General features: G+C 40.4%; 1 protein-coding gene across 1 annotated transcript; it reads left to right on the top strand.

Annotated features, from left to right (window-relative positions):
* The first annotated feature begins 38,242 nt into the window (after positions 1 to 38,242).
* Positions 38,243 to 70,160, top strand: NINJ1 (ninjurin 1). The gene is made up of 4 exons (XM_020803734.3): positions 38,243 to 46,275; positions 58,756 to 58,987; positions 62,731 to 62,882; positions 66,727 to 70,160. The coding sequence occupies exons 1-3, from the start codon at positions 45,940 to 45,942 to the stop codon at positions 62,877 to 62,879; spliced, it is 717 nt and encodes a 238-aa protein (XP_020659393.3). The 5' UTR covers positions 38,243 to 45,939; the 3' UTR covers positions 62,880 to 62,882; positions 66,727 to 70,160.
* The last annotated feature ends 1,929 nt before the right edge of the window (positions 70,161 to 72,089 follow it).

Raw genomic sequence — 72,089 nt, 5'->3', positions numbered from 1 at the left:
TGGATGAACGACTATAACCACACTGGATTATCTATGGCATCTAATGAGAGGGTGCAGCAAACTGCAAGGAATTTTTCAAATAAATGAAGGAAAAAACAGATAGAATTGAATGTAAAGGAGATGGGAATCACTGATAGCTGACAGCTACTCTTGAGGTAAGCAATATGAACACATATAGTTACTTAGGCTTTTTCAGCTAAAACACCCCATCCACCCATCTACCCACATACAAAAGTCCAGCACAAAAAAATAAAGCTAAAAATGAAAAGATTGCAAAGACCAACTCCCATATTACCACATGTAGTAGACTGTATGTAGAGCAATTTAAATTCAGAGTCATGCACTGATTATTAAACTGCAGATTGGAGTCACATGGAATAAGAGGATGCATCATACTACAAATCATTATCAGCTTTACACGAAGGAAACAAATGAGTCATTGTTCAGCTTGAACCATAGGTGAATTTAGAGAAGGAAACCAGGGACTGGCAGCCAAAATTGGTTGTCATAAGGACTGAATGTCAGGACTGAATGACAAACCACATAGATGATGGAGGGGAATGCCAGAAGTCAGGAAAGATCACAAAAGGCAGGACTGCAACTATCAACCATTCTAAGAATACAGGGACACACCTGGAGACAGAGCAGCCTAGGTAAGTGCAGTCTGCAATCTGGAAAAGCAACCAAGGGACATCTGGCAACATTAAGATCAACAGATTTAATTTAGCATGCAGATTTGTAGATTACAATACACTTCCCTACATGCATCCACAAAAACTCATGTTAATATAAATCTCTTCAATGTAGCTGAAGACTCTTGGCTCTTTTGCCTTAAAAATTAATAATAATGCATCTACCTCTTTGGAAGGAGCTTGTGATTTCATAAGACAAGTAGGTCCATTCCACCTATGTCACTACCAAAACAGGTCTCCCAATCTTTTATGGGTGACCTGGTTCCTAAGTACAGGCAGGACTTCCATCTTTCTTGACCTTCTCCTTGTTTGTTTGATTCATGCCTTGCCTTCTACTCTGTCAAGATCATTTTGAAATCTTCATCCTGTCACCTATAATTTTAGTTACTCCATCTATCCCCAATTTTATCCACAGATCTAATAGGCATCCTCTCTATGTCCTCATAAAAGGCATTTGCAAAAATGCTGAACAGCACAGGACAGAGGACAGAGCCCTGTAACATTCCACACAAGATCTTTTTCCTTTGGGCTGTTAGAAAAGTTATTAATGAGCACTCATCAAGATCTGCCTAACAATAATAGACTCATCTTACAGTTATATTCTCCATTTCATATTTTACCATCTGGTGAAGAAGGATATCATTTTCTTTGCTTTGGTCAAATGCTTCACTGAGATCAGGATATAGTATGTCTATGGCATTTTCCTGATCTACTGAACTATTCTATTCTAACTATTCTATCTGAAGGGGATATGAAATTAGTCTGGGATAGTTTATTCTGTTTAAGTACTACTACATTCTTACTCCCACCCAGTTCTACCCATGTCACCCGTGCGAGTCAGGAGGTGAGGCTGAGGAGCCTGATGCCGAGGGAGGCCCGGAAGGAAAAAACAAGAAATCGGGCCTTCTCGGCAGTGGCTCCTCGCTTTTGGAACAACCTGCCTCCGGAGATTCGCGCGGCTCTCTCGCTGGGTATTTTCAAGAAACAACTGAAAACATGGATGTTTAGGCAGGCCTTCCCCCAGTTAATCTCGACTTTCTCTCTTGCTTTCCCTATTATGATTTTTTCTGTTTTTTCATCTCATCGAATTCTTTAATTGTGTAAAAATTTCTTTTTATTTATATATTGTTCTCGTATTTTGTATTTTGTGTTGTAAGCCGCCTAGAGTGGTCGTAATGACCAGATAGATAGGGTATAAATGGAATAAATAAATAAATAAATAAATAAATAAATAAATAAATTAATTAATTAATTAATTAATTAATTAATTAATTAATTAATTAATTATGGGAATTGGTCAGTACTTAACAATTTGTTCTATGGTTGTGGCCAGGAATCAGGGTCAAACTGACACTCATTTTCCTAGATACACTTCTGCCCACCTCCACTTTTTAAGAACAGGGACAGTATTTGTCCATCTCTATCATCAACATTCAGCATGCAGACAGTATAATATAACAAGCTTATATTAATACCCTGTTTCCCTGAAAATAAGACCTACCCTGAAAATTGTGACAAACCCAGACCTACTGGGATATGTCACACAGTTACACTAAGCTGCCACCAACCATTCCCTATAATAAGTCACACAGACCAGGGATGGATTTTTAAACAATAAAAGAATAAGGTTTATTTTAAATACAAACAGGGTAAATAAAACAATCAGGTGAATAAAATAAAGTAACGTGGCTTATTCTCACACACACAAGCATACAGTTTGGTTCACCTAGAACCTTTAACTTAAAGCACAGACCCTGAACCCATCAGTTCTGGCTAACCAACAGACCCCTGAACCTTTCAGGCTGGTACTCTGACACACAGTAGTACCCTGTCAGACACCCAGACTCCCACAACAGCTTCTTCTTCCCCAGCTGCTGCTTCGTCCCAACCCAGTGTCTCACAGTCTGTCTCAGCATCTACTCTTCACCACACAGGCATCACATATTTATACAGTACAGCCCCTCCTCCTGATGTCCCGCCTTCCACTCCCCATAGGATGGAACTTTCCCTCCAAACCCATGACAGACAGGTAACATCAGTGCTGTTATGTAACACCTCCCCTCTTTATAAGTTGTTTTGTAGGGGGAAAGCTAAGGTGCTTTTTCCCAAAAAACAACCTGTATAAAACACACAACACCAATTATACCTACCATATTATACTTACTTACATTCTAAGTTAAACATTTCAAATAGGCATTTAAACATTTACCATATACATTACACCAATTTACCTTTATTAATACAAACCAATTTAAAACCAGGTACATTTTAACTTTTTGTTTTCATTATATACATATAGTCCATGTTCTTTCGCCGTCTTCAGTCTTCAGGTCTTCTTGATAAGGCGTCAGCAACACAGTTCACTGACCCTCTGACCACCTTCACTTCAAAGTCATAGTCCTGTAAGTTCAAAGCCCACCTCATAAGTTTGCTATTGTGGGTTTTCATTGTCTTTAACCATTGCAATGGTGAATGGTCAGTACACAAAATAAAATGTCTTCCCCAGATGTAAGGCTTGGCCTTCTGGATCGCGTAGACTATGGCCAAACACTCCTTCTCCACGGTTGCCAAATGTCTCTCACCTTTTTGAAGTTTCCTACTCAGGTAGGACACTGGATGCTGGTCACCATTCTCATCCTCCTGGCACAGAACTGCTCCTACCCCGCTGTTAGACGCATCGGTGTAGATGATGAACTCCCGGTCGAAGTCTGGAGCACGCAGGACAGGATAGTTGATTAACGCCTCCTTCAACCTCTGGAACGCCGCCTCACAGTCGCTGGTCCACGGGATGCGGTCATCAGCCTTCTTCCTCGTCAGATCGGTCAGCGGAGCCGCAATCTCGCTAAACCTCGGGATGAACTTTCTGTAGTAGCCCACCAACCCAAGAAATGATTTGACTTTTTTCTTGGTGTTGGGTCTAGGCCAATCACGAACAGCTTCTATTTTGGCCTCCAGGGGTTTTATCATTCCTCCCCCTACCATGTGACCCAAGTATTTTATTTCTGGGCTACCCAGCTGACACTTGCTGGCCTTTACTGTTAGCCCTGCTGCACTTAACCTCTGCAGCACTAACTCCAGGTGTATCAGGTGATCTTCCCAGGTATTACTGAAGATCCCTATGTCGTCAATGTAGGCCACTGTAAAGTCACTGAGCCCTGCCAAGGTCTGGTCCATCAGCCTTTGGAATGTGGCTGGTGCATTTCTGAGACCAAAGCTCAGGACTCGAAACTCATAGAGACCAAAAGGGCTGCAAAAGGCAGTCTTTTCTTGATCCCTGGGATCAATTCTTAATTGCCAATATCCCTTTACCAGGTCCAATGATGAGATGAACCGACAACCCCCTATGGTTTCAATCAGGTTGTCTAGCCTGGGCATTGGGTAGGCATCAGGAGTGGTTACACGGTTTAATTTCCTGTAATCAACACAAAACCTAATGCTCCCATCAGGCTTGTCCACAAGGACTATCGGAGAGGACCAAGGACTAGAAGAGGGGACGATTATGTTCTCCCTAAGCATCTCGTCCAGCTCCTTCCGCACCTTGTCCCTATAGGGTCCCGTTACTCGGTATGGGGATACTGCCTGCGGGGGTGCATCCCCGGTGTGGATCCGATGCATCACTCCCTTCACTATCCCCGGCTTGTTGGAAAACACCTGTTGATATTTCCTAAGCAGCATGTTTAGTTCTTGCTGCCGGTCTTGGGTGAGTGCAGGACTGATCTTTACCTCCTCTGGGTTGTATTTTACTTCCCCTCTACCCTCCCAGAAGGGTAATTCAGCTTCCTCACTCTCAGCTGCTTTTATCGCGAATAAAACCCTCTGTTCCCCTCTGTAGTAGGGTTTTAGGGCATTCACATGAACCACCCTCCTTGCTTGGTTCTCCTCTTGCTCTATTAGGTAGTTCAGGTCTGACATCCTGGAAATGACCCTATATGGTCCTGCCCATTTGAGCTGCAGTTTATTCTCTCTGCAGGGCCTAAGCCAGAGCACTTCCTCCCCTGGGTCAAAGTGCCTCTCTCTAGCTTTGTGGTCATACCATGTTTTCTGTCTGACCTTCTGAGCTTGCAGGTTTTCTGCTGCCAGCTCTAGATTTCTCCTTAGGTCATTCATCAAGGTGTCTATGTATGTCACAACGTCTTGTGGGTCATCCTGGGTGATCTGCTCCCAAATTTGTTTGATCAAATCAAGGGGCTCTTTCACCCCTAAGTGTGCAGCAAACATGTCAGAGTGACCCCTCTGCAAGATCATGGGGCGATACTTTTCAGGTACCACCAGCTGACTTCTGCTCCCATCTCCCCCTTTTGAGATATTCCTCAGGGTTTCTCTATATAAAATCCCCTTTTTCTCCAGAAATCTCACTGGGGTTTCAGGTGTTAGCTGGGCGTCAGTCACCTGTTCAAAACACTTTTGGAGAGTGGCGTCTGCCTTTTGCTCCTGTCCAAATCTGCTGTCTGTGGTTAAGGTTTCCACCACAGCTTCTGAACTCCCCCCACCTGCTTCCGTCTCTGGCTCATCATTACCCCCCTGAACTGTCCCTGTGGTGGCTTGTGAGCGTGTAATCACTAGCACCCGTTTCACATGTTCAGCCAGGTCATTTCCCACGAGCACGGCTGCTGGCAGAGTCGATGAAATCGCTAGCCGCCAATCTCCCCTCCAGCCTTGAAAGTTGACAGGTACCTCTGCTACTGGCAGAGAGATTATCTGCCCCTCAATCCCTGCCACCTTCATGCTCTCATTTGGGATTATAAACTCCCTAGGAATAATATCTGGATGGCACAGGGTTACCTGGGAACAAGTGTCCCGCAGCCCCCTATACTGACGGTCAAGTACTCCTACGTCCACCCCTGCTGTCTCAAACAACTGAGAATCTGTTTTTATCAGCAAGCAGCGCTTTACCTCCACAAGAGGACCATTTTCCTCAGCCTGATCAGCATAGGTAGCTGTTCCAGACTGAGTAGTCATGGCAACAGGCTCCCTCTGTGACAATGAGCCTTGCTCTTTCTGGACACAGAACACAGCTTTTGGCTTGGTCCCACTAGAATTCTGAGGCACCATTCCCTTTAGCTGCTTTAATTTCTGACACTCTGAGATTAGATGACCCTTTCCCTGACAGAAATAGCATTTTCTGGTATATTTTGATTCTCTCTCATCTTGTTTTGGTTTTCCCTCCAAAATCTGAGGTCTTGGTTTCATGTCTGAGGGCTTCCCTTCACCATGGGCCCCTCCCCCTTGCTGGCTTTTCCCTGGTCCCTGAGAGTACTTGCTGTAGGTTTCTTTGGGTTTACCTACAGATTTCCCCTCACCCAAGGGCTTTCTTATTTGGGAGATAAAATCTGCGATCTCTGCGGCTGCTGCCACAGATTTCGGTTTCCTTTCCCTCACCTGGAATTTCAATTCCCCCTGCAGGACTGAATAGAACTGTTCCAGGGCTATCAAGTCTTTAAGCTGCTCATAGGTCTCTATTCCCTCCTGCGATAGCCATTTCTCAAGCAGCCTCACCAATTGGGCCCCCACTTGGGTAAAAGTCTGTTCTGGCTTCTTGGTAAGGGACCTGAATCTTTGTCTCAGCTGCTCTGCATTTATCCCATGTCTTGCAAACACCAGTTTTTTAAACTCTGCAAAATCTTTCATCAATTCCTCAGGCATCTCGGCATAAACCTCAGCCAGGCTACCACTGATTAAAGACCGCATGATGGTCATCTTCTCAGTTTCCCTCACTGAGAAGTCCACAAACGCTCTTTCCACTAAGGAAAAGAACACCTCAGGACAATCTCCCTTGTGGTACACAGGGAATTTCTTCAGGTCAGCCTTAGACAGTTGGCCTCCCTCAGAATCCCTATTATTATTATTGTTCTGGTTCATCAGTTCCAGTTTTCTTAATTCAAACGCCATCTTCTCTCTCTCCATTCTTTCTTCTCTCTCCATTCTCTCTCTCTCTCGCTCTAATTCAAATTGCCTTTGTTTCTCCCTTTCCTCCCTTCTTTCTCTCTCTAATCTTTCCTCCATTTCCCTCACCCTCAGTTCATGCTGTTGGGCTAGGAGCATTTTCCTGAGTTCTGGGTCCTGCTCTCCTGTGCTGTCACCCTGCACTGAGCCAAATTCATCCTCAGAACCTTGGTCAATCTGGGGGTCTTTCACTTCACTCATGTCTGCTACTTGGCTTCGAGTCAAGGGCATAACCCCCCCCTCAGAACAGGCTGCTTTAAAAAGTCAAGCCTCAGAATAAAACGACCACTTTTTTTCCTTTTTGCCTCAGAACCAGCTCTCCCTAGAGATTGCTGCTGTTCTTCAGCACTAAATTTGCAACAGTATCGAGTCAGAGCCTACCCCCCTCTGCTGGGCCTCTCAGCTGGCAAGCTAGCTCACTGTTGCTACGCAGTTTTGCCTCAGCGTTTTCCCGCCAAAATCAGGCTGCCTCAGAGCACCTTAATCTAAGTCTCCCCAGTTGGCACGTTCTTCTACTAGTGCACCTCCCCGTGAGGTACACCTAGAAGATTACCTACGCGCCTCAGACTGTCCCTGACTAGACCCCCCTTGCTCTGGGCACACCTGCCAAGGCTTTGCTGGACCACTGGACAACTGGACCAGTCGTATCCCACACGCTGGACACCAATCAATGTGACAAACCCAGACCTACTGGGATATGTCACACAGTTACACTAAGCTGCCACCAACCATTCCCTATAATAAGTCACACAGACCAGGGATGGATTTTTAAACAATAAAAGAATAAGGTTTATTTTAAATACAAACAGGGTAAATAAAACAATCAGGTGAATAAAATAAAGTAACGTGGCTTATTCTCACACACACAAGCATACAGTTTGGTTCACCTAGAACCTTTAACTTAAAGCACAGACCCTGAACCCATCAGTTCTGGCTAACCAACAGACCCCTGAACCTTTCAGGCTGGTACTCTGACACACAGTAGTACCCTGTCAGACACCCAGACTCCCACAACAGCTTCTTCTTCCCCAGCTGCTGCTTCGTCCCAACCCAGTGTCTCACAGTCTGTCTCAGCATCTACTCTTCACCACACAGGCATCACATATTTATACAGTACAGCCCCTCCTCCTGATGTCCCGCCTTCCACTCCCCATAGGATGGAACTTTCCCTCCAAACCCATGACAGACAGGTAACATCAGTGCTGTTATGTAACATTTTCCTAGATACACTTCTGCCCACCTCCACTTTTTAAGAACAGGGACAGTATTTGTCCATCTCTATCATCAACATTCAGCATGCAGACAGTATAATATAACAAGCTTATATTAATACCCTGTTTCCCTGAAAATAAGACCTACCCTGAAAATAAGTCCTAGTATGATTTTTCAGGATGCTTGTAATATAAACCCTACCCCCCCCCAAAAAAATAAGCCCCAGTTAACTGAAACTCCACCCTCCACTATTGTGCAGCAACCAGAAGAAGATGACATGACTGTGTTTGAATAAATGTAGATGGCTGTACATCAAAAAATTAAAACATCCCCAGAAAAAAAAAGCCCTAATGCTTTTTTGGAGCAAAAATTAATATAAGACCCCACCTTATTTTTGTTAGCAGTACAATATTACTAATGTGGATGGCTTGCAAGGTGACTCAGTGAAGTCAATGAAGTATTGAAATTATTAAGAAAAGTAAGTTCATAATAATAATAAAAGCTTGGAATGTTACTTTTTGATATTGCTGTTGTTCTGTGTAGTTGATTCAGCTCTGACATGGGTTCTTTGAGACAGAACATTTGCTCTCTATATTGTGTCTAATTCAGTGCTAATCTTATCAATATTCTTCCTACCATCCACATGACATAAGGCTGGTCTCATTCCAGCAGTGACAAAATACATTACTTTGTGTTTTTTTCCCCTTCCCTTTCTGAAGCATTTTTATTTGTCCCAGTTGATTCCAGAGGGACAGAATTTAGCACTATGATGCTTCCCAGAGGAATTTCATTTGCCTATCACCGTCAAGATTTCCTTAATCATAAACATTGTTGTGGCATCCACCCTCGTGCGCCTTTGCTTGACCATCAAGCCTCAGAGCACACAAAGGTAAACACTCTCTTCTTTTCACTTGTCAGGTCCACACTTCAAGTTCCTTTAAATAAAACTTTGGTTTATTGATTACAGAGATTGATTCATGAATATCTTCAGTAACTAATCACACCTCAGAATTTCCCAAACTACACTCTTTATTACTCTTTCTGACTCTTACTCTACTGCCTACCCTTACATTTCTCTTACTCATACTGTGACAGGTCTCAAATCAACCTTTAGGAATTGTTCATTGCAATTCAGTAGATAAGTTATAACAGGATCAGAATTTAGTGAGCAACATGTACCAAAGTAATACAGCTGGGTTAATTGAGACAGCTGTGGGACAACCAAGTTAATTGGAGCAACCAAGAATAAAGCTAGCCAAGCTAGCGGACACAAGTTTGTTGGGTAGTTGGTGGTTGTGTAGTTGAGAGCTGTTTATTTGGTTGATAAGTCTCATTGATTGTGAAAGAAATTTATGCTGCATCGCTGGATGAAGACTTGCTACATTGCAAGAGGAAGGTCCTGGAGGAAGACTATCTCCGTGGTGAGAGGAGAAGACTTCGTGGATGCTGGACTATTTATATTGGTAACAATCTTTGGATACTAAACCTGTAATTTACTATTGCAAACTGAAGAACTACTGTGAAAGACCAAGACTGTGTAAAGACCAAGAGAAGTTGTATTTGTACCTGTATATATGAACTTTAATGTAAATAATTCTATCAACACTACAACAGTGTCTGTTTGGTTTCATCTCTGAGCAGTTCATTTCACCATAGCGCCCCCTGGTGTAGTCTGGTAACGCCGCACCTCTGTCATACTGTCTGATAGACTCAGGCTCCACCTCCTATAGCATCTCTCTCGGCTCCGCCTCTCAGCAACATCCATATGCATGAACCATTCCATTACATAACAAACTTAACCCATTACATAATATAACACAAACCATAGACCTAGTAAATAGAGAACACTACAATTGTCAAGAGGGGTGATTTTTTTAAAAAAAATCTGAGGCTTGGACATGACACCTAGGCAGTCCCCTGATCCTTTGTGCTGAATAGAGACAAACCAAGAAAAGGGGAAAGGGTGGAACTCCCTCCCTCTTAAATAGCCCACAAACTCACTAGACCTAGACAGGCAATTCCCTTTTTCTGCCTCAACTCTCACCATCTACAACAGTAAATTCAGTTGGTGATCTTCTCATTAGAACCTCAAATACTAACAATTTTTTTAAAAAAATGTGAAAATGCTACTCTCAAGAGATATTCCTTCTTCTTTGTTTCTTTAGTTTCTGGAGAAACATATCATGATTACCAAGTTGATATCTTCTCAATTTCTCTAAACAAATAAATAAAGGGAAAAATGCTTTTAACAGCAGTTGTTTCTTCAGGATTCTATTCCTTGTTTTCTACCCTCCAAGAAAGTTATGTTATGCCTGCTTTGCCAATGTCAATATTTTGAGTGTTACTTTTAATGGGCCAGGAAATCCAAACAAATAGTTTACCCTGACTGTGTTTAGGTGCCCTGCTGCTACATAATCTCTGCAAATTCTTGAAATAAACACCACAAATTCCCTTGAAGACCGTGTCTCCTTAGAATCCTCATTTAACACAAAACTGCTGTTTACAATGTTTCTACAGTTTTAACATCATATGAGACATTAGGAAAAGGGCCTGACTGTGTCAGGCTTTCTGAGAACAGGAATCATGAAAAGACCATTAAGTCTTGTAAAAACAAGCTCATAAAATAGGAGAGGTCAAAAACCACTGTTGCATAAAGTATGTATTCAGATTCACAGTAAAGACTGGAACAGAGGTGTATGTCTAAGGACAGGCTGTCAGACATGATCCTGATATTTTTCCAGAACATGACGTTTTCCAGGTGCACAAAATCTGCACAGCAGCTTATTCTTTCATTCATTCATTCATTCTACTTGTATACCACTTTATAGGGCACACACTGTCTGGGAAGTTCACAACACATTAAAGCACACATAATAATATAAAACTTCATACAAGAAATAACATAAAATAGATAAAACCCTGCCACTAGCTAAACTCTATCTTTAAATAATATTAAACCAATTAAAACAGATTTGAACATTTCAGGTAATAAAAGCACTAATAAAAGATGGCTTTAAGTAATACTGCTTTTATTAATTTAATAAGTGAGAGGTAAAGTGTCTGACAAGCCTCTGTTGGAAGCTTGTTCCAAAGGGAAGGGGCCACAACGGAAAACACATGGATTCTGGTATTTGTTCTTTGGATCTCCTTGGGTATCACAATTTGTAGCATCATGGATTATGAGGAGCAGGTGGGATGGATTGCTGCCTTGTGGGAGAAACATTCTGACAAATTCAAGGTCCTAAACCATTAATGGCTTTATAGGTCATGACCAGCACCTTAGATTGGGCATGGGAAATAATAGGGAGACCCTCGTCCAATCAATTATCAAAGCTAGACCGCACTCAAAGACCTGCAGATGAGGAAAAGAAGAGACAGTGCTGAATGTCATCTGCATATTGATGACAACATACTCCAGATCTCTGTATGACCTCTCCCAGTGGCTTCATACAGATACTGAAAAACTGTAACATCTGAGATCATTCCTTGAAGAAAGACTACCACTGAAGAGCAGAGATCCAAAGTCCAGCTCCATCGAAAGCTGTGAGGTTGAACTCCAAGGAAGCTTTCCTCCATCTGCCCTCTAGCCTTCATTGTTGCTTCATCATCCTTCACCTCTTCATGAAACACACAGAAAGCTGGACTCTGCAGCAAAGGGGGCATTTAGGAACTATCATGTCTACAGCTGAAGTCACTTTTGAAAACTGATGAGTGGCCAGAACATCTACAGGAGCATCAACCATGGCAGCCCCCAGGACATTTTGGAAACCAATAGGATCCATCGGTCTTCTGGGAGGACCATGGTATTTGGTCCCACGGGAGGGTCCCGTTGTGCAGAGTGCAAATGTCAGCAGGAGATGATCTGACCATGACAAGGGGGAGGGTCACCTTCAAATCATCCTCTCTGTGTCCTGACATGAACACTAAGTCTAAGGTGTGCTTTGCAACACATGTGGGCCTGATGGGATTTAAGGACAGCCCCATGGTCACCAATGGGATCCATGACTTCCAGAGCTGCTCTGGCCATGGAGACATGTTCCATTAGCTCTGGTAAGTGGTGTGTTTGGTTGCAGAGAGAGTGGTCCCATTCCGCCCCACTAGTCCCATTCTGTCCCACTGGTCCAGCATGAGGTAAGATCACTCCAAACCCAGGCACCACAGAAGAGAAATCCTGTTGATATTGATGGAATTTTTGTGGACTTATGTCAACACCCCCACCTCTCTAACCCTGCTTCATGCTAGATCAAGTATCGTGAGGGACATAGCTAGGATACTTCTCCTTCCTCTTCCCCACAGGTTTCAGTTATGCACATTATATTGGCCTTTCATCATTTCAATTTCATCATTCCAGAAATAATGGAATGTTGCTATTGGCTGAAATGTTTCAGTCAGAAATGTGCCATTTGTTTAGAAGGAAGGAAGGAAGGAAGGAAGGAAGGAAGGAAGGAAGGAAGGAAGGAAGGAAGGAAGGAAGGAAGGAAGGAAGGAAATCAATCAATCAATCAATCAATCAATCAATCAATCAATCAATCAATCAATCAATATATTGTAAACAATGCCCTAGGTCAGTGATTACTAAATGTTTCAGATTCATGCCCCTTATTAATTTTTGGAAATCCTTTATGCCTCCCCACCACTGCTTTAGTATCACCCAGCTCCCATTTTAGCCAAAAGTTGCAGTTGTAATTTAAAACTAAAAATAGCCACATAACTCTAGTAATATTATTTTACGTGATGCAAAATTTGAAAATTAAAAAATTGTTTCAGCTGATTTGGGTTTTCCTTTTATTATGGAGATTTCAGTCTCATGTCCCCTTTAAATGTCTTGATTCCACCCCCGGGGGGGGGGGGGGAGTCACCTGCCAATATACACATTTTAGGAGTTTTATTTTCTAGAGAAAACATTTGCTTATAAATTGTATGGCTGCATTGGCAGAACTGAGAGGGTAAGAGCCAGAAGCAGTCCAGAATTTGGAAAAGTTGGCTGGAGTCCTATTCCATACTTATCCCAGTGTACCTCCAACACTGTAAATTTCAGTTGTCAATTTAGAAATCAGCATCTGTTTTTTTGTTGCACATGAAGTCACACAACTGGTTTGTGATGAGGAAAACAAGCCCTGGCTTCCTCACCTGCAGCACTTCATCACTGAAATTTACTGTTGGATTCAGGCCATTATGATTTTGGCCTACTTCTTGTAGTAGTTTCCACTGGCTGGTAGATGGTAGGGAACATCCTTTAAAAAAAAAAAAATCAACCTCTACGTTTATACACCTACTCCAATTGAAATGAAAAGGATAATGTAGTCATAACTAATTTTTAAAAGTAATTTATTTAGGAAACAAACAGTTTCTACACAGCCAGCAACCTCAGAACTTCAGGTTTTCAGGTCATGTGGAAGCCTTCAGATAGATGTATACTAGAGATGGGCTATTCATAGTCCCTGTCCCGCCTCCTTGCCAGAGTGGTCGGCTGCACAGGGAGGCAGGAAAGCACCAGTCGAACGTCTCCTGTGATTGCCACAGGTGACAGCTGCATGGGCCTTGTGGCAACCAGTGTGGATTGGCCAGTTCGGGGGTGTGTGTGAATGGATCTCTAGCCAATCTCTGAAGTATACATAGATACATATGTATATATCTCTCTCTCTCTTAGTGCTTAGTGCTATCTTTAGATAGATAGATAGATAGATAGATAGATAGATAGATAGATAGATAGATAGATAGATAGATAGATAGATAGATAGATAGATAGATAGATAGATAGATAGATAGATAGATAGATAGATGAGAAAAGGTCCTCTCATAGACATTCCTGCTGTAAGATCAAATGCTTATGGGGAGGGGCTAATCTGGACATGTGACACCAGGGATGGAAGGACTTGGCATGGCTCCTCTTCCCACCTTCGTGCCTAGATTTATTGAAAACAGAGGATGGCCCTTCAGCAGTTCTTGGACTCCAACTCCCATCAGCCCTACCAAGTGTAGCTAATGGTAAGGGATGCTGGAAGTTCTCCCGCAAAATCCAGTAAGCTGCTCTTGCACTAAAATACCATGGCTGAATGATGTTGCTCTCTCTCTCTCTCTCTCTCTCTCTCTCTCTCTCTCAGTCTCTCTCTCTTTCTCTCTTTCTCTCTCTCTCCTGTTTCCCCAAACCAATTATCACCTCCCTTCCCTCCTCCCCAACTGCCCACTTCAACTGACATAAATTCAGCAGACTTTCTCCCATCTCCCTGGTAACTAGACACACTCACTCCAATTCCACCCCTCCCTAATGGCCACTCCTACATAAGGTTTGCCAGGATGTTTTAAACACTCACGGGTAAAGACAGCAGCAGAAAACGGAGTAGAAAATGTAGAAGAAAGTCCCATTTTCAAAGCAATAACCAGATTCAGCAACAACAACGACAAAAGGCTTGTTGAGTCTAATTGGTTGATTGCATTGTCAATGAAAATGATTTATTTATTTTAAATGTGGAATTATTTATTTAAATGATTTATTTTTTAAAAATACTTATAACACGCTTGCCCTCCAAAAAAAAAAAAAAAAAGTCAAACAACCCAGTGAGAGCTTTCATGTCTCCAGGCATCTAGCAAATTCTTTTTAAAAAGAAGTCCCATCCATATCTTAAGTAAGGCTGACTACATGACAATGTTCCCCTTCAAAAAAACACTGTGCAGCTATTTTTGCTCCTCAGAGGGGTTTGTTTGTGGGTTTTTTTTTTTTTTTTGGTAATACAAAAGAAGGGAGAAGCAGCAAAAAAAATGTGGGAGGATTACAAAAAAAGATAACGGCCATCTCTCCAGTGGGTGTTAGTTGTCCTCAAGTCAGAACTGACTTATAGCAGCCCTAATGGGGTTTTCAAGGGAAGTGAAGTATTGGTTTTACCAGTTCCAATTCCCAGCTAGTTTCCATGGTAGAGCCTAGGGGGATCAAACCCAGGTCTCTTGAGTCTAATTCATTAATCTACCCGCTACACCACACTGGGTACCCTTGCCTCCCCCTCCTCACACACACAAGAAGAGTTCTGCCCAGGGTAGCTGCAGAGTCTTTTCTGGAAGCATCCAATAAAGTCTATTATATTTACTACTCAATGAAGGATGGTCAATTCTGGAGCTGTCCTGGATCTGGGGCTCTATCTAGGGTGTGGCAAGTAGGGCTTTGTCCCAAGGCAACAAGCTTTAGAGGCTACCGTAATCTAGAGATGAATCTACTGGTGAGTGAAAGTAAACAGCAATACCACCTGACTCTAGTCCCATTCCTTAAGAAAATACAGAAACATTTTCATTCTTTTTGGCAGTACCAGGTTCTCCTTCTCTTTGTTGGTGGGTCCCCGTGCCCAGGTCTAAGGGCAGAATGGGTGTTTCCTCCAGTTGCCAGACCTTCTAGTTTCACCTTTGACTGGAACCACACAGTCCATCAGGAGCCAGCTTCTGCCACTGCTCCCGCGCCACCCAGTTTCACTGATAATAGTGATACATTGGCTTTGTACCCTTGTAGAATTACTGCCACACTACTCAAATTCAATGTAACAACAGCAGCTGAAATGACCATATTTTATTTAGTAGTAGTAGTAGTAGTAATAATAACCATGTATCATCAAGTCAGTTCTGACTCATAGCGAACCTTTCCTGAATTTTCCAAGGAGAGAATACTTAGAAGTGGTTTGCCATTCCCTTCTTCTGGGGGCATCCCGGGACTGTGCAGCTTGCCCAAGGCCACACAGGCTGGCTCTATTCTTAGGAGGCACAGTGGGGGAATCAGACTCATTCCTAAACCACCCAGCAATCCAGCCAGCTCATGTTTCATCTGTTTTTTATTTATTTAAGAATATTTTCCCCTATAAGTGGATTTCTTTCTCTATCACTGTTCATTTAATTGCTTCATACTGACGTAGCATTACAATAATGAATACTGCAAAACAAGTAGCTAGAAGATTGAAAGAAAACAAAACAAAAAACACAGTAAAATCTGTCAAAAACCATTTTTAAAACCAGGGTGATTGAGAGTATTAAAAATTTGGGAGGTGACTGTGAAAATGTATAGGGAAACAGATGCGTCTTCATGTGGCAGAAACACTCAAGACTACCTGATTACCTACAGAAAATACCCTCTTCCTCGCCTTATCCAAATGAACCTCATCAAGTTGTGATACATTTATGGGGCCTAGGTAGGGTTGCCAGATACACAGGTACTAAAAGGAGGACATAGAAAGACAAAAAGGAGGACAAAGGAGGACATATTGAATGTTTCATTTGAATCATTCCAGATTAAACCCAAAATCAATACAATTTTATTACAATAGCTGCCAATAAATGTCTCTTAGTGAACCGACCAAGAAACAGTCATGTTAAAAATTAAAAATAAATTCAATGGAGGCTTTTTTTCAAAATACCGGAGTAGGCGGGCAGGTGGGGGCGGGGAAAGCCAGGGGGAAGGGGGTCCTTCCACCTCTCCCCCTCCCATCCAAAATTATAACATAAAATATACAAAAGCCTGACATTTTAAAGGTTTTTATCTTTGCCTGCCTGACGGAGGACATTAGGCTAAAAAGAAGGACATGTCCTCCTTTTGCCTGACATCTGGCAACCCTTGGCCTAGGGAACATGCACTTGTTCTAAAGCAAAATCACACTTCTGGGCTTATTCAGCTGCCAATGGTGCCACATTGTCTAATGTTAATATTGTACAGGGGTACAATAAGGAGTCGGGGACATACATGACACATCTGGCAGATACTGCACCTATCAATTATTAGTTTACGTTATCCTTCTAACGTATACAGTTTTGAAGGAAATATTTATACTAGTACACGTCCCCTATCTTTCTTTTTCTATCATATGGGGAAGGGGGAATTTCCTGTCTTTCTTCATTATATGGTAAAATACGATATTGTAAAGCCGAGGAATAAGGCCCACTGTATGTACAGATGGTCACAGAATTTTAAATGGGGAGAAAAACAGGGAATTCTAGTTGAAACAAAATGTAGGGGTTTTTTGTTTTGTTTTGTTTTTTGCAGAAAATTACAGATCTGGAAATACTCAGCAGCAGACAGCTTTCACATCTTTCCAGGAGCTCTTTGTATAATTGGACTCGACTCTGCTCTAAACGGAAATCATTTTTCAGTTCTTCTTCCGATTTAAGCTGACACATTTTGCTCTGTTTTCGTTTTAACAAAGGTCAAGGCCAGAACACACTGCATCCTCCTTTTTTTGTGCCCTGAAAAATAAAATTATGCTGTAAGATAAACCTGTAAGCTTGGGAAGTGGTGGGGGTTAGGCAGATGGAAGATAACAAGGAAATAGAATTCTTGTTGAGTGCCTTTCACTTGTCCCAAATAGGTTGGCATCAGAAAAGTAGTGAACAATTTTACTGTAAATCTGAGCTGTTGACCACGAATCAAATTTATGCAAGGGCTCCTGGGGCTAGGTAGATGATGCACAAATCCACTGAATGTTGGGCAAGTTACCATTTGCTAGCTGTGAAATACAGTAGTTTAATTTCAACAGGGAAAAAACACACACACAGCCCACCTGACTGCCCCTCAATTGCCACCTTGCCCTATGTTTATGAAATTAATTTCAATACTTTCAAGACAGTTCATGCTTCGGTGAACCAAGGTTGCTTTTCTGATTAAAATATCTGGTGCATCAAGGACCTGAACACAGTCTCTTTGATCCTGAAAACAGATAATTAGTCATCATATTTCTACTTTCGCTCTGCCTCTAAAGACCTCCACATCTGTTGGATCATCTCATTTCACCTAACAACACTGAAGTAGAGAGAGCTGTGGGAGAAAAACATGCCAAAGCAACTTAAGCAACTTTTTAGAGCAGGCATTCAAGAATCCAGGTTCTTCCCATTTCTCTGCTTTTTCAAGGTTTCCAATTTATTGCATGGCATGAGTACCCATGTAAGTTAACACAATCGTAGGCTCTTTTTAAGATCTTATAACAATTGTATAGAAGTTGGGCCCATGTGATCCCACCTCACTCCCCCACCCCCACCCCTACTGCTGTATGCCTGTATTAAGGCCAATTAAGTCCAAGCAGGGCTGGCAAGATGGCCAAATATATAGGAGTTAACCAGAGGATTAACTAACAGGGGATCTGAAGATCTATGAATCCCAATGTGGGCCCCCAAGGTCTCTAGCTCCCTGACCCCCCTCCCCATTATTTCAACCATTAAAATGTCCAGTTGCATCCCTAAGAAGCCTTCAGCAGACATGGCTAGTCATTCTGACCCATCTAGTCTTCAAGGTCTGAATGGCAGGAGGGAAAGACACGCCATGCTTGTTTTTTATTTATTTATTTAAAATATTTCTATGCCACCTTTTCCCCCAAAAGGACACAAGGTTCTGTGTATTTGAGAAGATCAGAGAAATAGATGCTACAAAAATAAGTGGTACAGCACGAATTCATTTAGAGTTCATCCAAAGGCCTCTCTCTATTGTTTAAGCTGACCCATTTGTCCTGCTTGTTTCTCTAAATGACAAGCCCACATGATCTATGGTGGTAGCCAGATAATTCTGCAGCGTGTCTGCAGGGCAACTCACATTCTGCTCTGTTGACTGAACGACCTTCACCCCAGTTCCAAACGTTTAAGGGATATTCTTCTGACGTCTCATTTCCTGAATGGCAATATTGGTTTGTACTGCATATGAAGCCAGGAGGGGTGGCTGATCTGGCAGAAGGATTGTGTCCACATAGACATGGAAAATTTGCTGCAAAATCCTGGCCACAACCAACCTCTAAGATGAACCATTGTTCAAAATATCTGCGTAGCTATGCACACTTTTAGATGGGTAGGAAGCCACAGAAAAGAATGGCATGAGGCTCAGCTGAAACTAAATTCTGTTAGTTTTGGTGAGAATAAAACACCATTATATGACAGATGCTGTTCTATAGTGGATAGAATGATGGACTCAGGAAACCTAGGTTTAAATTGCTGCTTGACAGGGAAACTGCCAGCAGGGGCTACACTGCTAATCTACTCCTTGAATGTCTCTAGATTAGATTAGGCATCCTTCAGTCTCAAGAGACTATGGTAATGTGCTCTGTATGGATGACTTGGAACAGCATCTAGTGTGGCTGAGGAGGCCATACCTTGAAAACCCTATTAGGACTGTCCTGTCAGAAGCAGCTGCATAGCATATTGCTACCACAAATACCAAGATCACCCGGTGTATGGGTGTCTGATGGAATGACATGGCCTACCAGCTGCACAGTCTTGGGTAAGCAAGATGATTCTAGAGCGCCATCAGGAGAGAAAAGTACACTACTTCTGAGTAGTTGGTGTCTCGAAAACCCTTTGAAAGGTTACCATAAGTTGGAACTGACTTTATGGCACATAATTATTTATTATCCTCACCTTATATGAGTGTTAATTCTTTCCACAATTAACACTTCATGACTGGAAGAGCAGGGCCACAGCTGCTGGTCCTGTCCTCATCATCACAATCTGCCCCCCCCCCCAGTGCTTTGTGCATAGAGGTGAAGAGGAAAGCTTTCCCTGTGTCACAGAGGATCCAACATGATGTAGAAACCTGTGTGATCCATGCTGCCCTGCTCTCCCTCTTACTATATGCTGATGACAGGAACAGATAGCAAACCTTATTATTAATATGATGAGTGTTATTATGTTATATTCATATTATAATGCAAACAATATGAGCAATATCTCCAAAATATAATAGAATCAGTGAGATGCGTCCTTCTTCTGTTGAAGCCCACATCCTATCTAGGTTTGTAAACTATGAACATACATTCCTTCTCTGATTTAGCTTACAAGCTTTCGCCTGTTCAAATTTACAGAGTCATCCAGGAAAACACAACGGTGGAGCTCATTTGTGCCTTTGCCTAGCAACCAGCCTTCCCATCAGGGCCTCTGAAGAATGGCAGTTTCATTAACAACAAGGATAACAAAAGTCTCCCCCCCCCCCCGTTCCCTTTACTTTTTTTTCTTTTGTCTCATCACTACTATGGATGACAGTAGGGAAAATCAGAAGCCGCTGCTGTTCACAGAGGCAATCATAAGAGGTTCACAGCGTATCTTTTATTGCTGCTGCAATAGATAAATGTTGATGCCTTCTTAATTATCTAATCCTCTATGAAGTCATCAGCCATATCAAAACCTCTTCAGAAAGATGCTATTTTTATTCCTTTCCATTATATCAAAACAATGCTTGTAATAGCAAACTAGCAGAAAAAGTCAAACTTTGAAATCACTTACATTTAGAAATAATAACTGAACACTGTATGAAAATTACAGTATATGAAGATTATATAACCCCCTAACCATTATCTCTCAGTATTCAAAAAGAGTTTCCAAGCCTACCTGGAGATGTTAGTGACTGAACTGCCGGTCTTTTGATTGCCAAGCATGTACTCTACATAGCACTGAGCTTCAACTCCCTGATATATAGCAAAATTCAGGCTAAATGCTTATACAGGAAATAATAGGAATAGAAACAATGGGAATAATAAGCAGTAGTAAACAGTTGGCAGCAGGGGATGGATGCATCACACTACTGCCATTCCATGGACATTGATTTCCTCATCAGCTGGCAATCTTTAAAATTCTAGAAAAAATGTATTTACTTTCCTACACAGTTGCTCCAGGTATATGCTTTTTGTATGCAGTTTCCACTCATGTGTACAGCTTTCCCTAGTATACAAGTTAATGTGGGCCATCTCATAATTCATAAAAAGAACACAGACCAAAGGATACCTGTGCCCCAATCTGCATGTTAGCATGGAAAAGACAACTTCTGTTCACTGAAAAATGTAGACTGATTCTTAATCCATTCCCAGTTGATTACAATTAAACTAATTTTGAATCTGTGTTTTCATCTGATCTGCAAAGTAAAACAACTTTGAAAAGAAAAATTATCTCTGCTGATATGCATACCCTTTCTTTCTTTCTTTCTTTCTTTCTTTCTTTCTTTCTTTCTTTCTTTCTTTCTTTCTTTCTTTCTTTCTTTCTTTCTTTCTTTCTTTCTTTCTTTCTTTCTTTTTCAAACTACAGATTATTGGCTTTGCTGGCTATGAGATTCTGGAAGATCAGTCCAGAAAACCCCCATGTTTCTCACTTCTGAGTCCCACTTGCTTTTGTCTAATTGCTCCTTGGATTTAGTTCAGACCTCGATATTTGGCGGAACGCCTACTCCCACCAAGTTCTACCCGTGTCACTCGCGCGAGCCAGGAGGTGAGGCTGAGGAGCCTGATGCCGAGGGAGGCCCGGAAGGAAAAAACAAGAAACCGGTCCTTCTCGGCAGTGGCTCCTCGCCTCTGGAAGAATTTCCCTCCAGAGATTCATCCTGCCCCCTCGCTGGGCATTTTTAAAAGTCAACTAAAAACCTGGACGTTCAGGCAGGCCTTCCCCTCCAGTTAATATTTGCTTTTTTCTTCTCTTTTCCTTGTAGTTCATTTTCATTTTTCCCATCTTGAAGTTTTTAATATTGATTGTAATAATTCCTTTTTTATTGCTACTGTTATTATTCTATTATTGTATTATGTCTTTGTAAGCCGCCTAGAGTGGTCATGTTACCAGACAGGCGGGATATAAATAGAATAAATAAATAAATAAATCTTTTCACTCATCAGCAGGGAGAAAGGAACAACATGGTGCGCCCATCCTCCAGTGCCTTGACCTTAGCCATGTAATATATGAATGGAAACATGTCTGTCTATTTCATGTTTGCGGAGATGGATACTTGTAGAAATGACACTGTGAAAAGATGTCAGCTGGATTTCAAACTTCAGAGAACTTCAATTGACTTCATTCTAGGGTCCCATGGGTAAAAAAAATACTTGAACAGTTTTCAGAAGTTGATTCTTCACTCATCTCTCAATAGAAAGCTGAAGTGAAGTATTATATACAAAATTTGTTAGGGAGGAGAAGGGCTTCAATATGTATTCAGAATGTAGGCCCAACCAACAGTATATCACAGAAGTGAGTACACCCCCTCACATTTCATAAATATTGTAGTATATATTTTCATGTGACAAAACTAAAGAAATGATACTTGGCTCCAATGTAAAGCAGTGAGTATACAGCTTGTATAACAGTGTAAATGTGCTGTCCCCTCAAAATAATGCAACACACAGCCATTAATATCTAAACCACTGGCAACAAAAGTGAGTACCAGCTAACAATACCCATCAATCACAGTGACAGATCATCTCTCCCCCTTATCACAACAATACACCCACGACAAAAAACACCCTGATCACCATAATCACCCAAGCTCCTAAAAAGGATAAAAGCTGATCCCACAGCTATAAACACTCAAATATCCAACACACGGCACAAGAGTACATATAGAGTTCTGACTCTTGTCCTCTGAAGATGCCGGCCACAGAGACTGGTGAAACATTAGGAAGAAAAACCTTAAAAACACAGCCAAACAGCCCAGAAAACCCACAACAACCACAGATAATGGACATTCCCAACTTTGATTCCATAAACACCCATGCAAAGGGAATTTCTCTATGATTGCCACTGTGAATGGAAGGCCATGGTAGTGTTGCTATGGAAACAGGTGTGGCTGCTGTCTTTTCTGCATTCTGTCCTTTTCAAAGTAGTGCATTATATTCTGGACCCTGTCAGTGTAGGCTGTGGCATACATAGTGGTAGTATAGGATTGCTCTGCGAAGTCCTGTGGATGGGCAGAACTAATGTAATTTTTTCTTTGCTGGGTGGAGGGAATTTCAGAATTCTGATAGATTCTGCAGCAGGATTAGATAATCCAAAAATCAGACAAATAGTTTTGCTGACAATATACAATTATTATGTTCTTCAGAAAGGCATACTCTAAATTTTTGCCATCTTTGATATAAAATATACAGTATTTCAGTATATTCAGGTTTACATTTTAAAATCAATTTGCTGAAAGTGGGGAGATTGTCTTCTCCCTAACAAAAGCTCTTAAAACGCACAGCTTGTTTTCGGTTTAGTCTTTAATACATCCAGGAAAAGGTTTTTAAACTTTGCTGAGAGTTTTAGACAGTTGTTGTCATTTCTCACCATCCTACACAAAATATGTCTTTCCTAAATGTATATAAAATTTAAAGCAGCAGGTAAAGAGAAAGGAGGACTGGGTCTTAAGTCTCAAGATGTATAAAAACTGGCAATGCAGGTTTTATTATCTAACAAGTTTGTGCTTGGTGCGTTTCAGCTGTGGCCTTCGGAAGCTAAGCATAAAATATAAATATAAATATAAGTATATATTCATACAGAAACAGCTGGCTTGGGATAGTTACAGCTTTCTTTTTTTTTTCTTATCTATACAGTTATCATTATAAAATATTGATTAATATGCACATAACAAGATCAATAAACTCCCATTACACCTTAATGACACCATATAAGATACATATCAAGCTTTTAGAATTTTTAGTTCTTGTCTGGTCTATACCAGCTCCAGCATTGATTCGAAGTGCAAATACTGTACAGAAGGGGTGGTATCTACTTGCTCTCGGCTGGCAGGTGAGTGAAGGGCAGTGAGATAAGCAGCAAGGGGGTTGTGCTATAGTAAGGGTTAGGTTCCCAAACTTTTTGCCCCGTAGACCACTAGCCAACTTATTTGTTTTCCATAGACTCCCCTGCCCCCTGCAAAGCTTTGATACAAGTCTAAACTTGTACCCCCAATTTTTTTTCTCTCTGATGTGGACCCCCTGCAAGTCAAAATTGACCCCTGGGGGTCCATATAGACCACTCTGGGAACCTAGCCCAAAAGGGGCTAAAGTGTTCAACCTAAATATCCAATCAATTTCCCTCCTCAGTAGGGACCTCTCATACTTAACAGGAACCATATCCACAACTCAGAATATTAAATCTCTTTTTGTGTGGTTAAATTCTGTGAAGTGGCTGACAAGAGGACTACCCAGTCTTCTATTTCTTAAATTACTCAGAGGTTCTCCTATCCTTGTCTTAAAAGAGGTCTAGAGGTCTTCCCTATATACAATTTCATGTAAGGACAACTTATGGCATAGATCACTCCCATAGTATTGCAGCTGGTAAATTTCTTCAGGATGTATACTTTGCCATTCTGTGGATCTTTAAATTCCATCATATGACATGTATTTCTATAGTAGGCACAATGTCATAAATCAATAACTGACTCCTAACAATAATTATTGGAGCAGCTTCCTGCAATATGCTTTTAAGCAGAAATGGGAAAAGTTACTATTTTCAACTATACTTCCCAGCATCTTCAAAGATGTACTTGGAGAAGGGTCTCAGACATTGTTTTTAATGACTAGGTTGCAATTTTTGCTAAAAGCATGCATACTCATCCATGCCTGATTTTCTGTGCTGAGAAAACCCTGTGCTGTAGTTGTATTTTCCAGACTGCCAAATGTTGGCTTCCAAATACAACTTTTGCCTGGGAATTGTCTAAATCGTGTGCAACATCCCTAGTGAGTACAGTAAATGAAATATAGCTAGCTATGTTGCAGAAGGCTACAATGCTCATTCTGGCAAAGTTTTACAAGTGCCTTCCTGTCAAGCATCAGATGAGCTTCTCTTTCATCTGAATATGAAAGTTGTTTTTTTAAATAGCTTCAATCAGTATCCTGAATATGATATACCTGTTGGCAGTACCGCCTTCTTTGACTGAGAGAGCTTTGATTCTCTTACTTGGTACAATGGGTCCTTTTTCATAGTTCATATGAAAATACAATTACTGGTGCTGTTGCTTTTTTATTCCTTTTAAAGACATCTGATGTGCTGTTTGGCAGCTTAAAATAATGAAATTCTTGTCTAGGGAAAGTATTGACCTGAAGACCAAAGGAACTATCTGTATGAAAGAAAGTGTCTAAATTTCTATGATTGTTGCTCTTAAAGAGATAAATACCTCTGCAAGCAATAGAAGAGCCTCTTTTGTTCATTAAAAATGATCAAATGTGTGTGCATCCAAACACACATATGCACAAAGGAAGAGAGGAACGTAAACTGTGATGAAAATATACACGTCCAGCCTGCAGCCAACATTGGTCCCTCTCCATAGAAACAACAGCTGTGAAACAGGCTACAAAGGATTACAGACTTGTTAGCAGACAGGAGACAAACGTGGTGGAACAATGGAGCAGCCAAAACAATGCTGAGCAGGACCGTAATCCCAGCCAGCTAGAACGGATCACAAGCCTGATCATATTGCCATAAAGACAGAATAATGAACTAGAGAGGATTTAGATCTTTTCCTCCATCCTCCTGAGCTCTGAATTCCGTAGTTTGAACTACAACTCCCAGAACAGCCCAGTCAGTCAGCACGGCCTTATCATGCTGGCTGGAAGATTATTGGAGTTGTGATCCAAAAATGTAGTGTTTTTCAAGTAATGTTTTCTCTTCCCCTTTCCCTCCAAATGAACATTCATGCTGAGGGGATCTATATGGCAAAGTAGGGCATACTATAAGACCTTTATCAATTAGGCCTATGTGTGTTTAATTCCCACTGTGTTGAATAGGGCTATTAATTATAAGTGAAGCAACACAGGACAAACTTATATTTAACTAAGAAACAATATGTTTTAGAGGAAAGAGTTCTTGGCAGAGATCTCTGGAGTAAGTTATAGTTAGAAGACTTTCATTGAATTAATGAAACTTACCAAATCACCACAGACTGAATGGGCTTACTCTAGTCGTGACATACTACTGGATTTCAGATATTATTATCACATGATGTCTTTGCAATATCTGGATTATTTAGAAATATCTAAGCAGAGCCCAGTGGAAGAATGGAGACAGCACAAGGGCTGATCTTGTACCATGTTTGCACAGAATAACTGTTGCAGCCACATCCCAGTGAAGGACACTTCTCCCCCTGGGTGCTTCTAAATGGACAAGTCCTAGCACAGTTCCTCAAAAGCCATTAAATGGAGTATGCTGTCATCAAGCTCACCCTCCTCTTCTTCAGCCTTCTGGAAATGAGACAGGATGATTGCACAATAAAGACTTGGGCTGGAGGCAGTATCTGTTTCAATTCAAACTGCTGCTAGCTCTTCCCCAGATTCTGACAGATGTCAGATTTCCTTCCTTCCTTCCTTCCTTCCCTCCCTCCCTAACTGTGGCTGGAAAATATTATATTTGTCTAGGGTGGCCACCTACATATCACATGGATGGGGATGAATGTATTACCAAAACAAAACTAAACAGGGTTGAGGTCTGCATCAAACTTCATATGCTGTTTTCATAGAGATGCAAATGCAGAAATAGTGACTAGAATTTTAAAAGGTACACAAGACATCTCACCATATAGGAGAAGACTGTAATCTGGTCTGATGGGGGCCTGTGCAGCCTATTTCTAACAACAAACGAGCTCCTTCTCTCCCTCTCAAAGGTTCCTTTTCTCTCTTCCCCTCTGTTCAAATCTCTGTCTTTAAATTAGGCTTGGACTAGGCAGTCTTCAAATCAGTGGTGACAACCCTGTATGCCCCTTTTCTTTCATTGAGCTCATGGGGGGGGGGGCGTACCAGGCTCTTCTCTTGCCCACTTCTCCTGCTGACAACACTGCTGTGAGGTACGTCGAGCCAAAAGAGGGTTAATGGCCCAAAGACACCTGAGGAAAATTATGGCTGAGTGGGAGTCTGCACCTGGATCTATTATGTCCCCATTGAATAAATAGAGCTTTGTACTGTGACTGCTCTGCACAGGACTAAAATACAGAGAGCCATCGTCACCCTAGGTTTTATTTCCTCTTTCCTGTGTTCACTATATTGAGGAATATCCATTTTTGGGTTCTTCCTTTTCTCCTAGGAGGAGGAGACATGGGTACAGACATCTCATTTCACCACTGCCGCAGTCTCTTCATCAGAACAGGAGTGTCAGGGTGTATCAGATAACCCATGTTTCTTTGTGTTTGTTCCTACAATCTATCTGAGGTCAGTGGAACACACACGACAGCCTCTGTGGTAAGCTTAGCTCTGTGTGGTTTCTCTTGTTCTTTGATTTCCTCCTTCAAAGCAAGGGATCAGGACTTTGTCTGAGAATCTGATCCTCTTTTGCAGCAGCTGCAGCACCTGTTACAAGACAGGTAGGCACCTCACCCTCAGTCCTTCAGCCTGTGTAAAATAACTATTTGGATATCCACCTGGCAGTTTCCCTGTGCCGTACATCTCATTACCATGAAAGGAAACTGTGTGAAGCTTGGCTGTGGATCACTTGGTATCACAATCCATTCAAAGATTACAAGAAGATGCCTTGAAATCAGTTGGAGCAAGGATCTCCTTGTTTCATTCTTGTTTGTGTTGCTTAACATTGTGAGAGATGGGAAAGTTTAAAAAAAAAAAAACCCTGTGTCTCCCAATACTTCAAACAAGATGGCCAGTGGATATGCTGTCTGAGGTATTATGGGAGCTAAGGAGAGGGGGGGGCAAAACATGCCAAGCTAAAATAAGGCCACCAACTAACACAAAGGCACACACCAAGAATATCACAAAATCACAATTACAGTTAGAAAATTGTTAGTATACACAACACATACCTCACACTCACTGCCAAGCTCTCTTGTACACTCCCTCAAGATATTTTCTTGCCTTTCTTTTTTTGGTCTTCCATTCCCCGGCCACACATGCTTCAATACAAACCATTAGATTTCAGTTCCTTAAGAAGGTGCTGGAGCTCGGAATTTTACTTTGTAGCATCACAGCCTGCCAGTTTAAACATATTTCAATACATATAGATAATTTTTTAAAAAATAACCCATCATAGCCAAGGAAAGTGGGAGTCTAGTAGACACTGGGGAAAGTATACCTTCTCATACACAATTTATTCCTTGAGTTGTTGGAGTTTTATTTGCAGACTGGAGTGATTATATGTCTATCCAACACTAATAGTTCCTTCTAGCTTTTGAATGCACAGAAGACCCTCTCTGCTTAGTATTCTCTCTCTCTCTCTCTCTCTCTCTCTCTCTCTCTCTCTCACACACACACACACACACACACACACACTTTCCTGGGTTGGTGGCAGCTGTTTGTATGCTGTTGATCTGTTGCTATGTATGTGTGCAGTAAAGAAAACAATATATACACACACATATATAATTTCAAGCAACTGTAAGTAAAGGAATATTTTTATTCTTTCTCAGAGTGAGTTATTGAGACTTTTAAGCACCAGCTAATGAGAAAGAGGTGGATTCTGTGGAACCTGTCACTATTCTTCTTTGTGGATCTCTGTATTTCTACTGCAGAGCTAAAGGGAATTTTACCAGAAATTCAAAACCTTGGAACACAACCTGTGTACCTGAAAATAAAACAGGGTGATTGAATAATCCCACAAAGTCTTCCTATGATTTCCTTGCAATAGAGAACAAATCTGGGGAACTCCTGCAGACTTAAATGTCTCACCGTTTGTAGAAGTGGGATGAGTGTAATGTAACCTTCCTTGTCACCTGCCTGGGCAGAGAGCAAGTCCCCGCTTCCGCCCTGTGCTCCCTTTTTCCTGGAGTGTGTCCCCTTTCCCCTCTGCTAACTCTTAAACCTGTTTTTAATCCACCCATTTAATCTACTTTGCTCCAAGTTGTTCATTTTCATAAACTCTTGGAAAGGAAACTGTAACAATCCTTTGGAAGCACATAATTAAATTACTCACACTGAGTACCTTTATCAGCTGATTTCAAATCCCACCAAAAAATGTTAATATACCTAAGGAGCCTGCTATGTTTTCCATTGTGCTGCTTTCCCTCCCTCTTGCTGGGTTATTAAACCAATTCAACCCTTGTGATAATCTCTTCTATATTACTCCGTTAATCAATTTCACAGGCACGGCTAGCCTGAGAGGGAGCAATTGGAAGTGCAACCTGGACGCAAGCCCAAAGGACACACTCCGTCAGGGCCCGGGGTTTGTACTGGTTACAGTCATGCTTTTCAAGCAAGGATTGAATATTACAAGAATTCGGGGGGGGGGGGCTGCACCCTTGCAGGATAGCTGTTAAGGATCAGACCAGTCTGGGTAACGGTAGACAGGAGTCTTTATCTGCATCGCAATGCTGCCTCCACATGCAGGACTTCGTTGTTTTTCTCTTCAAGACTGCACTGTGGGTACTTACATGTGAGAAAGTGAAGAGGAGAAAGTACAACTAGGAACAGGCACCTGTGGGGAGGAGAAGGTGAAGCACCCTACTGCATATCAGCTTCACGTGCATTCAGCCGTAGATTCCTTTGGCCCAATTTCCATATCAATGTGTGCATTCTCTCTCTCTCTCTCTCTCTCTCTCTCTCTCTCTCTCTCTCCCACTCTGTGTGCGTGCCATCAAGTCAATTCTGACTTTATTTTTGTACTCATGATTCCTAACTGTACTCATTCTTTAAAATATGTAACACTCTTTGAGCTAAGAAATGGCATCACAAAATGCAGAGAAGGGAGCAGTTTGAAGAGGACATGGGGTTTCAATCCACGTCATGGAAGTGTTAAGTAGGTCCGTCTGCTTAAAAATCAGGACCGCACAAAATTGGGCCCTTCCTGTGTGATGGACATACATCTAACTTATTTCTGCTGACCCGTGATTGTCTGCGGTGAGGCCTTCTCTTGATTTCTCCATTTATTTAGAGTGATCTCTGAGATCACAGCTCTTGACAAGTTACCTATTACATTGGAATCTCTGAACTGTTCTGGAAGCAGGCTGCTCAGAAGGAAACTCTGGGTTTTGATCTCATTGTGCTGTTTCTGACAGTTTTTCAAGATCTTGACACTCTAGAAATGCCATTCTAATGCCTGAGAGACTGGGGGCTATGCCAGTCCTCCAAAGCATTAATAAATCCATATGGTTGTTAAAGCATTCCCCACCACCACCCTCCCACCCACTCAGACTATTTGGCTGAAATACTCCCAGTGTTGCTTGCATATAATGTAAGGACAAACAAGAAAGCTCACTGCCACAGGCTTACAACCTGAAAGACATGGCACAAAAGGAAAAAAGGAATGGGGAGGGAGGGAGGAGGAACAGGGCAGAACACTCAGGCACCCTTCTTAAAATTGAATGGTAGTGAAGAGGAAACTTGAGGGAGCTGGTTTTTCAGCTGTTCTGATGAAACAGTCCTGTTTGTGTTTTAATGTCCTACAGATGCTGCCTGGAATAAAAGAATTTAAAACAGGGGAGGGGGTTATGTGGTTTCTAGATCTTGCTGGGCTTCAGCTCCCATCAGTCCTAGAAAGCATGGTCAATGGTCAGGGATGATGATCCCTGCTGTTACGGGAGCTGTAGTCCAAGAACACATTGAAGAATGGAGATTCCTCATTCTTGTTTTAAGGTAAAAGTGAGCAAAATGTGGCACTCCAACTGTTGTCGTACTACAATACCCAGCATTCTTTACCCTGGCCAGGCTGGCTGGGGAAGGTGGGAGCTGCACTCATCTGGTGGGCCGTGGTCCTAATCCAGATCCCTCTCTGTAGCAGCTGGTCATGGAGAGGAGCAGACAGGCACAACATTGATCTACTGCCTGTTATGTTTTATTGTTCTAATATTATGTATGTATGCAGGGAACTTTTTTCTATTGTGAGTTAGCTCCGCACCATTCATAATTTCCTAAAACCTGTCTTACATCTTCTTTTTGTCTAAGGTAAAAAGACTCACATACTTTAACTCAGCTTTGTGGGGAAAGAAGAAAGCTATGACATAAATAAGGATAATTTTGCACACTGACAGTGTGTGCCACTCAACATTACACATTGGGGACTATTTGAAGGGCTGCATTGACCTTGCAACGAATGGAGGAAGTCACAGGTTGAAGCTTTGCTGAAGGTTTTCTTTACTATGAAAGGCTTCCACATTAAATTAATAATGCACCAGGCAGGCTAGAGGGCGCTAAACTCTTGGAAGTGTTCTACAAGCAGATCAAAATATGGTTATGAAAGAGTACCATGCATACTCCTTCTTTTGCCTGTTTTAAAGAAAACTATAAGAGAAATTTTGTTTCTCATGTTAGGGGAACTATTGAATAATGAAAGGCTGTCCCGAATTCCTCATGAAACAGCAACCTAATTCTGATCCTCATACATGTCACTAAAATTGGCAGAGCACAATCTTTGTACTCTCAAGGGAAATGTAAAAGTAGTACAGAAATTTCTGAAGGCTTGCACTGCATAGAGCAGGCACACAGAATATAGTGCTGTCAATTGTGTGCAGCTTTGCAGTAAGTTATATAAAGATTTTTTAAAAATAAAAATAAAAATTAGCTTTCCAAGTTCTAGGTTGGCTGTTTATAGCTGGTGTGAATGAGGGTCAAACAATAGCTGGAAAAAAATTGTACAGATCATGAGCACCAACTAGTGGTGAGGAGACTGTAAATGTGGCAGTGCATCTTGGTTATTGTTTAGCCTGGAGACCATTCCACCTTTGGCTATGATTCTAGTGGAAGGGGCAAGAATATTTCAGTTATTCACTTTGAACACTTGCCTGTGTAATACACCCTTTGCTATACCAAGTAGTAGAATCATTCTATGACTAGATAAAGTCCCAGCCACCCCATCCCATGTTCCAGAAGGACAGCCAAGTTAGATGGGCTCCCAAGGTAACGCCCCCCCCAAAAAAAAACCCAAGGCACCTCATTGATTATTACGAAGTGATCAAGCTGCCCCCTTGATCATCATCGTTCCTGATCTTCCTGGTTCTAGAGTCTCAGAACCATGCTTATTACAGTAGATGGCTGGTAACTATGGGAGTTACGGTCCAAAAATCAGGAAGGCACCAGACTTTCTGTTCATGGATAATCCATGATTCTTACAGGTGATGTTTAATGCCAACTCAAACCAGCCCAAGACAGCATGGGCAAGAGATGAGAATGATAAGAGCTGTAGAACAATTACACCTTGAAGGCCATAGGTTCTCCATTTCTGCTCTAGTGTCAACAGACAACAAAGCCTATAATTGTACTATGCCTTGGTTGACCTTATACTTCTATCATTGTGTATATCATTCCTTTGTTGCTGAGGGACATGTGGTTGAGGGCAAAGTTGCATTTATTTCCTGCTGATAAGCTAGACAATGGCTGTTTAGCCACTGGGCCTGAGACGCCTTCAGTCTGATGAACCAAGGAATTTCTTACATTTTCACATTGCATTAGTTTGCAATTTGGGGCCTAATTATGAGGAAGAGAAAACCTGTGTTCCAGCCATGAGTTCTCCAGAGATAGGTTTGCCCACCTCACTGTTGTCCCTTTTCTTGCATTATTTAAATACATGTCTGCCATCCATTCCTATGGGAAAAATTCAGTTTCCCACTTCAAAACAGAGAGGAAATAGGGATAAAGCCTCACTCTGCTACTGCTGCTGTTGCTACAAGGAACACCCCAGGGGAGTTGCACTGTATTTCTCTGACATCCTCAGAGGTTCCCGCAAAGAAAGCATACATAACTGTAATACTAACTGTAATACCTTCATACATAACTGTAATACCAACTGGCAAAAAAGTAGCATGTCCGATACAAGTCGTTTACCAGTAGGTACACAAATGCCCTAGTTTGCCTTCTCTGACGAACATTTTTCTCTCCTCCCTAACATTTTGTTGACACAGAGAGGCTCTTGGCAGGATTCAGAAAGAGACCTTTTCTTCGGAACTAATGATGCCATGGATGGCCAGGCACTCTCCCACTCCTTTCAGAGAGAGGCAAAAATCCAGGAGATAATTTCTCCCTGCTGAAAACATGCCTTGATGTGTTCTGTGGTGGGGTGGCAGAGCCTCCCCCCCCCCTTTGCACCATCCAAGCACCTTCTTTGGTAGTCAGTCCTTCCTCCATAAAAATGTAGAGCAGTCAAAAAAAAAGGCTAGTGTGGATGGATGGCTATTTTTATATATGCACTATCAACATGATGACTGCTACAGAAACATGCCACTGATAAGAGGAGAGCAAACCCGAGGGAAACAGAGCAGTGAAGCAAGCACTAATGCTGGCAAGAATGCAAGTTCACACAAGGACAGCTCTCTTCTGGCAAAGGCTGCTCTCTTTCTTTCTTTCTTTTTTATTCTCCCTCTTTGACTCACTCAGAGAAACGGCTGCATTATGCTGTCCACTTAAATAAATCAGAAAGAGGAGATCACTCAGATGAAATCCTTGCATTTATCAGCTTTGCCACACGTGCCTCACTACAGGACAGTCCATATTGATTGGCAAGGACAACGTCTGGTTTATAAATTGAGTAACACTATTTATTTGCTTCTGCATGGATTGCTATGTGGGTAGCGTTGATCCAAGACCAGCTGAGAGATTACTATTACAAGGGGTATTATGGAAAAGGGGGGGGAGAGGAAACAAAGACCCTCCTCAATCTCTTTCAGTCAGATAATCCATGCACACAGAAGAAAAAAGAAAAATAGTCATTTGTTCTTTTGACAAAAATGGCTTGTTACATAACAAAATATCTGGGCATTGTTGAACTGTAGAATGCTCTGATCCCCTTCCCCCTCTCCTTTTAAAAGAGTCAGCAGTTTTGCAAAATGGACAGAATCCAAAACTGGAACAATCCATTTCATACTATCCAGACATTGTCTTCTGCCTTAGACAATTACTAATGATACTCAGCCTACTTTGAAAGTCCGTGGGTCAAATCAGGGCCAGTTACTGATGGCATACCTGTCATTAAAAGCTGAAAGCTATTATATGTTACAGATTCCTAAATATCTTCATGTCTGAGTTCCCATACTTATATAGGAAGCTTGTGATTACCTCCTGACAACTGATCAGAAAACAAAGCATACTATGGTGCAATATGAAATGCTCCCATCATGACAATCAGAGGTCCATAGTAGATAAGGAATTCCCTCTTCTAATGACATTTTCTTTAATGGATAGTTTAGACCGTACAATTAGCAGATCATTGGAAGAAGAAAGTAGGTTAATGTTGGTTAAGATATATTTGACCGTACAATGGACAACTTTAGAGGACAGAGGACTCTCCTTCATTGGAGGGTTTCAAACAGCAGTTCATCTGTTAGGACTGCTTGTTAGGAATTTGCTGAATTGGCAAGGGATGGTCCAGATAACCCTTGATGTATCTTTCAGTTCTACAATTTTATTAGATAAACACCTAAAACAATTCTATTAGATAAACATCCAATATACATGTTCAGGTTTGCTCTAAAAGAAATAAAGGAATTCATTATTTACTCTCATATTAATCTGCGGTTAGCCACAGCTCATCTCTTACTGGGATATACATGCATCACCATTGGCTATTACACTGATAATGGGTGGTAGCTGATGGACAAAGTCACACGAGATTTCTTGTTGCTGTCATTTGCAGGGGAAGGGGAACTGTTTGCAACCTCTTTCAGCTTCTATCCATACTATCTTCATTTATATTTCTGCATTTACCAACTGAAATAACGTAAAATGAGAGAAAAGAAGACCTAGCCTTACAGAAGTTTATCTTAAGCCACAGCAGGCAAAAAAACCCAAAAAAACACAAGCAAACAAAAAACTGTCTGGAAGAGAAAGGAAACAAGGGGAAGTTGATTACTCAGCTTGGTCTTTGATACTAACTGTCACAATGTGTTCTTTTTCAAGCCAACCTACAAAATACACTACCCAACAATGTTCCAAACTAATGAGAGCACATAAAGCCACAACAAGAGCAAAATTGTTTGTATCCATAGATGAAAAAATACTGAGCAGGTGCAATAAGGCAAGAATTTCATTAACCTCTTACTGACATCAAGGATTGGGTTTGTACTCTGTTCCCATGTGAATCCATGCTTCCTCCATCTCCTGTGTATATCTTTTGCATTGTTTCTGTCATGCGTGAATGAATAAATGACTTGGGTTTTACTTAGTGAAAAGGAGCACTGTATCATCCCACATTTGTTTAGACTTGTGCACTTGCTTAGAATCACCAGCTTGCATAACATTCTTCTGCAATGGCTGCAAAACATAGGCCAAAATTCAACAATGCCCCTTTTTCACTTTGGGAACCTCTTTAGACACTTCCTTACAGCCACAAACAATGGTGATTAAATTAAAAACTAAATTGCCAGATCAAAGGAACTATGGATCTTGCATTTTTGAAAAGGTCAGCTTTATGTTTGCTAATACAGTGTAGAACTTTTTATGACATTAAATGACGACAGTCCCTTGCTTTTCCATAATGTGGTCATCTTCTGTGCATTGTTCTAATGGAATTTGTTTCTGTACCAAACTAGATGTGAAGAACGATCAGTTAATCACAGGAAGCGAAGGGAAGGGAATCTAAAGGTTCTGCAGTTACAATGTCTCTAGTTTCCTCTTCTAGCCAAAACTCATTATTGCTGCTTCGGGTAACACTTTAGACTAGTGGCCACATTTGGGCAACAGTTTCATGCAACAGCACGGGAGGAAAGATGGTTCAAAAATTCCTAGACGTAAATAATCTAAAACAGCTTGCAGAGGGCTGGGAGCCACATATGCCCTCCTCCTACCTTGGAGGTCTGCATCCTCTTCTGTGACCCTTGCCAAAAATATATATTCTTATTCTTAATAAATTGTTTATAAAAGCCTCCTCATGCCCTCTAGTGGCAAGTATCTTAAAAAAAAAAAACAACCCTAGGATTTGTGGTCATGCTACGACAAATTTGTATTCCCAGAGAAGAGAAGAGAATATTTTGAGCAAAAGAAAATAGAAAGGAAAAAAAATGTAATTTAAAAAATGGATGTGCTGGAAGCTGCCTTTTGACACTTCAGAGTTACACAGCCTGCACTTTCCCCACATCGGGGCTAAAAAAAATGACATGGCATCTTGATATTTTAAAGACTTATTACATTGCAATCCGATAGAGGTCTGCTCAGAATTAAGTCTTTTTTAATTCAATGGAACTTACTCTCAAATAAATGTCTGATGAAGTGGACATGCTTCACGAAAGCTCATATTAAAATAAAGCAGTTAGTCTTTAAAGTGCCACAATGTCTTCTTTTGCTTCTGCTTTGTTATGTGTTTCTTGCTGAAACGTTTGCACAGAGTAACCTGACTATCACTCTGAAAACTTAAATAAGGGAGTACAGTATGGGGGGTTTAAAAAGAAAACAATAAACCTCACAAAATACCTGGTAGAAATGAATTTGTACATCAGCTGAAGCAAAACATCTTGCTTTTCCTTCTTTGCATCTCACTCTATATACATTTACACCCACTCATGCCATTTAAAGCACCTGAGGAAAAAGGAAAGTTATTGACCACCAATTGGGTGAGGGGAGATAGATTGTGACATAAAATCAGTTAGTCAATTAACAGCCCTAAAATAGCTTATCAATGTTTTGTTTTGTTCTGCTCATGTCATTCTTTTATTTAGCCTTACTAAGAATGCTGAGTTCACTTAAGGAAATTAGTACGCATGTGATAAGAAGATTAACCACTGTTGTCATTGTAAAGGCTGTATGTTTTATTCCCTAACAGAAGTGAACATCTGTCATCTAGCATGGTATTCACTTACCTCAAAGATGGGGAAATTATGTTCTGCACCACACAACTCTCTGAAACTTCCAGTCAGGCTGACTGGGGAATTCTGCAAATCATCACCATCGTTAATAGTAACTTTTACCAGTTTTATTCTTCTTATCACTATATCACAATTTTCCATTTTTCCGATAGATTGTAAGTTGTTTTATAACAAAGAATGCAAAACTCTTCTTTATTGTTAAGAGATTCAGGTTAAAAGAAAATAAAGGTTATATTGTTTAAGAAGCTTTTTTAAATTGGCCATAATGACACATTTACAGAATTGACATAAAAGGGTAAGATAACGAAATGCAAAACTGCTTGACTTTCTGCTGAGCTGTAAAAGAGGAGTTCTCTTTTTACTGCCTTATATGAATACAGAATGCAATCTTGACTGGAACAGTGTGTAAATTTTTGATCACTGCAGAATTAGAAAAGCTTTAGAAAAAGACAAAGTAGTGATCAACAGATTGGAGTAACTCCTCTTTCAAGAAAATAACAATGTTTCACACATTTAGGTTGGGAGAAGGGGTAAAATAGGATTACAGGGATGTATAAAAACAGGTATAGTAAAGAACAAGTTAGTAAGGGAAATGTTTTTGTCACTCCTAATAAAAAGAACCTGTAGTCATTCATAGAAGCTTGAGTGGAGGAAGTTTCAAGATAGATTTTTAAAAATACATGTGTCTTAACACAAATACCACATGCACAGAATGTAGTAATGGATGACAATTTGGATGGCTTCAAAAGGGGACTGGATGAATTCATGGAGGTTAGGGCCATCAGTAGCTACTAAGCAAAGGGCTATAGATCATCTTTAGTTTCAGAGGATGATTCTGCATATCAGTTGTTGGGGTATTTGAGGTGAAAGGTCCAGAGCTACTCATATCCTGCTACTGAATTCCTCCCCCCCCCCCAAAAAAAAGCTGATTAATCAGTGTGTCAACAGAATATGGTACTACCCTGTTTCCCTGAAAATAAGACCTAACCTGAAAAAAGCCCTAGTATGATTTTTCAGGATGCTAATAATATAAGCCCTACCCCCAAAATAAGCCCCAGTCAAGTGAAACCCCGCCTTCCACCAGAAGATGACATGACTGTAAAATAAAACATCCTCTAAAAATAAGCCCAAATGAGTTTTTTCGAGCATTAAGACCCTGTCTTATTTTCGGGAAAACATGGTAGATAGCACCTTACTAAGATCAAGGAACGTCTTATGTTTCAATATTTTGGGGGGAGGGAAAGATATGCCTAAACACAAAAGCCATGTGCATTAATGATAGCAGTGTATAAAAACAGGCATAGTGAGGAACTGTTCTGCGCAGGAAGAGTTAGATATGTGTTTCTTTAACTCAGGTTGTATAAGGAGGAAGAAACCACCACGAGGGCCCCATCTCCCCTTTCCTCTGAGCCAGGAGAATTTTAGATCACCAGCTCCCCAAGAAACTGGGACAATGCACTCTGGACTGAGTGGGTGCCTGACAAACCCAGAGGTAGAGACCCCCCAAGGCCTGGGAATCTATAATCCCCACTGACATCCCTGGGGAGGTGATACCAGAAAAAGACCCAGGTGAAGATGAATGCGTCCTAGAAGAGGAAGGATCATGTGGCTGCCGGGATCTAGGACAGAGGTTGTCAACCCCCAGTCCGCAACCCAGTGCCGGTCCATGGCCTGAGCCAGACCAGGCCGTGGAGACAGACCTCCCACCCCCCTGCATGCACTCCCCTCCCCACAGCTGCTTTGTGCACACTTGTGTGTGTGCCAGTGCTGGCGTTAGCGCTCCCCCACCCCTTCACGCATGTGCCTGAGTGCCCGTGCAAGCGCGAAGGATTGCCCCACTTTCCTCAGAGGCTCAGATAGTCCACGGTCCCAAAAAGGTAGGAAACCGCTGATCTAGGGGACATAAAGCAGGCTTTGGAGATGGGAAAGGAAGACTATGAAATGAGAGAGACAGAGAGCAAGCAGAGCAGAGGAGAGAATGCTCTGCAGATGTGATCATGGGGGAGGATGAAAAGGTGGGGACTGGAGAGATACCTTAGAGGTAGTAGAGGTAAACCCCCCAGAAGAACCAGAGCCCTCAGGTGCCTGGGAGTAGATATACAAAAAAGGCCCTTGGACTGGGGTTACTATACATCTGACTGCAATAACCCCTTAGTATTTAAAACTGGGTTACAATTCCCTGATTTGTATTAAGGCCCAATTTTACTACTATGATATTTGCTTTAGTGGGGTTTTGCATATAACTTGAATCTACTTCAAGCTTACATATTCATGCTATTTCTTTTAATAAACAGTTGATATGTCCATAGAAAAGCTGATAAATCAGACAGACAGATATTCTCACTAAGCATTCTACAGAGAATGCTGGATGGAACTCAGCAAGAAGAAAGTTGGAGGGGCTTAATTGGGTGGAACTGGAAAAGGTGGGGTTAACAAGGGGTAGAGCTTTGAGCACCGCAATTTAGGGAATAGGAAACCTGCCATTACTGTTTGATTGTTTTTAATAAATGTATGGTGCATCAGTGTTTGTAGATGTGGTGGCAGCACAAATGAACTCTGAAACCTGAACTAAAGAAACCATAGTAGGAGCTGACTGTCCAGTTTTATAAGATCTATGTGCTTTTCCTCATTAGAGGAACTAGACAGAGGTGCAAAATGGTAGCTCAGGGGTGGAGTTAGCTGTCTCCATCATCCTTGAATCAGAAACTATGACAAGCTCATAACTGCAATCATAATTAACGATTAGGACCCTAACACTATTTTAAAGAGCAGGAAGCCCCTTTCTGTTGCTGTTGCTATTTTTAAATAGTTGGGAATCAGAAGTCTTTGGCAATTTAACTCAGGTTATTGAGCAACCTGGAAGAAGATCCTAATCTACCTTCTGTCCAGTCTAGCCAGAGGCATGGAGGTGGATGTTTCACTTTCTAAAGTCCAGGTGGCTTGTCACCCTGATACTGGGAAAGGCAACCAAGATTGGGTTATAAAACCCAATCCCCATTACATGACAAGAGAGCTTTCAGTGTTGTTAAATCTGGGCCTGCATATGATCAATCTCTCTCCTCCCCACCCCCACCCCAGGAACCACAGCAGTGATCATCCACCTGGGCCAGGGAAGCCAATTGCTCCTTTTATAATTTAAACAGGATATCTCCTTTTGCTGTGCAAAGCACACGCCCCCAAAGACACTGGGACCCACTAGAATTTAGAATGCCTTTAAATAAAACTTGCATCAGGCCTAAGTATAGACATTTTTCTTTTTTAATGTTAAGAAAGCTTGGTTAAAGTTTCATCAGATCTTGGTCTTCACAGATGTATGGTGTTAAGGCGAACTCAACCTTCTTGTTAATTGCAGTTCAAACTAATTAGGGGTCACTATAAAGGAAGAATGAATATAACTGTGCACTGCATGGTTTATGGTTTCAGGGAGGAATAGATTAAGGTGCATTGCTCCAGGCTGCGATTTTTCTTAAATTAACATACTTAGAGAAATGAAGAGAGGTGGGACAGCTCTTAGGGAGCTCACCCAACCACATTCCTGCTGCCGTGGAAACCCGCAATTATAAATTATTAGGAACCTTGTTACAGGTTGAGCATGACAAAACACTTGAGCTCACACTATGCTTTACATAAACATGTTGTTGTTGTTTAGTCATTAAGTCGTGTCCAACTCTTCGTGACCCCATGGACCAGAGCACACTAGGCCCTCCTGTTTTCCACTGCCTCCCGGAGTTGTGTCAAATTCATATTGGTTGCTTCGATGACACTGTCCAACCATCTCGTCCTCTGTCGTCCCCTTCTCCTCTTGCCTTCAGACTTTCCAAACATCAGGGTCTTTTCCAGGGAGTCTCCTCTTCTCATGAGATGGCCAAAATACTGGAGCCTCAGCTTCAGGATCTGTCCTTCCAGTGAGCACTCTAGGGTTGATTTCCTTCAGAATGGATGCAAAAACATACACCCAGCAAAATCAAAGCAGAAATAATTTGGGTTGAATTCTCCATAAATGCCTTCAAAGATGATGATGTGTCATGTGAACAAATCCCACAGCTTGTGGCAAAATTGTAACCCCAGATTATATTTCAGCTGTATCTGCAGAGCACTCAGATATACTGTATGAATTTTTTGTGGGGCACTTGATGTCATATTGTGCAACCCCAGTCCATGGGCTACAATATACATTGAACATAATCTTATGCGTACCAACTCAAAAGCTTGTTTGGCCTCCAAGAACACACACTGGATGAATCAGTGATGATTGAATTATCTGTTCATCCAGAGTGCAGATATATGCTCAGCAACAAAAAGGTAAAGACAAACATACTGTATGTATATAAAAAATAGTTGCCCTGCATCTTTTATTGCTCTCAGACTTATTCCCAGGAAAATCAAGGGTTACCAGACCCGACTATTTTAAGAAACTCAATTATTTTGATATCTCAAGTTACAATACACTTTACAAGACTTCTGTTGTCTTGTTTTAGTACTCTTTTCTTTAATGGTGGTTGTACAGACACAATTAATTTTCTCAAGCTTTATTGGATTCACTCACCCCACCCTGTTACTCTGGTTTAGACATTAATGCAATGTGTGACACACCTTGTCATGTGTCAAATAGAATATTTTTTAAATTGGTTTTGAGTCATTAGGAACATTATGGCCCATTGTAGGTCTTAAGATAATTACGAAACAGAAATCTCTGTAATGATTTGTTATCTGTTCTTCACTCAAGGACAGTGCGCCTCCTGTGATTAATTTGACTGGTTTTTAGGTTTTGCTGGTTATTTTTTTAAAAAGACCCCAGACCCGTGGGTTTTCCTTCTCCACATTGAGTTGCCTCTTGGGACTCTGCCAGCTGGGCCAGGCACTTTAGACCCACTTGCATCTTATGAGCAGAGGCTGTTTTTGTACTAATCTCAGCTTACTTACAGAGTCTCCAGTACAACACCTGGAGGGTTAACTGTAGCCTAAGTTGGAATCAGGTAACATCTACTTTCATCAGAGCTTGGTGGGGATCACATTGATTATTGAACAAGGTAAGTGTGATGTTTGGGGGAGTGGTTTTACCAGGCTATCCCGAGCCCCAGAGTTTCCATAGCAGAAACTTGATATTGACTATCCACCTAATAATGGATCTAGAAGGTGTAATAAAAATGATAATAGTCCATCAGCAACCCTTCTATGTAGAGCCCAGATATGGTGAAACTGAACACCAGGTGTTAGAAAGCTGCATCACAGTAATTGTTGTTGTTAATGTGTTACACGATTTTTATAGAAGTGCTGCATTTTGCTGTTACTCCTTATGGTCAGCAGTATGTTGTAACAACTGAAAAATAATAAGAAACAACAGAAAAATCTAAATATCAGGCACACTTGGATGTGGAAATATTAAAGAATTGCAGCTTTTTGTTCAAGATGATTGAGAGGCAGAAAAACCTAAATAGCGGTCACACTTTCCATGCGGAAATATTAAAGAATTGCACCTTTTTGTTCATAAACTCCTTACAAAATTCCAACATAATACAATGGCAACAAAATACATTCACATGCAACCCTACAATAAAGTCAGATTAAATCTTAACTGAATTTAGCAAAGTTGTCACCCTTGGATAAAAACTGTTTTTAAATCAATTTGTCCTAGTTTTAATAGATCTATATCGTCTTCCTGATGGCAGTAGTTCAAGCAAAGAGAGTCTAAGATTGGAGGTGTCCTTTATAGTAATTCATGCTTTTTTAAGACAATGGGACCTGTACAGTTCCTCCAAGGTGGGGAGGGGACATCCAACAATCTTCTGTGCTATATTAATCAACCTCTGGAGTGATTTTCTCTGAGCCACTGTACAACCTGCATACCATGTGCACATACAACATGACAAGAATCTCAACTCCAAGTCATGTTCTCCTCACAGAAAGTACAATCTCTGTTGAGCCTTTTTCAGTACATCTGAGGTATTTACACTCCAAGTCATGTTCTCCTCAATATGGACACCCAAAAACATAAAATCCTCACCCTTTCTACCCAGTCTTCACTGATGAATAATGGTGGAATATTCATCCCCTTCTCCCTATAATCTATTACAAGCTCATTAATTTTTGAAGTATTTAGAAGCAAGTTGTTCTCGCTACACCATTTCATCAATTGTTCCACCTCATCCGTATAAGCAGACTCATTCTCCTCTGAGATGAGCCCCACTACCGTGGTATCATCTGTGAACTTAATGATGGCATGGCTGTTATAAGCAGAAATACAGTCATATGTATAGAGGGTATAGATCAGGGGACTCAGCACACCAATACTAAGGCTGAGAACTGTTGATGCATATTGACCTACTCTAACCCTCTGACTTCATTCAGACAAAAAAACTGTATCACATACAAGTGGAAGTCCAAATCCCTTAGTTTAATCACCAGCTTCTGAGGGAGGATGGTATTAAATGCAGAGCTGAAGTCCACCAAAAGCAGCTGTACATAGTTCCCCTGCTGCTCCACATGTGGCAATGCAGTATAAAGGACTATAGATACAGCACCTTCCATTGATCTATTTGCTCTATATGCAAACTAGCGGATATAAAAACTCTGAGGGAGAGATGATGTAATATGACTATGAACCAGTATTCAAAACATTTTACCACTACATCACTATTAGCCCATGGAGTTGGTGAAACTGCCAAAGCCTTAGACAAGTGGGTGCTGGCTCTTTCTTTTATGTGTGCCACTAGGTTAAAGCTAGCCCATGTAGCCTTTTGGTTTGCTTTATATGTGCAAAGCAGGTTTGACCGTGTAAAGTCCAGAAATGTGTGAGTGCAGTCCCCAGACTTCTGGAGACCGTCCACATTTGTCTCAACATTTTAAAATTGTATTTAATATTTGTTTGTTCTTCTAAGATCTGTGGGACAGAAATACTTTGACAAAGAAAGAACCATCTGAAATGTCTTATTCCCTGCAATTAATCAATGTTATTCCCACAATGAGATTTCCTCAGAGATTTCTATGTTGGCAATTGTATTTGTATATTAAGCCCACAAGTCATACAAAATACTGTATGCTACACAGCCCATCACAAAATCAAACCTAATGAATGCATGGTAACAGGACAAGGAAAACCACATACTGAACTATGATGAAAAGACATCTCACCACTTGAGGGAGCACCTCTTTGAACACAAGCCAAATAGATTTCTGATTGCTGAAAACTCAATTACTACAGCACAAATGGATTAATGAAGCAGGGAGATGGACGTAAAAATGCTGTGCTCTACAATCTTTGAGTAAAAAAAAATCTTTGGATACAGATATGAAAAGGTTTCTGTAATCTAGAATCACATGAGACTATACTGGCCAGAATCACATTGAATATTTATATACACACAAGAGGAATCATGGACATTACTGCAGCCGAATGATGAAGTGCTGATCACATGCTGATCACCTGCCTGTTTGTGCATCTGGTGCACACCCAGGGCGTTGTCAGTTAGATCCAGTTACCTGCTTCAGCTTCCATTATTCTTCTTGCACATGCATAAATATCCAATAAGATGTGAATGCTGTCTTGCTTTCATAAATCACAACTAAGTATCTGTGTAACGGAGAAGAATTATGTATTTTTTTAAATTAATAAATGGGTGTTAAATAAAATATTCATTGGTTTCTATCCACAATTTTTGCTTGTTACCAGCTATCAATATAAATTTTATAGTGAACTTTATATTAATGTGGATTTAACTCCTGCCTGTTAGCTTTCCTGCTCAAAGGTGTCTTCAGGTGTCACAGAGAGATGGTCACTTGCCTAGCCCAGGGCTCAGCCCCACTGGTACAGAGGTGAGCTGGGCACTGTCCCTTGGCAGTGACTGCCCCTTAGTCACTGCCAAGGGGCATAACAAAGAAGGGGAGCTCTTCAGGCTGACTTATGGGGAGAACAGAACTCCCTTATTACAACAGCTTTACTAGCTGCTAGTCTGTTTCCAAGCTGAAATCAAAGTGCTGGTTATTACCTATAAAACCCTATATGGTTTGGGTCCAGGCTACCTGAAGGATTTAGTACTCCATATGAGCTTTCTCAGCTTTTAAGATCTTCTAAGGAGGCCCTTCTCTCGGTTCCACCACTTTTCCTAGCTCACTTGGTGAGAACATGTGAGAGGGCCTTCTCGGTGGTTGCTCCCAAGCTTTGGAATGTGCTGCCCTGAGATGTCAGGTTGGCCCCCTTCCTCTTCCTCTTTCATCAAAGACCTTCTTTTTCAGGCAGTTTTTAAAGCAATAAGTGGGGGGCCTCAAGAATGCTATATTTATTAAATTTGTAGATTTTAAAAAAATGTTTTAAAAAAGTTTTAATGTTGGTTTTAATATTGACAAAGGTTTAATTTCTTTTTTAATATAGTTTAATGGTTTTTTTTTAAAAAAACGGTGAGTATTGAACAGTTTTAATTGCTGTGAGCTGCCTTGGGTCCCCTATGGGGGGGGGGGACAGGCGGTATATAAATAATATTAATAAATAAATAAATAACCAGTTCATAATAGTGGGATTGCATGACCTCTGGTTTTAAATTTCAGTATCCTATCTGAAGGATCTCCTGTATCATTAGGAACCTGACCAGATGTTACGATCTTCACGATACGCGCTCTGACATATACCAACAAGACAGATCCCCACTTGACAGACACACAGGAAATACAGTAGCTTTCTCTTTTGTGACCCCAGATGGTACAATGAACTCCCCCACAGAGCTGCAGTCAGTTCTCCATTCTTGACACTCTTCAGAAAAGCTATGAAAACACATCTTTTTAAGCTGGCTTATTTTATTGTGGCAATTTTCACTTTTTATAGATTTTAATGAGAGTATTTTTGGTAACATTTAATGTTAATGGTTTTACGGTTGAATTTGTTCTTACTTATCTTTATTATATTTTATGCTGATCATAAGCTGATCAGTAGTACTACGTACTACGTACTACTACTAAGAGCCGTAATGGTAGTGAATTGGCCAGGAGTGTATAACAGAAAGAACACACTTTTACATAAATTAATAATAATACATTAGTTTCCTCCACTTCCCCATTACACAGACATATTGTACTCATTTTACTTCTCCGACTTAAGGGACTGGATGCAGGCTAAACTTTAGAATCTAAAGATAATTCAGTGAGTCAATAACCTAATATCAGATTCCCTGTACAGTATTTCTGTGAGAGGAAGAGAGATTGGAGCTGAGGAGTCCTGCTGGCAGCCTACAAACGAAGGAAAAGGTTGGATGGCAGGCTTTCTAGAGAGAGATGAGAAAAGCCCAGAAGATTTTCCTGAAGAAGGAACGGAATAAAGAGAAAAGGGTAGTGCCTGCCGTGTGAGGAGGGTAAAGCTTGTGATAGAGACCTAGCTGTTGCTTTCACCCCCATCTCTTGAGCCAGTTAATAATAATCCTAATCATCTCTGCAGCGCTTCCCGAAAGGCTTAGCCGTCATCATCTGGCAGCGGACACAAGCTCTTGACGTTGGCCCAATGTTTACTTTCCTGAAGGGGGGAAAAGCAAAGGTATCCTCTCCTCTATCAGCTAAGAATCATTCCTTGGGACAGACTGGCCCAAGTTAACTAAAAGTTTGCCCCCTTTGCAAACAGAAAACGCCTCGCCCGCCGCAGACGGAAGGGGAAAATCTGCGGGCCGCTAACATACCCGCGCAAACCCTTCCTCCGTCTAAGGCGGGACCAGGCTTCCCATGCCAAGTATATTCAGGCCAGGAAGGGAAAACCCCGAGTTCAGCGAGCTCTCCTCCTCCTCCTCCTCCTCCTCCCTCCTCGCCCTCAAAGCGCCAAAGCCGTCCCCGGGAGCGAGGCTTTTTTTCTGGCCTACGCTTACGCCTCGGTTCCTCGCTTTCCCCGCTCGCCTGCCTGCCTGCCGGCCGGCTTGCCTCCCTCCCTCCCTCCCGGTGGTCAGAACCCGAGGGCTCCGCTCCAGCGGCCCCAGAGACATGGACTCGGCCACCCCAGAAACCCACGAGATGAACGGGCTGACCGCGGGGACCGGCAACGGCGACGTGCCGCCTCCTGCTGAGGTAAGGAACCAGGAGCCGCCCGCGCTGGACGGAGACCCCACAGGAAAGGAGGGCGCGCGCGCCATTGCCGACTCCCCACTCTTCCCCCCCCCTCTTTTTTCAGACGGGACGCTTGGGACCTCGGCCGGTGGTCTGGCGTCAGCCTGGTGCTGGCCAGTAGCTCAGTGGAAGGGGAACTGGGGAGGCGGGCAAGCGCAGAAGCCTTGAGGCTATGGATTCAGCGCGCTGGCCAGCCGGCTGATGATGCCCGTGCAGTTTCAGGAGAGGCGCGGTGCGCCCCGAAGGCCTTGTTTCCCCGGCAGAAAAGTGGGCTGAGGTCCGCTTTCCCGCGTAGCTTGGCCGCTGGTGGGGCTCTGGAGGGCGGGCGGGTGGAGAGCGGCTCCGGCCGTCATCAGCGAGGGAGAGAAGGGAGGTCTCGTTGCTTTCGCCTTCTCTTGGAAAAAGCGCCGAGCTCGTTTCGCGGTGCCAGTCTGGCTTCTTCTCGGGGGTGGGGGGTGGGGGCGAGAGTTGCTAGTAAATCTCGGCCTCTAAGAGAAAGGCTGAGGGTTAAACGTTACACGCGGCTTCTTGGCTGCCTGTTAGAGAAAAGTAGCCTGAGGAGAGGAAGGACAGGCTCACCGTCTAGGGCTAGGCTGAGACTGGCCGTCTGTGTGGCTTTCTTTGCCTCCTGTTGTGTTTGCACAGCTGTTTCAGACCAGCACCAGAAGGGTGTTCCCATGTTACACCCATTCACTCTTGTCTGTACACTGGTTCAGAAGACTACCAGTCTCTCTCTTAATCTGAATTCCTGACTTGTACTCAAGTGCAGCTAGACCCTTCTTACATCCAGGGACCCTCTGATGAAGCCACCCTCTGAAGAGTGGTAGTCTCACACAGCCATTTTGTCGGGGGAACTGGGGGCCAGAGAGTAACAAGCAGAGACCCACAACAGCAGTCCTGTCAAGGGTTGCAGTAGCAGCAAGCAAGCATGGGAGGCCTTCAGTGAATATGTGATTTTTTTGAATTTTCTGCCCTCCTTTGGTATTTTTCCCTTCTCATTGACAACAAATGCTTTTGATTTTCATTAGTGTCAGAGTTTCCTGAGGAGTCTTTGGTGGGTAGATAAAACAAACAAACAAAACACTCATCACACACCCTATTTAAAAACTGGTACCTTTTCAAGGACCTAGAACACTATGTAAGCCCCATTGAAGACCCTGAAGTAAATTTCTGTATAGATTAGCAACCATACTTAGCTGAGCTGTTCATAACAGTCCCGCTGCCATCCGATGCATAAGTTGTTCATAGGAACCAAAGAGTTCTGCTTGGATGGGGCAGCAAGAACGTAAGGTTTAAGTAGTGTTTCCTCACCTTTTTCAAGTCACAACCCCCCAAGTAACCTGTGACCCTCTGCCACATTTACATAAAAAAGCATTTTGAATAGAGTAAGGAAAACATATTAAAAATTGATTTTTTCAGAACATAGTAATTACCATAGTATTAATACAGTATTAATACTGTATAAATATAATGATACATTATGGGGGCAGTAAATCTTGCCTCTGCCAGATAAAATTTGAAAAGGAAAAAAATGTCAATGGACTTTGAGTTTAATTTACATTTTGGGGCATAGAAACAACCTTCCATGTCCCCCCCCCAAAAAAGACCCTGCAGTGAAGAGCCCCTCCGCCTCAAGCCCAAATAAACAGCTCCCACACAGACCTTGCCCCATGCCCTAGCCCCTCCCTGATTCACCCCCTTTTTGCCCCTCATGCCTTCCTCCTCGATGACTCAGGTGGGGCCCCTGCCCTGGTCCCCTTTCACTGCATTGCCATCGCCACACTGGAAGACTGAGGCGGAGCAAAAGGCGCCCCTGCCACAGTGGCAACAACTTTTCAATCCTGCCACCATCTTTTGGGTGCCAGTGTTCCCGGCATGTGCCATGTGCATGCCTCATTCAGGCCTCTTTGAGCTGGGCTGATGCTCGTGTCTGAAGGGCTGATATCAGTGCTCTAAAGGTGGAGGCAGAGGAACAGAGCGAAGGGAGTGAGAGCAGCTCTTTCGGACTGGATAAGAATGATGTATGTGTATAAAAGAAAAATCTACCCAGAGGGCTATAGAAATGACTAAGAACTCTAGGTTGCCTGCAATTCTGGTTTAAATTAAGTGCATCTATCTGTGGGACAAGAGGATTAAAATAAAACAACATTGTGTATAATATATTTACTATAATAAATAGAAAAATATTTGCAATTAAAAATATTTGCGGTGACCCCCACATAGGGTGTCACAACCCTCAGGTAAGGAACCCATGATTTAGACTATTCTGTCAGATGTTCTTCCAGAGGAAACAATGCTCTTGTAGATTCATTAGATATAAGTGTACATAAGTGTACATATGATCGTTGTCTGTACACGTAGGTATGAACAGTGCATACTGAATATACTCTGTGCACTCCAAAAGCTCATCTGGAGGTAGAGAAAAACTAGAACAGAGGAAGACTACAATATTTCCCAGTATTTTGCTGGGAAACTCCTGAAAAAAAAATCAGAGGACTGGTTTTAAGAAGTTGCAATATTTTCTAGCATGACAGCTCCTGAAATGGCACTCTTACTCTGTTTCTTTGTAGTTCTTCATCTTTATTATTCTTCAAATATATAGATACTGGTTGAAATTGTATCGTTTAGTCTAATAAATCACATTAGTATCAGCCCATTGAAACACTGCCAATTTGAGGAGTCATCTCTGTTAGTTCCACTGATGCAAATGGGCCTACTCTAGTTCTAATTTACTACACTAAGTAACCAGAGTAGACCCATTTGAATCTGTGGAACGTACAAAGGATTTCACTCACCAAATTTTCAAGAAGCTGTAAAACCTGGAATTCAGTTTACTGGCAGGAAACAGATCAGATGATAAGCCAAATTCTTCACATCCAGAGTGGCTTCCTGTTCTTATTTTTCAATAAGGAAAATAAAACATAGCTGCTCTCTCCATCTTTAAATTAATGTGTACTTTGATGAGATGCAGAATTTAGGTACCTGTTTCTTAGCAAGAACTGATCACTGAAACGTTCAAGAACTCTAGAGACATCAGCAGAAATCCAGTAATGTAAAGTTATGCTGTATAACTTTACATTACTGTACATCAACCACATCTCTATCTTGGTAATCAGATGTTTTCTGTCCTTCCACTATCAAAGTTCCCAAGTTCCTAAAACATCCTTTGGGTCCTGGGGAAGCTCTTGGTGGCAGAGGGATGGGAGTAGGAACCCTAAATGTCTAAAAACCACTATCACCATCTTGCTGTCCCCAAAGTCTTCCATAGGACCAAAGGGATTGTAACTGCAACTATTAACGTTTTGCTGGTGATTATACATTTTATTAAATGCCTAAAATTGTCCCCGTACTTTAATAGTGGTATTTACTAAGTAACTCGGATTTTTCATAATAATCTCTGTAAAGTTTCCATTTTCAAGGTTATTGGGGATCTTTTCTTGCTGGGAAATTTCTCGTAGAGAGAGCTTAATACAAATACAGAAGTTGGCTTTTGCATATGTAGCCTGGGAATATTCTTTCCTGTGGTGTTTGGCAATCTAGAGTGAAACATGGGTTTCCCCTGGCAGACTGAAGCATGGAGCTTTCAGGATACTATTTGATACAATATCAGTAGCAGTTTTTAATGGCTGCACTGAACAATGACAAATGTTTTATCAACATGTGTATTTGTTTTTTTTAAAAAAGATCGCTTTTGGCTTCATGGTGTGTTTTCTTGTGAAAAGTGAAGTAGTAAATTCAATTCTTATCATAAACGTAGGTGAGAAGTCCATCACAGAAGAGAGATGGTTTATAAAATTTGAGAAAGCCAGTCCAAAAAAATTGATTGCTCTCCCTGGAAAATGGGATACTTGTATTTAACAGTACATTTGCAGAACTTCTGTGTTCAGCAATCTGGGCATCAGAAAATAAGTGAACTGCATTTGCCTTTGAGGAAGAATATACAGCATAACACAGTGCCATCTTGGGAGCAGGAGGAGAAAAAGCTGATTTATACAAAGTTTTGGTATTTCCCAAATTTTAATTTTGTGTCTCAATATTATAATTTGATTCATTGTATATTAATACAATTTACTGAGTTGTGTTTTTCCATAAAGCATTCAAAGTCAAACATAACTCTGTGAACACAGCTGGGCAATATTTGTTATTGTGTAATGTTTAAAAATCTAAATTCTGTTTGCATGTTTCATTTATGTTATCACTTTAAAATATATTTGTGCACCCTGATGGCTAAGATGGGTTAAACACCTAAATAAATTAACCTAGGCTCAGAATGCTCAGTTTTGCATTCTTACTATATCCTATGTATTCTAAAGAGTGTGGCAGTGGGAATTTTAGATAAATGGAAATAGTACATTTAAATACTATGCTTTTCATGCAGAATTAACCACTAAGACATGCTAGCTAAGCTTCAGGTTTTGTTCTGTAAATCCTGGCAAGAGCTGAGCACAGTTGGGTGATTCTCAATTGTATGAAAACAGTAGCAGAGCAGAAATGAAAAAGAATTTTGACCAATAACACGGGGAATAATTTGACTCTGAGCTAATTAGTTTGCAGCAATTCCGAAGACATTAGAAAATGTGTGTCATACATTAATCCCATGATTCAAACCCTTGTTGATCTTCTCATCTCAACCAAATAAAGATCCATGTGCAGGCATGAATTTAATAGGCATGTCTACAAGCCTTAGCAGGAATTCTCCTGCAGGATATGGCTTTTTGGAGTGTCTTCCAAGAAAATATTCCTGAGTAAATGAAGGCATGGTTATGTAATTAAAACAGTATACTATGTGAAATTACCTTCAAATAGTGGCCATATTTCTCAGTATGAGTGATCTACACCTGGACATTCGTCTTATAATACAGGTGGACACAGAGCTGTGTTGGACTTGGGGCAAGAACACCAGCCTCCAGAAATCTTATTACAATCCATTTATTAACTCTTGGAACAATAACTCCAAGAGTACTCCTTCTTCTATTATTTTGTATCAACAGGACAAAGTTACATATAAATATATTTTAAATTACATATTTTGTATCTTGATTTCTAACAGTTTTTTAAAATGGGTTTATAGATTGATTGTAACTACATCAATCCTGGTCCAAAGCAGATGGAATGAAATGGATCATAGGATATAACTGAGCTTGGCATTTGAAGCCCAGACACAGCCATGTGACAAACATATTTGCAGTTTACACTGCCTTGAAGCTGAGCTTGGGACCGCTGTATGACCTAAATCCAAGGGAGACTTTTGGCATACTTAAGCCCATTGATCTCAGTGAGCTCAAGCTTGGCTATATTCTGCATAGGACTTAGCCCCGTGTGTTACCTTTTTTAATGATAGAGATAATGGCAATGGTATTCATGCAATGAAATATTTAGGTAACAAATACCACATTTAAACATAAGGCAAGCAAGCCTGTAGCTTCAGGCTTCACATTACGAGAAGTCTCAAAATAGAAAAAAAAATTACAAAATATCAAGGTTTACACAACTGATAAAATAATACAATGGTAAGTGTTAATATTATGCAACTTCTTACAATGTAGCTTACAGCCTACATGTAATTGCACAACCAAGCATTATATAATCATTTTTCCTAATATTTATGTTGGCACCAGCCCACTGTACGTTGGTGGGCATATAACAACTTCATGCTATATTTATTTATTCATTCATTCATTCATTCATTCATTCATTCATTCATTCATTCATTCATTTATTTATTTATTTATTTATTTATTTATTTATTTATTTATTTATTTATTTATATACTGCCCACCTGGCAGCCAAGGCAGTTTACAACAAATAACAAATAACAACAGAGTAACAAAATAGCAAATATTGACATTAAAACATAGGGGTGAAAATCAAAATCATATGAAACAATCACATGATACGGCTGATGTTTTGTGTTATGTTACCGGTGTTGGAAAGTTCATTCTGTGGAGGCTTCTTCCATCTTTGTGATGAATGAGTTGTGGAGGCAAACTGTCAGACTTGGCTTTGTATAATTTAACAATTGTAGTACAGCCAGGAGGTGTTATAGAATAGGTTCTGTTCAAGACTGAAGGTTGAAAGATGCTAGAAGGCATTCTTTAGCTTAGATTCTAGTCAAATCTTTTAATGAGATTCTTAGAGTAATGGAAAATTTCTTCATTGTAGAACTTCAATCATGCTTAAGCATAGGCTTAACAGCTTCTCTAATACTATTTTTTACAGGAGCCTTACTTATTAGTGCAGTATGTAAAAATAATGAAACAGAAAGTGGATATTAAAGGACTTATGTGCTGGGAAACTGTTCATTGTGGTGATTAAATGACTGACATTTCCACCTTTAATTGCTTTTAAACTAATCCTAATAAATTTGTGTTTTATCTTTCGGGGAGGGGTTATAATGAATGGATCATTTCTTTCATTGTCAAAACCTCCGCCCAACTAGCTTTCCTCAAGCATACTTGCAAAAGGACATTTGGGTCTATTAACAAGCAAAGACCCCTAGCTAGACTTCAGATGAGCAGTGGAAAAGCCTCTTGATCATGGTCTTGACTTATATTTAAAGGAAGCTGTGTTTCAAGGTGGCTAATATTCTGTTCCACGGCACTCATTTTAGTGGTATGCAGCCCTCCTTGCCTTAATAGCATGATGTCACAGAAGTCAAGAGAAAGCTAATAAGAAGCAGATTGGCATGAGAGTAATTAAAAGATGCATTCCTCCTAGTCACTGAACAAATGAACAAGTCTCTGTATGGCTTAGCATGAAAGGAGCCACCTGTCTGAAGGTGTCAGATAAACAAGTCTCTCTTTCTTGTTTACCAGCATTAAAAGGATTTTCCTGGCAGATATACTGTGGAAGACTTGGGTGGGATTCTGGAAACACTGGGAAAGAGTGACATTTAAAGGAAGAAAGGAATTTTTTTCTGCCCTCAGCAAGCCAAAATCCTTGCCTTCAAATTCATGGTGTGTTTCATATATTTATATTTGTTGACATTAAACATAGCTGGAAAGCTACAGGCTGTTGGTCATAGAAATGATCCCATGAATAACTCTAGTGAATTAATCTCATTTAGGCTTGTGAAGAACCATTCATTGATTTTATGAGATTAAATTATTTTACTTCTGTCTTCTTAGAGGACATACGAGTGGATGGAAACAGAGGATGAGGTACTAACTAGAACAATACCCCTACTCTGTGCCAAAATTAAAATGCTTTCTTGACACAACATCACTTGTGAAACTTCTGGGAGGATAATGTAATTAACAAGAAGACAAAACAACATTGTACTAGTATGATAATTTGGTAAACCAGTTGATTTTTTTAAATGTTGTTTATCAGCCAACAGCATATTCAATAGGATGTTTTCTTCCTAGTGTTAGGTTTATAATTGTGAATGCCAATAATTCCCCAAAATATGTAGTGGGAAAATGTTTTCTTCCGCTCAAAATTGGCAGATGCACTGAAGGTAAGGGAACCTCCTTCGTTCCTCATTCAAAAGACACCTGATCCCATGTACCTACTATTTCAACAGCCTTGAGTAAAGTAAAAATTCCACAAATGTATTTTACTGATCTAGGAAATATGTTGAAGTAAGATGTCCACACTACCTGAGACATTTGAGTCTACTGCTTATAGCATTCCCTTCTCGTTCCATTGGTAATGTTCTGAGAGTGAGATGGGCTTTTCATACAGTCTAAATTGCACTTGTTTATCCAGTAACATACCAGAAGCTATCCTGGAGAAATAGAGGGAGAGGGACATTAGGTTGGTGATCATCACTTCATTTTGTACACTTAAATTTCATAGTTTAACTATGTTTCTATATGAAGAAATTGTTCCTTGTTTCTGTCCCTCTTTCCTGCCATTCAGATTCATTGGCTATCCTTAGCCTATAGTATTATGTGAGAAGGAGAATGAAAAAAAAATCTTCCTATCCACTATTTTATACTAAGAATAATTGTGTGCACTTCTGTCCTGTTCCTTCTTTCTTACAATTTTTCAAAGCTAAAAATCCCTAGTTCTGCCATTCTGGAGAGGTTCCAGCCTTCTGATTTCTGTTCTTTTTTCAAGTTTTATAATATTCTTTCTAAGGTGCAGTGACTGTAACTGTACACAGTATGCCAAGGGTGATCTTAACCTAGAGTTGTATGAAGGCTTTATGATAGCAGCATTTTTATTTTCAAATTCTTTTCTAATAATCCCCAACATGGAATTAGTTGTTTTAAAAAAGCAGTTGTATATTGGGTTGAATGTTTCATTGAAGTATCAATCACAACCCTAGATCCTTCAACTTTTCAGACCCAGTCATCATATATATACAAGATGTCCCAGACTACCGGAGAGAAAGAATGGGTGTTATTTGCCCATAAAATCAGTACCAACTAGGGAGGAGGGAAGGACAGTACCAGGGTGTACTGACATCTCAAGAAACTTGTTTACACTAACAGGAGGATTTGTACCTCCTAGCTAAATCTGTAGAACCTGAAATAATAATCGGTCAAGAAAATTCATTTAAGTATCCTATTTCTATGAGTTATATCTGAAACTTTCACTCATAATGAGGGAGAATAAAAATCAATTATTTTAAAAAATCAAATTGATTTAAATCGTGGTTTTAAATTTTTAAAATTTAAATCATCAAATGAATCCAATTTTTAAAATTTACATCAAATTGACCCTGTTCATAATGCTAAACTGCCTTATAGATCATTTGCTCATTTTCCAAGAATATTTTCCTAGGCTTAAAATGTTAGATGTGCAGATCTATGGCTAGTGTTTTGTAGATGATTCAGTGAACACATTGAATTTGTCATTATTTTGCTGGTCCATAAGAATGTTCATAAGCTTTTACGTCCCAATGGCAGGAACCAGCATTTTTTGTTTTACAATTCTAATAAAACTATCCTATTCAAGATTCAATAAAGCCTATAAGTTGTATTCCCTCAAAGCTCTCCAGGACATATTATAATGTTGCAGGACTTGTTTTCTAACTACTTTATTTGATTACTGAATTGTCAAGTTCTATATAAGAGTACAGTACATGGGCTAAACTCAGTGTTGCTACCCAAGCAGATCAGGCCCATTGAATCAATGGAATTTACATAAATGTTGACTGAAGAAATTTGATTTGTTCAGTGTGTCTACTCTATTTAGAAGGAACAAGTATATTTAGCTGCATAAAACCCAAAATTAATGACATTTTTTTTCCTGTTGACTGACTGGCTTGCTTTATTGTTTTGTAACTGGTTGAATGAATTCTTTCTGTGGATAAAGTAAAGCTGCTATGAACTAAAAAGTGTGAGTCATACCATGTGATTTCCAAATATCTTTGTGTTAGACAGAACACACTTGTAGCACTAGTAAAAGCTATCTGGGATGGGGGGATGTTTTACTTTTCTGCTGTCGAGTGTCAAATAAACAGGATGAAAAGGAAAAAGATTAAACTGAAATGACAAAGATGCCACCAACCTGATTTATTCTGTTTTCCAAAATCTCAGTGGGATAATTGATTAACTTCATTTTATCATACGAGTGTCATATATTTTCCTACAAAAGTACTGTATTCTAGCTGCTAGGTGGCATTCCTTTCCATTTGGCAGAGAGGCAAAGATGACCAGCTGATGTTGTGAGATGTATACTTGCTAGGTGGCTGTTCATTTACCAAGGGCCCCTAGGATAAGATCACCCTTGGCATACTGTGTACAGCTCACAGTGAATATCCAACAATATCCATTTTCACAGTCATAGGGAAGGGAATGGCAGTCGCCTCAAGCTGACTAGGTGAGTGATCATGTGTTGATGAGGTACAAAGTATCATTTGAAGAGAGCTTTTAAGTAACTGTGTTGTCTTTAAGAGACAGACACTCAAAATATAAAGCTTGGATACTCCTTTGATTTCCGCCCTCCTATTAAAGGAACCAAGTGGGATAAGTCACAGCTGTTTTGTATAACATTCATGAAGAGTGAGGATAAGGACTTGAAGAAAAAGCCTCTGGCCAAGGGTCCCATCTCGCCTGCTCCCCCCCCCACCAGTCTGGTTCCAACCTTTAGGCAGGATGTCTAACTGATTTAACCTGGTTTTAATTTTACCATGTTGCATGCGTTTATTGACCCTATTAATCACTAGGACACGTGTGAGGCACAGACAGCACTTTTTGCAAAACAGACATTGATGGTGCAAAAGAGAAATTATTTGACAGTATCAGCAATGTAGTCCACAAGAAGCATCAGCTGCCATAGCTAACACTACGTACAAAGTGGAAAGACAGAGCAGATGCCCAGAGAACCCACTTATAAGATCAGAGGACAGCAGACAACATTTCTAAACAAAAGCTTTAGTTCTTCCCTTTCTCTTTTGTTTGGGAAACCAACATATTGATTGTTAAAGAAGAGCTTACCAAGATCTCCTCTAGATTCATGACATAGTCACTCTGGAGCACCACCAGTGATTCAGTCATTTTTATTTAAGCTGTGTAGTCCTGGGAATGAATCAGAGTCAAACTCAAGGGACTTTTTTTGGGCTTCAAACAATGTTAATATTTCCCGTTGAAGCTCTCTTAGGAGAAAAGTTTGAATAAACAAGATGTACTATATGAGAATTACTTGGCTCTATTATCAGTACAGAAAGTACTATTCATAGCATTTTTCAGTACATTATTTAAATTATATTACAGCCCTGCAAGGACCCCAAAGAAATTTAGTTTAGGTTTTAGAAAGTTAATGTGCTGGATAAGATTGGGAAAGTAATTATAACAGGAGAACATGTTTACAGGTCTGTTTCTGTGTGTGGGTTTCAAACCCACACTATCTGATGGGGCTAAGACAGCATGGAAATGGGGTGTCTGACAGTGTGGAGCTGTTCTTTCAAAGGGTGTGGCTACTGGATGTGTTCTGCTTGTAGTAATCTCTCCCCACTCCCCATCTTTCTATGGAATTACATACTTTCTTCACAGTGGTGAAAGGAGCCAAAGAAAATATTTGTTAATTTAAATGGGAGGAAAATCCTCCTGAGATATGGAAATTTAAACAGTGCTATATTTCCTAAATACTGTTACATAAATTCGCATATTGAAAGCAGTCTAAAAATTATTTGGTGCATATCAATATTATTGCTTAATTGCAATTTAAATGATGATTTAAATCAATTTGATTTTTTAAAAAAATCATTGATTTTTCTCCATCCTATTTTTAATTAAGCAATAAAACTGATGTGCGCCCAGTATTCAAGCTCTCTGGGTAGCCTACCATTTGTTATAAATGGGAGTTATTTTCGAATATGACAACTGTAGCCAATAGCAATAAGACATGAATCCTATTCTAAGAAGTTTTTTGAAATTTTTTGTCCATTCATTTTTCTGTGAATTGTCCTTTTTGTTCTATGCTGAGAACAGAAAGACACTACTGGCAGAAGGTGGCATAAATCACATCCGAGGATGAATCAATAAATAAACCCCAATGTTGTGTCTGACATTGTTGGGGCCCTTGATGGTAATGCTAGTGTAAATACAGGGGCACAACTTGCATCTAGATTTGTTGACAAGGGCTTGCTCCTTTCTCTGTCTCTGTGCCGTGTTGCCTAATGCCTCAGTAGGTGCTAAGGTTGGAGTGCTGTCTGGAGACAAGTACAGGCTTGTCCTTCAATCCTGGGAGATGGAAATATTCCTATCCAGAATAAGCTGCAGGGAATTGATGATACGTCTCAGTGGTCTTAATTGGGAGCTGACTAGTAGTAGTGTTCATTTGTTCTATCCATTGGATTTTTCTTGTAGCAGACTGTTCCTATGTGCCAGTCTGTCTTGGACAATTTTCTTTTTTACCATGTTTAGTGGGCATTGTTTAGAACAGTGGTTCTCAAACTTGGGTCGCCAGATGTTCTTGGACTGCAGCTCCCAGAAATCCTGGCTAGCACTGCAAGTGGTGAAGGCTTCTGGGAATTGCAGTCCAAGAACATTTGAGGACCCCAGTTTGAGAACCACTGCTTTATAAAACATAGCTGCTTATTTGGAAATTCCTTAGCATTGTCTTTAAAACAACAACAGAGAGGGTCCGATGATGCAGCAACGTCAAGCTGAGATTTATCATCATATATTTCAGTTTCTGTCAAAGACCATAGACTTGACATATATGCAGACTCTCTGCTTGTTTCCAGTGATTCTTCATAGTAGGGCCCCTTTGGTGGTAAAGTACCCAGTATGTGCATTGTGTAGCATGCAAAGACCCTGTTTATTCTTTTCTCCTCACAATTAATTGTGGGGGCCCTGTCTGAATACACATGTGAGGGACACCTTAACCTCCCTACAAGTGTTCTTCCCCCCATCCTACTCATACATGGTGACCAAAAAGGTGAGGTGGAACTGTCGCTTTCCATCTTGCAGGTTAACAGAGTATTATGCTGATGACAATTCTAATGCTAATTAGTTCATTAGCTTTTGTTGTTTTGCCTTTTAGCTCCGGACTCGCTGGCTACAGAGAGACAGGACGATTAACATTAACCATTATGCCAATAAGAAGAGTGCAGCAGAGAGTATGCTGGACATTGCTTTGCTCATGGCCAATGCGTCCCAGCTGAAGGCGGTCATGGAACAAGGGCCATCTTTCTCATTCTACATCCCACTTATTGCCCTCATCAGCATCTCGCTCATACTCCAGGTTGGAGTAGGGGTGCTTCTAATATTCCTTGGTATGTACAGTGATTTGAATTATTGCTCGTTTCCTGCCAAACTCTTCAGAGCTTGGGAAAGTGGTTCTTTTGGACTACAACACCTGCCATTTCCCAGGCAGCAAGGAAATGGGAACTTTTTGGAACTGTATTCCTAAACCCTCTGTCCCCTGCTCCCAGTGTGAGAGCAGTAGTCCCAAAGCATTTTTCCCAAGCTCTGGGAAAGTAGATTTTCCACAATGGGTTGTGATATTTTATATATTCTTTTGTTTCTTCTGTAGTGGAAATAAACACTAAAGAGAAAAATACATACATAGATACATGCTCATACATATGTGCACACATTTGTACTTAAAATTAAGATGACTGAGTTCACTGGAGCATAATTCCAGGTAAGTAGGTATCAAACTGCATCCTTAACATAGTATATTTCCTGAAAGCTTATATTTTCTGTTGAAATGATTGCATGTTTGTTTCTGTGGAGTAAGGCTTAGCTCAGGAAGTATACAGAAACTGTCTGTTCAACCCTAGAATTTGTAAGCTTTGTTATACTTTTCTTCTGGCAGGAAGGTCATGCTGAGTATTTTAACTACTCTGTAATTTTCCAAGTATATAAACAGTATTCTTTTGGATCATACGTAAGTTTGAAAATAAAAACAGTACTATACTCTTAATGCAAAATCAAAATAAACTATTTGGAAGGTAAAACATCCAAGGTTTGGAAAGGGAGATGAGTTGATAGAGTGCTAACGCACACACACGTGCACGCACACACACACATTGATAGAGTGCTCACAGACACACACACACATAGCCACACACAAAGTCCTAGCATCCCGTCTCATGCCGTTTCACATTGTTGATACTGGCAGCTACTTTTGCAAGACTACAGCTACAATTCAGGGTAATGTACATCTTAATGATCAGTCACTCTTTCCTTTTGAGAGGCCTTCAATATATCATGCTATGTCTTGTTACATTGGATCAGATGGTAGTGGTTTGACAGTAGTTCTGTAAAAATTAAGGAAGGAAGGAAGTGGTCAAAAAACTTTTTGAAAGCCTTTTGCTTTGGCATTCCAAGTAGCTTCCTCTTACACAGATGCAAATCATCTATTTTTGCACAGACACCCTTTTAAAAAATTCTGTTATATATTGTCAGGGACAGACGTAGTTTACATATTTTGAGTCCTCCTCAATCCTGTCTTAGTGTTCTGTAACAGCGTCTTGTTATTTGCAAAAATAACTTGCTTTTATTTTACCACATTGAATTAGGAAATGAATTCAGATAACCTGTTAACCTTTTTTGAAAATGCAAGGACTTTCTGCCCAGACTGGAAAATTAAAAGAGAGGAAAACAGAGAGGAAGACTGAGATAGAATGAACATAATGAAATACCTTTTTCAGTTGTATATATATAGAAAGTCTTTCGGTAGTAGTAAAAGCACCATATACTCTCCTATAAAATACGACCTCATGTTAATTGTAAGATGTTTTTCATTTCTTTCTTGAAGAGTGAAAAAGAAAGAAAGAGACTACACAAAATGATAGTGGCATTGGATTACTGTAATAAAATGCTTGACATTACCTGTACTAATGAGTAGTTCCAAGTTTAGTTCTATAATAGTGACATAGGGTTATTGTAATTCCCTTGAAAACTCAGAGGAACCTTGTTTTGTTCAAGCAAGACAAAAGCTGCATTAAAAAAAACTATCTTCCACACCTCCAGAGCTGGTGAATCACTCCTATATGTGAGCTCTACAACTTGAATGGCTTCTGAATACATAAATCACAGAGCCGCTGACTGACCAATAGACGTTCTAGCAGCCAACTTTTGTAGAAAATGCCCTAATGTTGTAATCTAAGCGCTACACCAGCTTGTTCACAATGCATCTGTCACAATTTGTGACAGACTGGAAAGTTCTGGGTTGTCTGCATTGCTTGGAATTTTGCTTTCCTTTTCTAGATCTTGTAAAGGAGGAAGGTCCTGTGGCCAAGATTCATGGAAATAGGCTTGCACACTGGGGGAGTTTTGGACAGGGATTTCCCGTAGAGATCAGCCTTCCATGTCACATAACAGACAGCTTTAAGCACTTGAGGGAGTTTACAGGGCAACTGAGTCTTTGGATTTCAATTCATATCTACCCCAATCTTTATTTTTAAAAGTCTTGATTTACTATTTGTAACATTACATTATTTCAATTTTCCCCTATAATTGCCTCAGCCATTCTGCATTTTAAAGCAATATTTGTAAGATATAATGAATCTGTAGCAACTTTTGAACCTTCTACTGTTTTCGTATTTTGTACAGTTTGCATGAAACAAATAAAAATAAGAGAAGGTTGTGGAGATATGCCTCTCTTCATGGCAGTTTCTCCCATTCATATCTTCATAACCATGGTGCTGTGGAAAGCTTAGAAACCTGTCAGTGGCTTCTGGCTCTTGTATTTGCATGGTGGGAAATGCAACAAAACAAAACTATCTTCGACTAATATACTTGTACAGGCAGGTCCCCTACCTTATGGAAAGTCTGCCACCAGGAGGTATTTTGAGAGAGAAAAAATGAAGAGAGAGAGAAATGTGGAGCAGTTTCATCAGACCTCATGCAATTTTGTATGAAGACATGCATATTTAATATAACCCATTTATACATTTTTCAAGATGTGGGAATAAAACTAACCTGACATGAGCTTCAGCTCTTTTCGTCCAACTCCGTCTCCTCTTTAGCAATTCAGGCAAAGGAAGAAATGGAAGAAAACAGAAGCTGATGTTTCTTTACGCAGCCGGTGCTATGAGTAAGACTAAGGATGCGACTACACAGCAAGGGAAATATGAATGTCACTTGCTAGTGTTTGATCCATGCTATTTTGTTAAATGTACATAACATTGTCTTTTGGGGAAAATGAAAACAGTGGAAAGCAATGGCCATAATCAGTGAGCTGATTTGGAATTCTGAGGAATTGGTAGTAGAGATAGTTTAATAATAAAAAGCTAAGTAACAATATATCATTAAAATTTGGAAAACTGAAGATTTTGAATGTTTGATTCTCCGCTGCTGCAAAGTAGAGCCAGCCTGTGCAGCCTTGGGCAAGCTGCACAGTAGCAGGATACCCTCAGAAAAGGGAATGGTAAATGGTAAAATGGTAAACTTCTGGGTATTGACTTCCTAGAAAACTCTGAAAAGGATCATCATAAGTCAGAATTGGCTAGAAGGCACATGATTATTATTATGACTTGTAAATTATTTTTTATTATTATTTTGACTTCATAGAGTCATTTGTATATGTAATCATAGAAGTCTTTCAGTATTCAAAAATATTTTCTTGTACCAAAGATTCCTGCTTGCCTATTACTTCCAGATTGTACAGTATTTGTAGGTCTTGATCAAGGAAGCTAGTGAGAAAGCTCTGAGAGAAATATTTTTTATTCTTTAGACTCCAACCCTGCCTTTCACTTTGTGCCTTTCACATGCTTTGGACTGCAACTTCTATGAGCCCCAGAAAACATGGACAATGGAAGGACCGTGGAATTTGTTGTCCAAAACACTTGTGATGGCGGGGAGACTGAGTTTGGGAAGAGTGAAGCAAATAATCCATTACCCTTTTTTGAGGTATTTTTGGAGACGCTTTCAAAATAGCATTTCCCCTTGCTTCTTCTCTTCTGAAACCATTGCTACAGAATATGAATAATAATAAATCTCTTCTGTATGTATAATTGCTCCTCAATGGGAAAATCATCATTTTCACTCAAACTTTCTGCTCTTGCAGTCAAATATGACCTTAATAACCCTGCAAAGCATGCCAAGCTGGACATCCTGAATAATCTTGCAACGGGACTGGTGTTTATTATAGTAGTTGTGAATATCTTTATTACTGCATTTGGAGTACAGAAACCAGCAGTCTCAACCAGTAAGTGAAAGGTGAGTTGCAATCGACAATATACTTCATGGAACAAGACCATTTTTAATCTGCTATTTGGAAAGTATATATAGTTCTACTCTTTCATGCATGGAAAGGTTGGATGAAGGTACTTGATTTGTTTGTACTATGAAATAAAACAGTTTATATTATTATTGTTGTTGTTGTTGTGTTGTAGTTTAGCATCCATACAGAGTACGTTAGTCTTTCGAGACTGAAGGATGCCTAACTAAGTTTATCATCACTTGGTACAAGCTAGCCAGAGCCCCCATCACTTCTCAGGCACATCCATGAGAACGAGATTGGAAAGAGTGGTCTTAACTGACCAGATAGGCGGGATATAAATTAAATTAAATTAAATTAAATAAATAAATAAATAAATAAATAAATAAATAAATAAATAAATAAATAAATAAATAAATAAAAGTTTCATTTCCATTTACAGTTACTGAAATGTGAACTTGGACAAACTGGTGTTAATATTATCTGTAATGGGGGTGGAGGAATCAAAAACCAGAGGTTGATTGGGGTGGTTCATAAACTGAATTCATTGGGGGCATATCAGAGACAGGGGGCTGAAGTCAACAGTTCAGAGAAGGCATTTGCCTATGATCATGAACCAGCTATTAGTTTGAATAGTTTTAACACCATAGTTCTATTATTATTCTTGAAAACAAGAGCAAAATCTTCTGATATTTTCATCACAGCTGCACAAGAAGAGGCAAATGGCAATGTCATGGCTTCAAAGTCTACTCATTTAACATTAAACAATGGTTTACCAATACCTTATGCTTTATACTTAATGTTTTATATCAATCTTAATTGCTTTTTAATGTTTTTACATTTTAAAAATTGTTCTTGGTGCATGTTGTAATAGTACTATGTTTAATAGCTTTTAAGCTGCAGGGTCAGAAGACCAGCAGTCGTAAGATCAAATCCACGCAACAGAGTGAGCTCCCGTCGCTTTGTCCCAGCTCCTTGCCAACCTAGCAGTTCGAAAGCATGTAAATGCGAGTAGATAAATAGGTACCACCTCGGTGGGAAGGCAGACAGCCTTCCGTGTATAGCCGCGCTGGCCACGTGACAACAGAAACTGTCTTCGGACAAACGCTGGCTCTACGGCTTGGAAACAGGGATGAGCACCACCCCCTAGAGTCGAACACGACTGACTAAAATGTCAAGGGGAACATTTTTTTTAAATGATCAAAATATTTTGTTTAAGTGCTTGTTTTAATGGTGTTGGGAGCTGTCTTGAGCCCGCTTTACTGGGAAAAAGACAACATGAAATGTCGCAAACAAATAAACAGAAAACAAAACATTCAAACTGCGGCTCATAAATCAGGATATGTATAAAAATATGAAAAACCAAAGAGAACCAACATTGTGGTCCTTCTGTTTGGTATTCCCTCAAGAAAAGAAACATCTTTAATTATTTTTTCCCCAACAGTGAAAGCAATGTCAAATTCTTCTCTGTCATTATGTGTTTTTTTTAATGACTTTTCACCTTTGTCTTGAATATGCCTTACATTATATTGATAGTTTAATCATTTCATACCTAATGCATGAAATACAAATTCGGGAGCAACGTTGTCTGTTCAAGATATATTCTGGGGTTTTCATCCACCCTACAGGAAATCTGACCTAGAAAAATACTGGCCTACAATTTGTGGTGGTATTTTTGGAAATATAGAACTACTGGGCTTTTGTCCCATATTGTTATAGTTTAAATATATGGCAAGCCTCAAAGCAGGATTTTCAGTGCTTTTAAAATCAGTGCTTTGGCAGCCTTGATGTAAATGTACTTCCAAGAAGAGTGTGGGTTTTTTTTTTTACAGATGTTCCTTTACTACTACTTTTTCACATTTTATCCTTCAGAGAGCAGGATAAAGAGAGAAGTGCACAGGTGGCCGAGGGCTGGGCTAGATACAAGGGATGCAAAAGGATGTTAAAGAAAATTAATAGGGAAGCACTTGAAAAGCAAGGATAATCCGGAATCTTGTATTACACCAATGTTTCACTCTGATTGATGATATTTCTCAAAAATAAGAACACTCACTGCTGCTGCTGGATAACGAACTAATCTGGAAGGAGGAAATGTGGTGGATCAAATGATCAGAGAAAATTGGCTGGGCCTTAAAAGTTTCTGTAAAGGATGATAGACTTAATCAGAGGAAGGTCGCTGTGAAATGGCTGACAGGTCCAGTCAAACAAAGAGCACTAGGGAGTGGAGGGAGAGGAGGCAAGGTTCCTGCCTACCAGGTCTCCCCTGTATTACAAGAGTGGGCAAGGAAAGCCATAGGAGCTTATGAAACATGAAATCTAAAGGGACTGTCAACAGTGACTCCATTAAGATTGTTCATCGTGTATCTTAGTGAGAAAAATCCAGAAAAAAACTGCTGGAGCAAAGTAAATGAACTAGACGTCTCTGTGCTGGACTGAAGTTCCATTCGTCTCGCCTGTGGCCATCTTGGTTCATATTTAACCAAGTAATGATGAAAACCTTTGTCTCCATTCCAAAGGCTCCAGTCACTGTCACAGCTTTCTTCAGTAGCAGTTTCTGCTTAATCTCATAAAAGGGACACTACAACATGGAAAGAAAGCCAGATTAGAGCAGAAAGCCAGAACCAAAAAAATATATATATCACACCAAACTTTGCTATCTTATATGAATGGTGGAAGGAATTGCAAGTTGTAAACAGCCATAAGTATGGGTAGCATTGCTAGCTGTTCCTAATGAGTTACTGAGAACTCCAGTGTGGTAGCATGCCTTTTGTCTAGTTGTGTTTCATCAAATGCCTTGTTGAGGGAAAAAGCCCTGGTTCACCAAACATCTCAACAAATTCAGGTTATTTTGGACCAATGACAGGATGGAATTCCTCATATTCTGCCAGTACTCTGGCTCTGTAACGCCACATGGTCTTGTGAAAACATAAGCCCCAAGATTTGCCAATACTATTTGTCAGAGTGACAGGAAGAAGAAACTGTCTTTCTGCTAGCCTGTGAAAAATTGTGACTCAGAATTATTTTAAAGTATATAAGTAGTCAGTTTAATACGCCTTCAATGTTTGAGTTTGGAAGTACCTCGAATGCCACATGCAAGAGAATTTATAGTTTTTAATTTTATGTTTTTCTGTTCTCTTAAAAGAAAATCAGATGTTTTTCACAGCAAAGAGTGATTTTATCTTTATATCCTCACCTTGATTATTGTGATCATTCTGTGCTGTGGAACAGAGCTCAGAAAAATTACTTTAGAAGAGCTATAAGGCTCAGAATTTCCCAGTTGTGGTCACCAGCCAGATGCTATATCTAGAAGTTGTGGTCCAAAAAATAGTTACTTTTCCAAGCATTGTTGTACCTTGGTTCCCACAGTTGAATACAGTGGGGCTTATTTCTGAGTCCTTACCTTTGTAATTGGGTTACAAGTACATATAAGTGAAAGATGTATATCCCACCCTTGTTTGCTATCTAGTAGACTACTATCTAGCCCCCAGTAGTTTAAGATTATTGCAGTGAATTTTCACTTGCAGACTGTGTAGTAAGGTACCTGTGCTGTTGTACATTGTAAAATGCCATATTCATTTACAGTTCACAGAAGGACTGGTGGTGGATTAATCAGCTAATTGTGTTGGTCATAGCTTAACCAAGTAAAGATTGGTGGTTTTATATAGTTGTTTTTCCCCATTTGATAAATTCCAGGAAATTATAGGAGTGAGAAAGACTTCCATCAGATTGTCCTCAATAGAAAGGTGAAGAGGCTTAAAACAGAATGCCTGTTTTAAAATATAGTCACCATGAATGTGTCAGTGATGTTTCTCATTACCTTTCCTTTTCTTTCTTTCCCCCCAGAGATCTGAGCATTTGAACTCTGTAGATAATTTCTGCATCTTGAGCCAGAGTCTCTTGGATGGAAGACATGAAGAACCTGAAGCAATTCAAACAACAATTTCTTCCTCTCATCAATTTTCCAGAAAGGACATTACGTACAACCTCTTGGCTACACAAAGATGGATGGCTGCTTGAGAAAACTGGATTACATTTTGTCATGCTGGAGATTCAACCTGAGGATACAAGGCTCAGAACTTCTACATACACCTATTGAGAAGACTGTCATATAATTTTTTTCTCTAGAGATAGCTACTCTGTGACTGAGAACTGGTGCTGCTGGGAAAGTCTGTCTATGTAAGAAATAGGTGGACTGAGGAGAGAACTTGCCCCACCAGGTCTGCCAGCAATTGATGTTAATTGGCATAATTGTGGCCCCATCTGTAGGCAGCAAGGTTGTGCTAGTCTCCAGAAACACTGGTGGGGGTCAGATACATGGCCCTTAGTTTTCCCTCCTTTTTACATACCTCACAAGCAACAAATATCTCCATGACATGGACGAATTCAAGTTCTTCCATGACTCTGTTACAGCTCAGAATTCCTTACTCTCTGTGCCTTTCCTGAGACGTGTCGAACAGAGAAAGAGAATCAATGCTCTGTTTGGGAGTACAAGCTTTACACAGGGCAGAGAACCGTTCTCCTAAATTCCATGTAAAGAAGGACAGCGTTGTCTGTCGAAGCTCTTAAAATTTTGGGAAGCCAGTGTTTTATATGCAAAGCATCGGTGCAAATTTTTTCTTTATTTATACAATTCCAGAAGAAGAATGTATCTCATAATGGGAGACTGTTCCTGTGTAAAAGGGGAGTCTGCCTTCAATCAATGTAGTGGGTACATGGGGACAGTCAAATTTCTGTGCTCACAATGGCCATTTAACTATACCTCAGGTTGCTTCAGCATCCAAGTGTTCCAAAGAGACTATTTTTAAAAGATTTTCCTGGTTCCTGTTATTTTTGAATGGGGCCATAGTTGTGTTTTAAAGAATTGGCACAAACTGGGAGGTGTGTCTTAAAATGCAGCCCACAGTATATTTAAGAGCGTAAGAGCTCTGCTGGATCAGAAGAAAGATCTTTCTAGTCCGGCTTCCTGTTCCCCAACAAGAAATCAGGCTAAGAAGACCTAAGCACAGTCTAAATAAGAAAAGCTCAGCTCAGGCCTCTGTCTCATTTCTCCTTGATTCATCTTCATTTATCTCGGTGGCACTCAGGACACATTGCAGAAGCCATGATGCATTTTCTCTTCATTTTTAACCCTCCAACAAAGACCTTCTTCAGCAAGAAAAACTTAGGCCTCCACAGTCTAAACTTCAGTTATTACTGTAGCGGAGATGTGACATAATGTGGCCCTTCAGAGGTAGATAAACCAAAATTCTACTACTGACCTTGTGATGACCAGGGCTGGTGGAAGTTACAGGCATCAACATCTGGAGAGTTGAACATTTCTTACCCTTGCCCAACTGGAATTAAAATGGACTTGACAGTGCAAACTGATCTAATCAGAAGTTAGCCCTGTTGAGTTTAGTAAAGCTTAGCCTAACTAAATGGGTATAGGATTGCAGCCTAATAGTGTTTAACTGCTGACTCTCTAGCATGGCATTTGTGTGTGTGTGTGTGCATGCATGCGCGTGTGATTTCATTTTTCTATTTGTTGTTCATCAGTAATAAGACACCAGAATTTGTTTTTAAAGGACAATACAGTATCTCTAATGAATACAGATGAGTCAAGAATTAAATTATTCAGAGTAGATACTATTGATGGCAATTGTATACATCACAAATATTTTCTCTAAGAAATTACACTAAGCATGTTATTCTTAATTTATCATATAATAAACAGAAGTTGCCTTCCATTTTAACTGTCATTTAATATAGCTTTATAATTATTGGGGGTGGGAGCTACTGAAAGAAATACTTCCATAAGCAGAATCAGAAGGGGTCGATCTTGCCTCTCCAGTATACCATGTCACTGATGCCTCCCGCCTTCAACCCGTAAAAGTTAGAGTACTGGAGTGCAAGTAAACTGACTGGAATTAGTTTTTCAGGTGGCACTCATCACTGCAGGAGGAAGATGGGGAATGATGTTTCAATTCCCCTAAATCTAGACTATAATATATACAGTATGTACTCATATAGTATATAAACAACTCATTTTCAGTAATTAAAGAAATATTAAAAGTACATAACACATTAAGATAAAGAGAGATTATTGTAGTATTTTCACTTAACATTTCAGTTGCTAAGTTCATCTTCCACTGACTATAACCATAACAAAGATTTAGAAACTTTTTTGCTTTTTTATTAGGAGGAAAATAGAGAAGAGCACAGAAAAGCATTGAGATGAAATTCTATTTTAATTTAAATTATTGCATTATTATTGACTAGTCTTTATTTCTCGTAACAATAATGGTTTACAGTATATCCAGATTTGCTTAGAGTAGACCCTTTTGACCCTAGTGAGTTCACATTAATTACTAATTTAAATCCCATTGATTTAAGTGTTGTTCCTGCTCAAATGTAAATGTATTTAAAATGCCTTCAGAATTAAAGGACTGGCTTGGTTAGCAGTTTGTTAATCAGAACTGCAAAAATCATGCAATGCAACTCTCGACTAATTCTTCATTAACCTAATGGAATATTGAACTTTTGTTGCAGTGACCAAGAAGAGACAATACCAGTTGAGTAGAATGAAATAAATAATTTGGCCATTCTGGGAATTGCATTCCAATGGAACAATATTTCTGATCTCTGGGATGATCACAAAACCCTCAGTACCACAGTTGAGATACTAACAAATAATAGGGAGAATTGGCCCACCATAGTAAGTTACTGCTGTCTGAGCAGCAAGGAGATCACATATCTTCGCGAAGGCTTTCACGGCCAGGATCTAATGGTTGTTGTGGGTTTTTCGGGCTCTTTGGCCGTGTTCTGAAGGTTGTTCTTCCTAATGTTTCGCCAGTCTCTGTGGCCGGCATCTTCAGAGACCAGAGCACAGAGTGCTGTCCTCTGAAGATGCCACCACAGAGACTGGTGAAACGTTAGGAAGAACAACCTTCAGAACACGGCCAAAGAGCCCAAAAAACCCACAACAACCATTAGATCACATACGGGAAGAATGTCACATAATGAGTAGCAGATCTGTATTCATTGTCTGGAAAGATTTCCTGGTCATAGACATTTATATCTGACTAGATATTTATATCATGAGTGCCATCACAAAAGTTTATAGCCTTCTATAAAAATCCATTGCTGGAGGTAGGATCTGTAGTAGCTCTGACCCTTCTATTCAGGATGGGATTTTCCTCTCTCTCTCTTTTAATTATTGCAGCTATGTTATATTGTTGGCATTTTAATTACAAAGTTGACCTTTATGCCAGTTATGAATGAATAAAAGCATTTTGTTAGTTGTGTTGTCTGTGATTTTTCATTACACAATTGCCTCATTAGGAGGAATTCATTAAAAGTCTTTCAAACTCAAATATGGTGTGAGTGAGTCATAGGGACCACATGAAAATCTGGCAAGCCTGCAACCAGCTCCGTTCTGCTATAGCTGTCACAATCCACAGAAGATCAATGCTTTCAGTGTAAAGACTATGCTCTACTTCAGCTGCCAGACTCAACAGGGTTCTAGCCAGAGATCAACTAGGCAACCAGGACAGGCAGTGAGCAATTGTACACCATGCTGCTACTCCCTTCTTCTATATTTCATTATGATTACTTGAGAGAATAATGTGAACAGCATCCACCCATCCAAGAATCACTGACACAAGAATATACAAATTTTGTGGCATAGAGCAGATGATTCGCTGGAAAGAGCCCCCTGCACGTCTGTGATCAGAGCAGTGGTGATCAAAACTACTGTTTTTCATCTGTCCCCATGAATAAAGGGGTCCTGAACCTATAAGTAGGATAGTTCCCCTTTTTATTCCTAAACCCACTGAGTCTGCCCTTTTGTTTAGTCCTTGTTTTTCCATTTTGTTAACTCTGCTTTAACGCTGTTCCATCGTTTGTTCCATAATTTCTCACTTTGCGTGCCTGTTATGTTCAGCTCGCCTTCCTGTTGTACCGACCAGAGTTTCCCATTCAGCTCTTTCCATTTCCTTTTTTCTGATCACAACGGCATAAATAAGAGGAAACCATTGCTTTACTAAAGAGAAGTAATCAAGGGTGCAGGCAGGCCCCCATGGGACTTTTTTGTTTTTTACAATTTAAACTGGTACCACTTAAACTCTGTGTCTTGATGAATTCTAGTACTGGTTTCTTTCTTTAGAAGTCCCCAATATTTAAAAAAAAACATTTGTCTGGGAGAGGGAAAAGCTGATGTTTAAGTAACAAGTCTCTTGAAAATGCAGAAGGAGTTGTAAGGTTCTTTGATTCTAAAAATCGTATTTAATGTTAATTAATTATGATTCTAAAAAAATCATCTTTAGTGTTTCAGTTATTTGAAGCCAAAGTCAGTGAAGCCACAAGTAAGGAGGACATAGGCAGAAAACATCAATGGAGCACTAGTGGCATAATTTACGTATGCATTAGCAACTGTTCATTGTGTCTGTGAAGGATTTGCTGTGGCTTGGTGAGTTTTTCTACCCCTCTGGCTGTAACTGGGCTGCAAAAGAACCTTCTCCCTTCCATATAGTATCAGGTGCTTGCAGCACTGACAACAATTGTGAGAAAGTATTGTGGGAAGCCACCCTCTTTTAGATGCCACCATGGCAACATCCTGGCACCAAGGCTTGTCTAGGAAATAAAAACTAGAGCTCTGTGCTCCTGGACTGCACCCTGACATGAAGCACATAGCTTACAGCTCCCAATGGGCTGCCACAACCAAACTACATCAGGTGCCCAGGAGGGAAGTGTCCCACTGCCAGTAGTTCTGCGGCCACCATACTGGGAAGGAAAGAGCGTGCATTGGGTTCCTGGGTGAGGGCTTGTGAAGCCTGTGATGCTTTCCGTTTGCCTCCTTTTCTCCCCATAGTTTTATGGATGTGGGTGCAACACTCCCATGACAGATTATGGAGAGGTATGTTCTGAGTGGCTACAACACCTACATGACTCCAAGAAGATTTTAGTTGGGAAAGACAATGCCCAGTGTCAGTTACATGAAATGTTACACATATTTTTCTTGTAAAGCTTACCAGCATCTGTAACTGAACAAAACAAATTAAGGAAGGTATAAATGGGAAATTAGAAGATATAAATTGGAGCATTAGCAACTCAGTTAGAATGGGGTGCTTATGGATTCCCCCCCTCTCTTATTCTCTCTCTCATACACGCACACACACTTCTTCACTTTGCTTGCCTGCCTGCCGATGATCGATCGATCGATCGATCGA

Source organism: Pogona vitticeps, chromosome 2 (assembly GCF_051106095.1).
Source record: "Pogona vitticeps strain Pit_001003342236 chromosome 2, PviZW2.1, whole genome shotgun sequence".
Classification (NCBI taxonomy): Eukaryota; Metazoa; Chordata; class Lepidosauria; order Squamata; family Agamidae; genus Pogona; species Pogona vitticeps.
The sequence above is the reverse complement of the archived record's forward strand: the minus strand, read 5'-3'. Positions and strand labels throughout refer to the sequence as shown.

Coding starts and splice junctions, on each gene's coding strand:
- NINJ1 (XM_020803734.3), top strand. CDS start 45,940: ATGCCAAGTATATTCAGGCCAGGAAGGGAAAACCCCGAGTTCAGCGAG. Junction 46,276..58,755: donor ACGTGCCGCCTCCTGCTGAG/GTAAGGAACCAG, acceptor TTTGCCTTTTAG/CTCCGGACTCGCTGGCTACA. Junction 58,988..62,730: donor GGTGCTTCTAATATTCCTTG/GTATGTACAGTG, acceptor CTGCTCTTGCAG/TCAAATATGACCTTAATAAC.